The sequence below is a fragment of the Euprymna scolopes genome, chromosome 36, assembly GCF_053919585.1.
Source record: "Euprymna scolopes isolate OS-2025 chromosome 36, ASM5391958v1, whole genome shotgun sequence".
In the NCBI taxonomy this organism is placed as follows: Eukaryota; Metazoa; Mollusca; class Cephalopoda; order Sepiida; family Sepiolidae; genus Euprymna; species Euprymna scolopes.
Genome location: NC_136517.1, coordinates 4,395,692 through 4,459,342, shown reverse-complemented (window position 1 = coordinate 4,459,342; position 63,651 = coordinate 4,395,692). Strand labels below are relative to the sequence as shown.

Genomic DNA, 63,651 nt, shown 5'->3' with positions numbered 1-63,651 from the left:
ACTACAAAGTTTATTTTTAACTCTATCAAGGCAGGATAAGTCCTTTCTAGCAGCTGTTGCCCAAATGTGGCAACAGTACTCCATCCTTGGATGTACCTGGCTCTTATATAGATAGAGAATTGCATCAGCAGTGAGATATCTACTGGATCGATAGAAGGATCCCACCATTTTTCCAGCGGCCTTGGCAATGGATTTAATGTATGTGTTCCATTTAAGATCAGGAGTAAAGGTCAAGCCCAGAAGCTTGTCAAAACATGAGGCCTCCCCAAGACAAAAGCCATTCATTTCAATTGATGCTAGATGGGGATCAGAGCGTTTATAATGTAAAGATAAAAGCTTGGTTTTAGATGCATTAAAAGTAACCAGCCACTCCTTTCCCCATTCTACCACTTGCTCAAGATCAGAGTAGAAAGGATCGGAGAGAACTTGGTCGTTTACGGTCTTAGATGTGCTACCATAGATGGTCGTGTCATCAGCATAAATGTCTATGAATGATGTGAGGATGTGATTTGGAAGATCATTAATGTAGATCAGGAAGAGAGTTGGCCCCAGGATGAACCTCTGAGGGACTCCAGCATTAATACTGAGAGCTTCTGATTTCTGCTCATCAACCACTACTCTTATGAACCTATCAGAGAGAAATGATTTAATAATTGAGAAGACATTTCCAGCTATACCGTAGCTGGAGATCTTGTGAAATAAACCTTTATGCCATTTTTTTTTTTTTTTTTTTACACAGTGATCACCACTTACTTATCAAGGCCCGGAAGCCACTCAGGGATAAGGGTTATTGCAAGTACATTACGTTAGTGTGGAGATTTGATGGAGTGTTTACTTAAGGGGGCGGTTCATTAGGAATTTGTTAACATTAGACTTGAAGACATCCAAGTTGTAGTCCGGAGGGAAGCAGGCAGACGGAACAGAGTTCCACAGGCGTGCAGTTCTAAGAAAGAAGCTTTGTTCATGGAATCCGCGTTTTGATTTAGGCACAGATATAGAGTGGGGGAAATTTTTCACAGTGGATTCAGCTAGACGGGTGTTTTTCGTGAAAGATTGGCGAGGGGGGACCAGGGATTGGAGTTCAGATGAGCACCTGCCATGAAAATAACGATAAAACAAGGATAGGCTTGCAACGTCTCTTCTGTGAGAGAGGGGTTGCAGGGTAGAGAAAAGGGCATCCCCGACTAAGCCACGAAGTCTATTTTGTACTCTGTCAAGGCAGGATAGGCTGTTTTTTGCAGCTCCTGCCCAGATATGGCAACAGTATTCCATCCTTGGACGTACTTGGCTTTTATATAGATAGAGAATTGCATCAGTAGTGAGATATCTTCTGGAGCGGTAGAAGGATCCCACCATCTTTCCAGCGACCTTGGCAACAGACTTGATGTACGTGTTCCATTTCAGATCAGGAGTAAAGGTCAAGCCCAGAAGCTTGTCAAAACACGGGGCCTCACCCAGACGAGAGCCATCCATCACAATTGATGCCAGATGGGGATCAGAGCGTTGATGATGTAAGGATAGGAGTTTGGTTTTGGATGCATTAAAGGTAACTAGCCACATCTTCCCCCACTGAACCACGCGCTCGCGATCAGAGGAGAGAGAATCAGAGAGAACTTTGTCATTTACAGCCTTTGATGTGTTGCTGTAGATGGTTGTGTCATCAGCATAGATGTCAACGAATGATTTAAGTATGTGTTTAGGGAGGTCATTGATGTAGATCAGGAAGAGAGTTGGGCCCAGGATTGACCCCTGAGGGACCCCAGCATTTATATTGCAGGCCTCCGATTTTTGTCCATCTACCACTACTCTTATGAGCCTATCAGAGAGAAATGATTTAATGATTGAGAAAACATTTCCAGTTATACCGTAGCTGGAAATCTTGTGAAGTAGACCCTTATGCCATACCTTGTCGAATGCCATACTCTATCAAAGGCCTTGTGTCTCCCCATCTTTAATAAATAAAGGGAGACAACTCAAATCCAACTACCAAGATCAAAATCAGTCTTGTAATGGCTATGATTTATTAAAATCACTGAAAACCGTAAAAACATTATTTTCGTTAAAAAAAACAAAAAACTACTTGATCAATTTATAAGATTTTTGGAATATGACATTTTCGTTTTATGACAGATATCTACATCATACATATATTTATGTATTTTTGTTATGTTTTTTTTTTTAAATGGCTTAAATTCTGGACAACAACCAGCGATTTATATATTTTTTTTTTAATAGGATATGTTGTGCTGTATAAGATATTAAATTTTCACGTTTAACTGACATTTTATTTGAATTTTCGATTCTGCTTCATTATAAAAGCAAAATTTGAAATATTGAATTTCAAGTAAAACCAATGGTATCTACTTAATTGTCATGTCATAGTAATGAAAATATCCAGAAATTACGTAAAACTATAAGGTAAAAAATTAATTATTAATGAAAATAATTTTCGAAGACAATTAGTGAAAACTGAATAAAAAAATAATTAATAATAATAAATTTAAAATTAAAAAAAAAACAGTTCAAATTGTAACAATAGGGAGGTAAATATTTTCTAAAAAACTGAAAATCTTTGGCCAATTTAGCAAAACTCAATTTTCACTAAATGTTCTTTTTCTCTTGAAGTGCCTGGAAAGTTTTTTTTTTTCTAAATCTTTCTATTTCTTTTTTTCCTGTTATAGATTTTTGTGAAAAAAAATCTTCCTGAAGTGACAGCTACAACTTCTATTTATCTTTAGCCTTATAACAGAATATATTTAGTGATAGTAATTGTCTAATGAAGGCCGGAGGGCAAAACGGCCAGAACGTGAGTATAACAACCAAGATGAGGAAGTCAGTCCGACAATCTCAATCAATATTTAGTGATAGTTTTTTTAAGTGACACAGACCGACCCAACAGGTGACGTAATGTGCAAAGAATGAATACTTGATTTTTTCATGTTAGATATTTGAAATAGTTAAATATTTAGTCATTAGTTAGAATTTAGACCGAATGTAATTTGAATATGAGAATTAGTCATTCAAATACTTTCAGCAGTCGACCAAAAACAATCTTTTTTTTTTTTTTTCCTAAATTTATTTCTGAATTTTTGAGATGAGGATTGATGATTTGTATTATCTGGATTCTTCAGACTATTGTTCTCATCTTTAGTGTTATTGCAATGGTCAATGTGACCTCCAACCTTCTTCAGATGTATCTTATTGAGATAGAGGAATCTGTACAGAATTTAATTATAATAGATAAGGTGACCATTAAATATATATATATATATATATATATATGTATGTATAGATAGATAGATAGATAAGTAGTGAGACTACACATCTAAAAACAAGAATTGGTTTAAAGCTCCTAAAAGTTATACTAGAATTGTCCGTGAATTACCAAGTAAACTAGTAAGCAAACTAAAGTTCTAAGTAACTCTCTCCTGAAGATTGAAGGTTCAATCCTCAGTGTAGGCAATAATAAACAATAAAATTGTGAATTACTTAAGACTTCTACTTAGATGGAAGGAGAGCATGCTACACCATGGATAAAATTAAGAGTTCTGTTCAAAATTCTGCGCAGATTCTCTGAGTTTGATAATATACACCTGAAGAAGGTCGGAGGTTACATTCGTCGAAACATTGTGAGAATAACCCTCAAAATGAGAAAAGTAGTCCGAATAATCCAAATAATAAATTGTAGTTGTCTTCTTTTAAATGCAAGCTTCATTTCAATAACCGACTGAAACATGAACCTGAAATAAGGGGAGATAACTCACAGAATGGACCGATGTGAAGATGAAACTTTTTTTTATTTTATAATTGGAAGAGTTTATCAACTTTGTCTGCAATCATTATAGCAATGGATAGCGACGACGTGGCTGCTGGGGACGGTGCATTGCGTACATGGAGAATACGACTCGACAACTCGCCTACACCAGAGTCGAAAATAAAATCATCCACAAGATTTCCATCGCGGTCCAACGCCTGTGCACGTACACCAGATGGGCCTCTGAAAACAGAAAGTTTAAACAAAAAAAAAAAAATTAATTTTAAGAAGTCACTTTTATGGCTACCTCTCCTCCAAACATCGGTATACACTTATATACCTCTCCTCCAAACATCGATATACACTTATATGCCTCTCCTCCAAACATCGGTATACACTTATATACCTCTCCTCCAAACATCGATATACACTTATATACCTCTCCTCCAAACATTAGTATACACTTATATATATTTAATTATTTTTCTACAATAGGATACACATTGCAACACACACATGCACCATCAACATGAAATTCTAAACTCGAGTTTTGACAGCTTTTGGGTCCTTCAGTACATCTATTTAGGATTATATATGTGCACTACCAGGCATCATGAAGTCATCTAAGTGAGATTATTATTATTATCTATATATTAATACGATAGCGTGTATGTTCTTTTGTGTGTCACGCTTACTCCCTTACTTCCTTTCGAGTGATTGTCACTTCATTATTAAGACCTTCAATTTCTTGTAATAAATAATTTTCCAAGTTTTTGTTTCGATTTCGATTATAGTTGATGGCACTCAAGTGATCTATTTTTTATGAATAATTTTTCATAAGTTTTGGTTTCGATTATAGCTGAAGAAAATCAATATATATATATATATATATATATATATATATATATATATATATATATTTTTTTTTTTCATTCTTCATAAGTTTTGGTTTCAGTTTCAATTCAAGCTGATGCACCCAAGTAATATAGATATATTTTTTAATTTTTGAAATCACAACTTTATAAGAATCGAATTGATTCTATAATAATATATACAAGCATATTTTAGCATATTTTACAACCGGGCGTCCCTGCTAGCTTAGATAAATACCTTTGAAGTTTTAACAAAAAAGCTATAATAATACCCGGGCGTCTCCATTTACACTGAACATCCACAAATTGCCAACATCAACATATGAAAAAGTCCGCTGTGGAATTTTCACAGGTACCGCTAGTTATTATTATTATTATTATTATTATTATTATTATTATTGTATAGAGATGTAGATGTTATGAAATAGGAAACATTCAGAGAAAATGTTTCCATAATAAAGAAGGATGTTGGAAAAAAAATAATTAGTTATAATTGAGCATTATGTTTTTTCTAAACAGTCCACTTCTTGCAAGTAAAAAAAAAAAAAAAATACTTGATCTGAGATCAAAGCCAAAACTTAAAGACAGTGAGTCAAGTACGATAACCATTCGGCCAGCATGACACGCTCTTCAAAAAGTGTTTTCAAACTGACTTATACTTAACATAAGGAATCTGTAATGTGAACCATTCATGCATGCACAACTGTGGAACAGTTAGCAAACAGATAAAAATCTGACGACTCCCACATACCAATTTTTCAGCTTTTACCTTTTCGAAGACCTTTTTTCTGGATGAAAACCGATTAAACAGTTTTTCACATATCTGAATAACCTATATACGCAATATCAATTCTGTAGATTAAAAATTTGTTGAGTATATAGGTTAAGAAGTGTTCTCATACACATTCTCACTTTTATAGATATATGGTTAGGATACTGGCAAGTGGTAAATAATTTTCTAGCATGGCCAAGGGAACCCACCTTCCTTGCAACAGTCTTGTCAATGTCTTCAATGTATTTGTTTCAATTCATGTTGTCTGTGAAAGTTAAGCTGAGGAGATTGAATAATAAACTCTCAGATAAATGTTAAAAGAAAGAAGCTTAGTCTTAGTAGCATTATGTAAGACCATATTCATCCTTCGACAATCACCAACCCAAATGCTTGTATGCTGTGTTTTTCTTTATCTTCTGATCCGCATGTGTTGTCTTCGCGATTACTGAAGGAGCGAATACTGGCTTACAAGTATTAAAAATAGAACCCTACAAACTCACACACGAAAATTCTGACTCCAACACATTCTGTTGATATCAGTTGTACTCTGGGTGTGTGTGTGTGTGTGTGTGATATTGTTGTGGAAAATGTCCCTCTAAATGCTAACATTCACATCTGACATAATTTTTCTGTTGAGGCAATCACTGTTGTGTAACCTAATTGACCTAAGGGAACGGTTTGCTCCCCATTTGGGAGATCAGACCTCCCAGGGACCTGTGGGAGATCGCATAACTATACCAAGGTTGCTTTCATAGGTCCCGGGCGATAGCGGATATCCCAAGATTGGAATTGAAATATATAGAGATATTTTGCTTTGTTTGAAAATCGGAGATATATTATTGTTTGAGAGGTGGACGACAGGAAATGTGAGAATGTTAGAATAATCGACTGTACTTGTTGACCTAGGAGATCCTTCAGACTATGGCTGGCTGAATAATGGGATGTGACCTTTTGGGGTCATGGGAATTGAATGTTGATTTTGGCCCCAGATTTCGAAAACTCTCGACTATAAGTTGAGCTGCACACTTGCAATCTGCACCTGCGTGTCGTAATTTGATTGGCTTAGGAGATTTTCCGCCCTGAACACACACCAGACTATATAATGTTAACCCGCTCAAAGATTAAGTAGATTCCCGTTTTGATTCCAAGGGGCACAGATTGTGTGGAGACTCGCCGTTCCCTGAAAACGTGACGAGCACGCCCCTCCTCCGACCCGTCTGAGTGCTATCTCCGACAGAGAAGAGAGATTTGTGACTTTTAAAAACTTACTAAGAACTGAACCATATATTTGTAAAAAAGTCTGTAATATATTTTGTGAAATTAGAATAGAATTCAAGCGTCTGTTGTCTTTCTTGCCTGCGTGAGTTTTGTTATTCGTTTTCAGCATACCAGGATTCAATGTGACGCCTATCGAAGTACCAGACGACATGAGTCGAGTTTTCCGAAGTTTTCGAGGATCAGGGTTCCTTACCTAACTTCACAAGAGACGGTGTTACAGTTGTTTGGTTGAAATCATGAAATCAGCTCATCTTGGCTCTGCATGATCTGGCTTGAGTTGAAAATGCCTGCAAACTGAAAACTGTCACAAACTAACTCGAAACTTATAAATATATTGATTTCAAAATTGGAAATCCAATGTTCAGTCTTTTGTCTTAAAATGATTGTCGCTCCCAGCAGACTATCTAAGCCATTTCCAACTGCCTTTGTGTCACATTGTAAATCATTTCTATTGTTCCGGGTCATTTACAGCCAACAACTGTACTTTCTTTTTTAATGAGTCATTTCTTAAGACTCCCCGGTATCTTAGCTCTGTGGATGGAGGAGACATCCCTAGCATGACAAATGTTACCATCCATTTACATCACCATTCCACAAATCTGAATCCAACTCATCTGCATACGATTGAACCCTCTAACGTTACGCACATACAAGATGGCTGAATAACAACCACAGCTTATGAACGACCACAGTGAACGACCACTCATCAAATACTGATAACATAAATTACTGTAATTGTGCTAATCACCCTTTGTTAAGAAGAGAAGTACTGGTTGAGTTTATATATCTGTATCTATGCATGTCTGGTGTATATAAGGAATACGTGTTTCTGTAATCGATGCTGATCTAGTGGTTACAATTATAAGAACATTGTATTTTGGGTGTTTGTACGTGTCGATCTGTTGTGTGTATATTTAATAGTCTTTTTTATGTGCATGTGTGTGTTTTAACATATTCACAATTATAGCAAATGGGATATATAACGGAGAGTCTTTAACAATGAAGAATAACACCCATTTCTGCTTGACACCCGACAAGTCACCTACCTTATTTATTGTCTCCCTCTCCTCTGGCAGCAAGCAGCTAAAATGAAGGCATCTTCTGAATGGAACACCCAAAATGTCAAATCTTTATTTCCAAATGTTCCACGTCTTGGAGTTTGCAGCTGTTAACCTTCTCCCTTATATTTTCCTTTGTTGGTCCATAGATGCTTCCATTGGACCACAGACACAACTCCTGTCTGTTAACTAACCCAGTGGCTAGCTGACTCACAACTCATCTCATCAACTTCCTGTTACAGACTAAATCCTAATTCTGATTTCTCACAGCTTACATGTCTCTTAGGTCAGCCAGAATGGACAATCTTGTTTGTCATGTAAACCACAGTATTTTTATTAAACCAAATTCCAAACTAGCTTTTTTATGCTTTTCCTCTATTCATAACATTTTTTTCTTAAGCCAAAATTTCCCAGTTAAATATTTAGCAAATATTTTAATTAATTAAATATTTAATCAATTAATATTTTAATCAACATTATTTTCTTTTAAAACATTTTTCTGAATATCTTATTGCCCTAAACACACATACTACTCCGTGGCCACAACATAACACTCAGTTTCTGACATTCGGTCATTCACCATGGCTTGAATATGTTGCGATGATTGTACAGTTTATATATGACCCTTCAACCTCTTCCATAAACATTCCTCAACCGAACATCTCCAATCAACACTGTTGTATTTGTTTTAATACAATCTTACTTCCAAATTAAATCTTTTAATTTATTTTATTGACAAAATGTTATTGTGATTCTTTGCTTTATTGCAACCACGCACACTGTATATGACATCGATTTCATATTGGGTTTCTGAACAAACGATAGAAAACACCTCTTTGATCACACTATTATTTTTTGTTAAAATTTTTTTAAATTAAAAAAATCCACACACCTCTGGACATCTTCCAATTTCAGCGTTGGAACAAACCGTTGTAGTTGCTTGACTTGCGCACTTATTGCTATACTCCGGTACATTTCATCAATACCAAATTTTAAATTCTTCAGAGCAATCTTTCGCAAACCGCTAAAAAGAAAAAAAAAGTAATGAAATATATGAACTCATACATATAAACTTGTAAATTAAAAAAAAATTACAATAATTAAAAAAAAAACATCTATATTAAAAAATATATTTGTAAATCCCTAAGAAATTACACACAAAGTTAAAAAAAAAAAAAACTAATATTTTAGCACAGTTTTACAATTTGTCAATGTTCTAAGGGAGACAACTCTCTTTTACTATGAGATTCATTTTTTCATCTCATAGTTTAGGATGCTAATAATGCTGTCAGTAAGTTTACACAAGCGGTTTACAAAAAACATACTTTTATGCTTTTCGTTTTTTTTGGAGGGGGGTATTCAATTATAGAACTTGTATAGTTATTAATAGGTGCAGTTTAATTAACCATTTTTCCGTAAGTAATGTGCCAACATCAACCAAGTAGAAGAAACCGTTTAATATTTCACGAACATTTTGTTTACATTATGGGGAGCTGCGCCCATGCCCCCCCCCCCAATGTAAACAGAATTTTTAAAACAAAACCCTCTTTCTTCTTCAGTCGAAACAATGCTTATGCCATTTCAATTCCGACCAAGGATCAGTATCGAGACGATGGCATTGGTAAGGAATCTTCTTTGAAGTCTTCATTTTTCATTGGTAGTCAACGTCAGTCATTTTGCATCAAAATACATTGCGTAGCCAGGAGATTATTTGGGCCCTCAAGATTCAGAAAAGCCTGATTTTAATTAATAAATGCTTCTAAGGTTAATATGATATGAAAATGATACGTTGGATGTTTAATGTGAGCTTTAAAGACAAGCTCTCAGAGGAAAATTAAATCTGGACAGTATAGCAGTATGTGTGAAGAAAATGAGATTTTGATGATATGGTTACGTTGAGGATTAGTAGATGTAGAACAGTTGTGGTAGCAGGTCCAAGTAACAGAGGAAGGGAAGAAGCGATAAGAATGGATTTAAGAAAAAGAGGGATAAATAAAGACCTGACCAGAAATAGTTTTGTTTGGAAGTCATTTTCTTAAAGCCATCTATCACATACAAACAAACATTAAACCAATGATGATGATTTGGGAGATATCTACATACCTCTGACTTTCTTAATCAACATTTTTGTTTTATTTTATTTTTTAATTGCTGATATGAATTTTTATAATAACCAATATTGATCTTTTTACGTGAGTTTTCATGAAAATTAAAACATAATTGTGAAAAAATAGTGAAAAAATAATTTTTTTTAAATAGTAAAAACAAAAAGTAGTGAAAAACAATTGAAAAAAAAAAACGTAAAAAGAAAACAAAAACAAGTCTGATTATCTTACCGATAACTCAAGGCATCAATCGTGTCTCGAAGACTAAAATCCATCATTTTGTAGCCTTCCCTTTTTAAGGAGAGAACGGCATTTGGCCCCAACCAAACACTGCCATCCATTCTCGGAGTGAAATGAACCCCAAGGAATGGGAAACGGGGATTAGGAACCTGGAATAAAAAATCATTGTATGTTTTATTAGTTTAAAAAAGAACAAATGATTGGAAGTTTGGAATTGTCCTCATTAATAGTAATATTTATATGTGTACAATATTATAGATGGTATGTCGTTTGACCTTCTTCTGTTAAATATCTTGGCCCGGCACGACAAGACTGGTGCACATGGAAAATTTTCCACCGCTTCACCCAGCGATAGATGAACGAAGATGTGGATACTCGCCCTCCATCAACAGCGAAAGAAACAAAGTAATGCCTGGGAGAAACTCTATATCAACAGCGAAAGGAAAGAAATAATGCTTGGGAGAACAAGCTGGCGTCGTCGAAATACGGGATGTTAATTTCATGAACACAAGAGACGTGATACTCAGAGAATAACCAGAACATTGGATGGATATGATATAGAAATACTGCGTGCCATGAACTGTCGCCCGAGGCAAATAAAATGGAGGTTAAAGTTCACTTTGAAAGGTAAAAGAAAAATAAAAGAGAAAAGAAATAAAAGAAAAAAACCTGTGAGTTACCTCTCTCTCATATATTAACGAAATCATTTTGTCTGGACTGAAGATACATTTTTTGTTTGTTTTGATATATTTCCTGGTGTTTTCAGATAATAGATAAACACCCCTTTCCACACCCTTGTAATCTGTTTCTTTTATTTTACTTAACCCCCCCCACCACCACCACCACCATAGTTTAGTGATTTAGAATAAAATTTAACTTCGAAAGTTACCATTGCGTGTCGTATTTTCTGTTATTTTCATACGCTGTTCGTTAGTCTAATAGACGAACGAACAGCGTATGAAAATATATTTCCGGTTTTGAAAGAGTCTCTCCATGTTTTTATTTCAGTAAGGTGTACTGCTGCACCCAGGGCGCACATGTGGTTTAATGTTCATTGTATTTCATGAATATCTTTTTATTATTTTTTTTTAATACAAACTCACGAATGTGTTGTTATTATTGTCTGTTTGCATTAATAATAATGGAATCCGTAATAAATGGAAACAGACATCTTGCTTCTCAACCCCTTATATAGTGTACCAGTCAAATTGGTCTCAAGTAGAAGCTTTTTACATCCAAGTTCCTTGTTTGGGGTGAATAAGAGTACAACAAAAGAAAAGCTCTTTGTTGTCCATCATCCTTAGTTCTTTTAAGTTCTGGTCCTAAAAACCTTTCAGTAATGGCAGTTGGTACAAAAAGCTAACATTTAATGCGTAACATTACACTTTAGTAATTCATAAAAATAAAAATGACCCCCCCCCCAAATCTGGGTCAGCAATTTTTTCTTTTTTAACAAAATCATTTATTATCGTTATTCTCCTGTCTTAACACTAATTTCAAAGTCTCTTGCAGCCACATGTCTATTTAACCTGGTTGCGTTTCTCCTTCTTCTGACCACACGCTGGCTACAGCTGGCCCATTCTTGTCTTCACTTCACACATCCCTCTCCTTCGGCATCAACTTTTTTTTTCCTGACCATGTGGTGTCCTTTTTTTTCTTTTTTCTTCAGATGCAAGCCTAAGCACACTTGCCAATTTGCATATGCATTCAAACACTGCTCCTGCTGCTAATACAATTGCTTGCTATCCATCCTTTGGCTGCTGTTGCTATTTTCATATGCGCACATATGCGCTTTATTACAAATGTTATGAGACTTATAACTTTACTTCCCGTCCAATATTAATTGAATTTTGCGGAGTGGTGGTGGTCCTATCACAAGTAAATAATAATAAAAAAAAGATGTTACTTAACTGGATAAATATTCCCATTAACCATGTTGCTTTTTTCTGGCTTCAACAGAAGATAGTCTCCTCGAAATGGGACAATTCGAGGCTCCCTGTTACAACCAGATTTTTCAGCGAGACGATCAGAGTGCAAGCCTCCACAAGTAATCAAATATTTGCACTGTAGTTTTTGACCCTGGAAAATAAAAACAAAATGGCAACAAATTTATGCACTTAGTAGACAGAATAGTGTTTGTGTAGATTATTGATCTTTTAAAGCAATGCATTTCAGGTGAAAACATTATTGTATACTTGCGTGTCATGTTGAAATCAGTAAAAATTCCCAAAATTATGAAAAATGTTCCAGTAAAAAATTAATTGCAAGTAAAAACAAAAATTATCGAGTTTAGCAATTTATGGTTTTATTGAAGATTCATTGAACAACAGACATGAATGGAGGAACAGAGTCAAAGTGGGTACAAGCCAATTCGAAGAAAATAAAAAAGCCAATCTAATAACCAAACGACAACAAAGGGTTCTCAGAGCCAACCAAACACAACCATCCCCCCACAATAAAATGTGACCAATGCCCCCAACTAATCAGAGCCCAAATTGGTTTTTCCAGCCACAAAAGGACTCACCATCCTGATAATGACTAAAATTCTTCTGAAACTCAAAACTTTCTCTTCTGCTTCTTTTCCTGTATTGGATTTGGGGGTTATGATATTCGGACATGAATGCGTGCCGCCGCCGGTTTTATTGTATGTATCTAATGCTGAAGAGTTCATAAGATCCAGGGGTAAGTAACTGCAAGCAATCATTTTGACTAAATAAATAAGTACCAGCATTTTTAAGCACAGGATCTCTGAATGTAATGAATGTAATGTGGCTGAATTTTATATTTAAAATTATTCTAGCAAATCATCTATTTTTTTCTAATTTTTTAAATTTTAACATCACATGTGAGTATGTAACAATGTTTTCACCCAACATTCACGGCTTCACGTTCACAGGTAATATGAATTAAAACAAATACATCAAGGCTCCTGTGAAGAAGGTGGGCTCCCTCTACTATGCTAGAAAGTTACTCACACCTGAGAGCATCCTGTATCTCTAGAAAGCCACTATTCACCCATGCAGGGAGTATTGTTGCCACATCTGGGCTGGTGCATCTGTCACTAGTCTGACAAGGTTAAAAAAAGAGTCATCAACGTAATAGGTTCCGCACTAGCAACCAAATTCCAACCTCTGTCCCATCACCGAAATGTGGCATCTTTGTGCTTGTTTTACAAGTATTTCAATAAAATACACTCTGTCGAACTCAAAGCAATTGTACCCCTTTAATGTAAATATGCTCTACTAGTTCGACAAGCAGCAAAATCCCACCTCTACACTGTAGAGATCTCTCGATGCTGAAAGGTCTTCTACTGAAATAGTTTCTTCCCTCAAATTGCTAGATTTTGGAATTCCCTCTCGGAACCCCGCTTCCCTGACTGTATTGACATACAAAAGTTGTGAATAGATATCTTGCTGCTCAACTCCCTACACACTGTTCCTGTAAATTTGGTCGCAAATATTAGCCCCTTATGCCAAAGTGGCGCTGTGCCTTGTTTGGAGTAAAATAACAATTAAAACAAAAAATGTTGATTTAAAAAATCACTAATCTACACAAACAGCATTTGTTTTATTGATTTGACGTGTTAAGTCAGTATGCAAAATAGAAGGATGCATGGCTACACCAATTAATTCATTACATAACTGTTTATGTGTCCATTACATATTCTGATTCAGTATGATTTCGTGTGAGTTATGGTAAAACAAAAATACTGTCATATTCATTCATTCTTAGTGATTATGGAATAAAATAGGTTTTTCAGTCAATAAATTTTTAATATATCAAGGGATATAACTCTACAAATAGTTTTAGAGTCTTTTTCGTCCGTTTATGTCAACAGATACGCCGATCTAAGGGAGATAATCAGCATAGACATAGCAAAAATAAGCGTGTTTTCCAATTTGGGACGCTGAAATGATCAGTAGAACAATGAAAGAATGTTAAAAAAAAAAAAAAAAAAATTACTGTAGCTGAGTCCTGGAAATTGCCGAAGCAGTTTACGAAAAGGAGACAAGTTAGCGATCAAACTATACCTGAATGAGGTTAGTCCCAGAAATTGCCGAAGCAGCAAAAAATAAATAAATAAATAAATAAATAAAATAAAAAATAAATAAATAAAATAAAATTAAAAAAATAAAAATACACGCATGGGGTGAAGTTAGTCACGGAAATTAAAAAAAAAAAAAAAAAAAAAAAAAGGTAAATTTTTAGATTAGGTCATATCCTCCACAATTTTCTTTTAAATGATGACTTTTATAGGTTTTCGACTATGCTGAATACGAAAATCGCATTGAAATTTTGCAGAAATAAATAGTTATCGGGATACAAAAAGGTGTATTATGCATTGTATTCTTTGGCGGCCATCTTTTTTACGCACGTGCGTTTGTTTATGGTGTGCGCATACGCGCGTAAAAAGATGGCCGTCAAAGAATACAATGCATAATACAACTTTTTGTATCCCGATAACTACTTATTTTTGCAAAATTTCAATGCGATTTTCGTATTCAGCATAGTCGAAAACTTTAAAAGTCGTCATTTAAAAGAAAATTGTGGAGGTGGACCTAATCTAAAAAAATACCACAAAAATTAAATAAACTTGTTCATTAATGAAAATAAAAACTCATATCACATATTGCTCCCTGATGGCAATAATTAAACTGGGGAATGCTTCTCCCTTTAACCTTTCTTGCCAAAGAACCTCGATGAGATGCAAGTGGAACATCTCAGTTCTCGTCCCCAACAATTTTCAGATGTGTCTCTTGCCATGAGACAAAAAACCTTCAGTTAAAAATAAGAAATTTGTTTTTCTTTATTTTAGTAAATCGGAAAAACTAATGAAAAGCATATAAATTTCAATGCTAATTATTTTTAACGTATCTTCTTTAATAATTAAGAACAGAAATTTAGATGTTAATTAATATTTAAACGTATCTTTATCTTACTTTCAATTGTCCGTGTGTGGATGCTGTCATCATCAGGATTGACGAAGTTAGTATCATGGATGATTGTGGCATGTCCATATACGCCGTTTTAATACTCGCCTAAAGTATCATACGCAGCCCAACCATTAGATATGATACATGTTTTCAGCAAAATCCACGATTGAATTATTGGGAAAAATGTTTCTCTATCTCTCCTTTTACAGTTGGTGTTTCTTTCTACTACCCCAAAGGCTCAGATCCCATCTCTAAATCTACTTCTGTTATATTTCCATTTAAAAGAAGTAAGATTCATCAATTTCTACTTCTTTTGGTGTGTTATCTAAAGCTGATCCACCCAGCAATATTGGCTTGTTTAAAATATTCTGCTTACAAACTTCTCTAATAAATTATTGCCAATCTACAAATGCAAAACCAACTTCCTTCTCAATTGCAGTTTGCTTCAAATCCATATTCTAACAAAACACTATCATAATTATCTGCCTTATTCACAGACGGCTTTTTTTTAAAGAAAAAAAAGACCCCTTTTACATCCTAACAACTGACCTACATCTCCGGCATATCCAATGCCATCCGTCCGTGAGTTTACTTCTCTTAGTCAGCATTCTAGGGGTTCCACATGCTAAACAAGAGTTAGAATTCCCTATCAATCCAATGGAAGCTGCAAAGTGAATCTCATCTTCTGTTATTTTGAATAAAATTGAACTAAATGTCCAATTTAAATCACTAATTTCTTATGGAGTGAAAACATGGTTCCACTATACGTTCTTTAGAAAGTCGGAAACGTCCTAAATTTGACATGTTATCTATTCTAAGAAATCTTAGCAATGATTCTGCAGCCGAAAGCAATAGAAAATTAAATCCCAACAGCCAAGGAAAAAGTTGTTTATCTTTTGTATAGCCAACAATCAAGATGTTGTTGTCCAATTATCCAATGAAAAATAATTCCCTTACGAGGGGTGTGCAATAAGTAATGCCCCTTCCCATAGCAGCAGAGCAACGAAGCTTGGCACAGTTATTAGTCTTTCTCTACATAGGAACCACCCAGAGTTATGCATTTCTCCCATTGTTTGATGCAGCTCTGGAGACCGTTTTTGTAGAACACCCCAGGTTGGTCCTCCAACCACGACGTGACTTCAGAAATCAAGGATGCATCATCTGGGAAACAAAAAACAACTTCATGGCTGGGAAGAGGTGAAAGTCAGAGGGTGCAAGGTCAGGAGAGTAGGGAGGATGGGGTAGGATTTCATAACCATACGCCCATGCTTCTGATCTGGCGACATGCGAGTTGTGGACCGGAGCGTTGTCCTGCAGGAGGGTACCTTTGCTGATTTTGCCCAGCCTCGTGATTTTGATAGTTTCTCTTAATTTCCTCAAAAGTGAAGCATAATAGGCTCCTGTAATTGTGGTACCCTTTGCCAGGAAATCTGTCATTATTACTCTGTCCTGATCCCAGAAGACTGTGAGCATGACCTTGCCAGCGGAGGGCTGCACCCTTGCCTTCTTTGGAGGTGGTGAGTCCAAGTGCTTCCACTGCATTGACTAGGCTTTGGTCTCTGGATCATATTGATGGATCCAGGTTTCATCCTGTGTAATCAGTCTTTTGAAAAACTTTGACTCATCTTCTTGCCACATCTCCAAATTCATCCTCGAGCACTCGACGCGTTCTCACTTCTGGAATGGTGTGAGCAACCTGGGAATCCATCTGGCAGAACCTTATGCATATGCAAATGGTCATGAATGATAGTTTCCACAGATCCTGTACTAATCTTGACATCTTGGGCTATTTGGCGAATAGTAATGCGCCGATCTTCCAAAATGACAGCCTCAACTTGACGGACGGATGCCTCATCAATGGCAGAAGGGGGGGGGCGACCAAGTCTGGGAGCTGTTTCCACAGACTTCCGGCCATGTTTGAATTCACGATACCAGTGTTTTACAAGGTCATATGATGGGGCATTATCACCATAAGTTTCTTTCATTTCATCAACAGTCTCCTGTGGTGTGCGTCCTTTCAAATACAAAAACCGGATCACTGTTTGACATTCAACAGGCTTCATTTCACACCTGACTCAGTTCAAACACCTGTAAAACAGAAACCACAATTAGTTCAGAGCTGTAATTTGCCACATAACCCATAGAGATATAAATCATTGCACATGAAAAATTTCAGCTAGATCAGACAACTGGAAGTGGGTCAGGGGCATTACTTATTGCACACCCCTCATATTAAAGAGAAAAAAAGCCCACTTTATCATATGCAGAATCTTTGAACATTGTTATTTTTTCCTTGTTTTTAAAAATACATTTGCATATCTTAAGATTTTATGGATAATTTTTATTATTTATTTTTTTGGAATAAAACTACAGAATAGTAAAAAAAAAAAAAAAAATTAAACTTTAATCATTACCAGAAATTAACGGTTTAAATACTTCAAAATCTCCTTCAAAAAAGATTTAATCATCCTGACGCTGAATGATTAACTAAAATAAAGAAAAACAAATTTCTTATTTTTAAATTTTTTTATTTTCGTTAATTATTTAATTTTTGTTTTTGATTAATTACCATCGTTTCATTGTAACAAGTTGTTTACTTTTTTGTTTTGTGTATGTTAATTAATAAGCATCCCAAATTATATCTTGCAAAATATGCTTATTTTTGCTATGTCTATGCTGGTTATTTCCCTTAGATTGGAGTATCTGTTAACATAAGCGTCCTTTTTGGTTATTGCAGCGAAATTTGAAAAATAAGATATTGAATTTCAAGTGAAACTGATCTGATCCTAAGGTGGCCTATTATTCGGACAATCAAAGATAAAGTATTCCATGGAAGGAATAAATAAATATACACTGTGGTTTGAATACTGAAAGAGAAGTTTATTTACGTATTTACATAGAGACAAATACAGCGTGTTAACGTTCAGGGAGGAAGTCTCTGGTTGTTTACAAGGGTCCAGTGAAAACCGGTGACTTGGTTCCTTATGTAGAATGTTCTGGGTTGGTTACCTATTTCCACATAGCAGAAACCAATAGTATCTACTGAATTATCATGACGCAGTAATGAAAAATATCCTAAAATTACAAAAAACGATAAGGTAAAAAATTAATTGTTTATAAAAAGGTAATTAACGGAAATTAATTTTGTTAAATTGGCCAAAGATTTTCAGTTTTCAGAAAATATTTACCTCCCTTTTTTTACGATTCAAACTTTTTTTTTCTTCTTTTTTTTTTTTTTTTTTGCAAACTCAATTCAATAGATACCATTAGTTTCACTTGAAATTCACTATTTCGATTTTCGAATTTCGCTATAATAATGAAGAAAACCCTAGTTTTAAAATTGTTTTCCTGAAATAATTAAAATCGAAAATTAAAGAAAAATAAATTAATTAATAAAAATGGGGTGAGAGTAAAAGTGGGGTCCACAGAAATTCTTACTCATTCCAAAGCAATACTAAGAATACTAAGAATACTAAGAATACTAAGAATACCTACATAAAAAAAATAGACAAATGTAAAATGATGGTCCATAAAAAAATTTCTGAGAAGTTAATAAATATTTTCTAAAATATCGCCTTTGTTTAATGTCATTTTTTTTTTTTTTTTTTTTTTTTTTTTTTTACAAAGGCATCACCACATTATCAAGGCCCAGAGGCCACTCAAGGATAAGGGTTAAAGAGTGTACAGTAGAAGTTGGTCAATATAGTAATCATTAGTAATGAAAATTTGGTAAATTTAATAACTTATATGGAACGGCTCATCAAGAACTTATTTACGTTAGACTTGAACACAACCATATTGTAGTCAGCCGGAAAGCAGGAAAACGGAAGACAATTCCACAGGCGTGCAGTTCTAAGAAAGAAGCTTTGTTCATGGAATCTATGTTTAGGTTTAGGCACAGATAAAGAGTGGGGGAAATTATTGATAGTGTTTACAGCTAGACGAGTGTTTCTTGTGAAAGTTTGGCGAGGGGGGGCCATAGATTGAAGCTCAGTTGAACACTTTCCATGAAAATAACGATACATCAGAGACAAACTCGCAACATCTCTTCTGTGAGATAGAGGTTGTAAGGAGGAGAAAAGGACATCTCCTACGAGGCTACGAAGTCTATTTTGAACTCTATCAACGCAGGACAAGTCCTTTCTAGCAGCTCCTGCCCAGATGTGACAACAGTATTCCATCCTTGGACGTACCTGGCTCTTATATAGATAGAGAATAGCATCAGCAGTGAGATATCTACTGGATCGATAGAAAGATCCCACCATTTTTCCAGCGGCCTTGGCAACAGATTTGATATACGTGTTCCATTTAAGATCAGGAGTAATGGTCAAGCCCAGAAGCTTGTCAAAACTTGAGGCCTCCTGAAGACGAGAGCCATTCATTTCAATTGATGACAAATGTGGATTAAAATGTTGATGATGTAAAGAGAGAAGCTTGGTGTTAGATGCATTAAAAGTAACCAGCCACTCCTTTCCCCATTGTACTACATGCTCAAGATCAGAGGAGAGAGAATTGGAGAGTACTTGCTCGTTTACTGTCTTAGATGTGGTACCATAAATGGTAGTGTCGTCAGCATAAATGTCTACAAATGATGTAAGGATATGATTTGGAAGATCATTAATGTAGATCAGGAAAAGAGTTGGGCCCAGAATGGATCCCTGAGGGACACCGGCATTAATACTGTGAGCTTCTGATTTTTGCCCCTCAACTACTACTCTTATGAACCTATCAGAAAGAAATGATTTAATAATTGAGAAGACTTTTCCAGCTATACCATAGCTAGCGATCTTATGAAGTAAACCTTTATGCCATACCCTATCAAAGGCTTTAGATATGTCAAGAGCAATTGCCCTAGAAAGATTGCCACCGTCGAGAGATTTGCTAATCCTATGCGATATAACTGTAAGGACATCTGCTGTAGATCTAGCAGAACGGAAACCATATTGAGTGTCACTAAGAAGGTTATTTTTGTTGAGATGGTTGATTACTTCTGTATTTAACACAGATTCTAGCAACTTACTCATGACGCACAGGAGACTTATTGGCCTGTACTGAGAGGGGGATGAGCGATCACCTGAATTCTTAAATACAGGGCATACTGATGAGATTTTCCAGGGAGATGGGAAACTATTTGCAAACGTAAAGATCCTTACCTTTTTAGCGTCACCAAGAACAGTTACAGGATAGTCGGGATTCTCACTGGAAAATGAATCCACTGTGAATTCGGTGAATATTTTGCCTCCTGCCAATTCAAAGTTAGATCCGTAACTAATGGCCACGCGCCTCCAATCCACAATCCCCGTATGCGGAGAATGAATGGCACGGATGCCCTACACAAAAAATAAATAAAAAATAAAGTAAAAACAAAACAAAAAAATAAAAAAAACAAAACAAAAACAAAAAAAATAATGTAAAAACAAAACAAAAAAAATAAAAAAAAATAGTGTAAAAACAAAGCATAAAAAAATTAAAAATAATGTAAAACCAAAAAAAAAAATAAATAAATAAAAAATAATGTAAAAACAAAACAAAACAAATAAATAAAAAATAAAGTAAAAACAAAACACAAAAAAATAAAAAAATAATGTAAAACCAAAAAAAAAAATAAATAAAAAATAAAGTAGAAACAAAACAAAAAAAAAAAGATATAGTAACCAAATAAAAGAAAGTAAAGATTAATTTCTGTACAGTATTGAACTTTCAGATATACAAAAAATAACAGTCTTTGTTTACATTAGCGAAAATAATTACAAATAAAAATAGGCTTTATCAATTAATGCAGAAGAGTTGTGCAACTAATCAATTTATATTGATAAAATGACTTATTTCCCTTGACTTAAATTGTTTAGATTAAGGGTCCACCATTTTTAAACAAAATATAATTATGGATGATGTTTTGTTAAAAACACTTTTAGCATGTCTTCTGCTGGATCATTTTCATAATTTTTAGAATTTAAACTAATTTCGACATGCCATAATAACGTTTAGAGATGAAATGTGTTGGTTTAAAATGTAATTTAAACAAGCACAAAAATAACTTATCAGTTTAAATTAAATTGGTTTCACTTATCAGTTCAACCATTCTTATTAAATAATCATGTAAATAATCACCTATTGTTAATGAATGGTTGTATATGATTAATAAGCCACAAGTTGCTGTTTGAACCATAGAGTTTTTGAAATAAATGCATCTATCGTAATGTTTCTAAGTTTTATACATTCCCTAATTAGCTACGAAGCCTCTATCTACTAATGCTGACGGTTTTATGACCGTCTATATATCTATATATACAAAAGCGAAAATGTGTGTGTGCTAGTATGTGCACTTTTTCTGCATATCCGCAAAAGGCTTTTTTCCAGGGGGCGCTCAGTCGGTTCACTCCTTCTTAAAACTTTTTATATACTGTCTAAATCATAATCTCTACGACTTAAGAACGAGGGTCGTGTCTATCTTTAATTTGCCCGACTTTTACGCGCTATTTTCAAGAATTTTTTGTTTTGATCACTGCATGTTGATTCAGCTTTTTCATATAAAACCAAAACTAATTCAAAGCTGGCATTGTTCCCGGCGCGATTGTCAGGAACGTCCAGAAAGCAATCAGCTTTGATCAAAGCAGATCAATTTGGACAATCCCCTTTTTATGGGGAGCTGGTTTCTCCCCAATATCTTTGGGAAACAAGACCAGCCAAAACTGCCCCACAGTCCACTACTTCTATTTGACCTCATTAAGTCATTAAGTGTGGGCACCTGTCAATTCTGTTTCTACTTAAATAAATTCAAACGTCTTTCAGTTATTCTTTCTTGCTGGCCGAGTGGTTAACATGTCACGTTTTTTCACACTTTATTTCCCAAGTTCGCCTCAAGGCTTCAGGTTCGATCCTACCTACCTACCAAAACTTTTTTATCCCCCCCCTCCCCTCCTCCAACACAAACACATGGGCAACGATTTTTTTAATAAGTTTTAACATTGTTTTTTTTATATAATATTTAAATAGGGTTATTACTTCGCTTAGTCTTTTGTTTTGATTTATGTTATGTTATGGTTTGTTTTAAAAAAAATTTTCAGATCATAATTGCACCACATTGCACCGTGAATGACAAAGTTCTCTCTAATTCTCTCTCCTCTGATCTTGAGCACCTGGTACAATGGGGGAAGAGGTGGCTGGTCACTTTTAATGCATCCAAAACTAAGCTTCTATCTTTACATCATCAACGCTCTGATCCCCATCTGGCATCAATTGAAATGGATGGCTCTCATCTTGGAGAGGCTCCATGTTTTGACAAGCTTCTGGGTTTGACCTTTACTCCTGATCTGAAATGGAACACGTACATCAAATCTGTTGCCAGGGACGCTGGGAAAATGGTGGGATCCTTCTACCGCTCCAGAAGATATTTCACTACTGATGCAATTCTCTATCTGTATAAAAGCCAAGTACGTCCAAGGATGGAGTACTGCTGCCACATCTGGGCAGGAGCTGCTAAAAACAGCCTATCCTGCCTTGACAGAGTACAAAATAGACTTCGTGGTTTAGTGGGGGATGCCCTTTTCTCTTCCCTGCAACCTCTCTCCCACAGAAGAGACGTTGCGAGCCTGTCTTTGTTTTATCGCTATTTCCATGGCAGGTGCTCGTCTGAGCTCCAATCCCTCGTCCCCCCTCGCCAATCTTTCATGAAAAACACCCGTCTGGCTGAAACTACTGTCAACAATTTTCCCCACTCTTTATCTGTGCCTAAATCCAAACGTAGATTCCATGAGCAAAGCTTCTTTCTTAGAACTGCACGCCAGTGGAACACTCTGCCGCTTGCCTCCCACCTGACTACAACTTGGACGTCTTCAAGTCCAACATAAACAAACTCCTGACAAACCGCCCCCTTAAGACACTCTATCAAAACCCCCAATACTAATGATTACTACAATACTATCTCATTGATTACTGTACATACAATAACCCTTATCCCTGAGTGGCCTTCGGGCCTTGATAAGTGGTGACCTCCATGTAAAAAAAAAACAAAACACTTTTTGAATTCTAAAGACTATGTGTCATTTGAAAAACAACAGGAACAACATCCTTTTCATGTCACAAACGCACCAAATATTGTCAAATATTGCACTTGCATGTTATTTCTTCAGATCGATCATCTTGAGAAAGTTTTCAAATAAAGACAGAACGTTGATGAATATATAAATAATTTTGTTTTTTCCATTTTCTCTCTCTCTTTCTCTCTCTCTCTCTCTATATATATATATATGCACACACCGGTTGTATAGGCTAGTTTCCCAGACAGAGGTAAATCCAGTGAAAATCACGATTTTTAAAGAGTGCTCAATGCAGGACAGAGCTGGTATATAGTCCGTTTATTATGCAATCATTATTGGTTACATATGTGCATACATGTTTCAGTGAAGTCCCAACACTTCATCAGACCAAAAAAGAAATTATATCATTTCTTTTTTGGTCTGATGAAGTGTTGTCCTTGAATTGGGACTCCACTGAAACATGTATGCACATATGTAACCAATAATGTATAATCAACGGACTATATATATATATATATATATATATATATATATATATATATATATATATATAGGTGTATTGGTACAGTTAGCGGACAGCAGTTAGCAGTAGAGTTGTTTTCAAATGCTTTTTTTCTACCTATTGACAAATTATGGCATAAGGTACAGAAAATTTGGTGCCAATCAAGTCTGCGGCCTCCAAACAGATGTCCCACAACTAAGTTTTTATTGTTATTTTCCTGGTAGCTGCTTAACTAAGCTCCAATCTCTGGTTCACATTTTTAAAACAGTCACAGCAAAAACTCGTCTTACTACAACCACTGCAAATAATTTTCCTTTTGTTCTCTGTACACAGAACTAAATGGAACTTCCATGAGCAGAGTTTCTTTCCAAGAATTATCTGTCTGTGGAACAGAATACCAGAAGGCTACTTCCCAGCTGACTAAAACATGGTCATTTTCAAGTCTAATGTTAAAACATTTTTGTCAAGTCATTCTCTTAAAAAATCAAATTCTTCCCAGTTTCAACAATGATTTTTAATCGTCAAGGCGATTGTCTCACTATCCACCTGACAAAACCATTATTATCCTTGAGTAGCCTTTCGGCCTTGATAAGTGATGATATATTAGTATATGAAAAAACAATTCAAAAATATTACAACTAAGTAATATATAACATTATTCAAAGCTTTAAACATTTTTTTTTACTTTTCTTTGCTCATTTTCGGTGGTACCAAACAGAAGAAGAAAGGAAGCAAAAAATAACATTCACGATGAGAACAGTAGTCCGAATAATCAAAATAATGTGAATAATCAATCCTCATCTCAAAAATTCACAAAAAAAAAAAAAAAAACCAGGTTTAGAAATTCCTCACCACACAGTTTGGTTCGATCTCTTTGATTTGTTCGGCATTCACCATTTTCATGTCTCTGACGTTATTCTTCTGTCCTCTCTCAAAAATATTATCCAACCGGGAAAGTTCCTCTTCAGTCGTAGCAACAATGAGCTAATCGTTTAGAAAACAAAACAAAAAAAAATTGCAATAATTAAAAACAATGAGCTGATCGTGTAGAAAAAAACAAAAAATACAATAATTAAAAACAAACAAAAGACTATCAGAATTCGCAGCAGAAAAAATGGATATTCTGATGCATGCATACAACGGCTGTGCTGTTTTAACAGCTAACGACCACGGCTTTCCAAATTGTAGAGCCATGGTAATCTTGGGAAGACAAGTAAAGATGGTAGTTTACCATTGCTTTCCATCTTGATTCAGGAGTTTATTTCCCCTCTGAGAGTTAAACACATCCCCAGATACCAACCTGAAAATTTCTACGACTCAGCATGGTACATACAGCCCCTAACCTATCCAAATGGTCACCCATCTGGAACTGGCCAGGCTCATCATTGCTTAACTTTGGTGATCTGGCGAGAACCAGTGTATCAGCATGATTGTGCCATATATACTCAAATATACATGTTTATATGTATATGTAATATGTATATGCTGATAGTCAAAGAAAATCCTAAAAAATGATTAAACAAAAATAATTTTTTTTTGTTACTCACGTTCATCTCCAACATGCTATATCGCCACTTGGACGTGAAGGGCTACTATTTGGGACCATGGTTAGGAGAGATGAACAAGCTGTTGGTTTTGCATATCTGTACAGTCAGGGAAACAGGTAGCAGGAAGGGAATACCAAAGTTTAGCTGTTCGAAAGAAGAAACTATTAGAGTGGAAAGCTTTCTGGCATTTAGGGACATCAACAGTGAAGGGGTGTGATTTTGTTACTAAGCGTGTTTATCGGGTTATGTACATCATGGGGGCACAAGTGCAATGAGTTCATCAGAGCACACATCATTCAACTACTCGTTAAACAGGCACAGGGGTGCAACGTTGTTGTGATGGGTTGGAGTTTATTTGACAAAACAAAACCTATTAGATTGGAGACTCTGCTTTGGAAGGAGAGACTAGTGGTAGATGCACCAGTCCAGATGTGGCAACAATACTCCAAGCATGGGCAAATGATGGCTTTGTAGAGATACAGGATATTCTCATGAGAAGGAGAAATAGAAGATGAAGGAGAAACAAAATAAAGAATTTAATTAATTTAATTAAAACATCTATAATATAAATCTCACTTGTCTGTTTAAATGTATGTATGTATGTATGTATGTATGTATGTATGTATGTATGTTTGTCTGCCTAAAACTTTCGAAAGAGGCGACAGATTTTAAAAAATCAGTATCATTTTGAAGCTCGACCCTTCGAATGACAAATATTGAAAAATTGGCCAAAAACATTAATTCCTTCACCCTCAACTGGGCACTTTCTACAGGGAGGGGCCGCTTTTTATGCCGATATTTTCAAAAGCCATCACCTCTTTTCAATTGTCTAGCCTTAATTTAAACCTACGTCACTTCCGGTTTAGCAATAGGTGCAACAGTTAACGCATCACATTTTTTTTTCACATTCTTTTCCTCCTTCGCGGTACAGGTTCGAGCCTGCCTTCCTACTACCACTTTTTTTTTTTTGCATTCACAATTTTTCTTTTTTTTGTTCAACCAACAATCTTACACATACCTTCACTTTCTTTTCCAGCTTGGCATCATGGGTTCGAGCCTGTCTGCCAACTACAACTTTTTTTTTTTTTTTGCTCAACACACACTTCCGAGCACCCAGGCTAGTAATAAATAAATTTAAAGTGAAATTATCATCCTCATCCTCATCCTCATCACCATCGTCGTCATCCTCATCATCCTCATCATCATCATCACATGTGGTTTAACGTCCATTTTTTCTTTTTTCTTTAGTATGTTGATGCTACAACTGAAGAAATCAATTTATATTTTTATACCAATCCAGAATACCTCTTTTTTATGGAACCACATTTTCCACACATTAAAAACCAACCTTGCACTCATGGGAAGGCAAGTAAATAAGAACGTTTGCTTTACATGCTGGCATGTGTTGGACAGCTTTTAGCAATTGATGCCCAATATAAACTATTTCTGTAACCAGGGCTTTAAATGTGATCGATTTTTTTATAAAAATGATTTCTTTAGTTGAGGCAAGATTTTTATATTTCGGAAGCTCTTCCTGCTGTGAGGTGACATGGACTAATATTTTTTATCAAGACACCAAAAGAATGCTTCACCTGCAGTAAAACCCAGTTATCAGTTTTTGTACTCAGGGCTTTACACTGCGAGTGAAACAGTTGCATTTGCGAGTGATTTTTCAAAGTGGCGACTAGAAATAATGAAACGCTTATCTTTTGGCGATTGCATTTCTTTCACTGACAATCTTCCAAAGCTCACTACTGAGTGAAAAAAAATATCTTTTCAACTTTTTTTTTTTTTTTAAATAAAACGAACGAAGTTAAATTATTTAAACAATAAAAGTTTAAAAGAACAATATACTTTTCTTTTTTTTTTTTAACAAAGGCCGTTTAAAAAAAACATCAGAAGAAATTAGAATGTTTATACCTTCAAGTATCAACATAAAATTTGTTGTATATTTAGAATTACACCCAATAAAAAAAACACAGAAAAATCTTTATGATGTACATTCTAAAAGTGTAAGCCATTTTGAGTTTCAGAACAGTTTCAGATGGTTCGCTGTTACACACAAGTCCTGGGAGGTGACTTGTTTGTAGTAGACAGTTCCACAGAACAAAATATTCTTACCGTGTCGAAACCCGGGAAAGAACATGTGAAATTGCTCCAGAAAAGGTTTAATATTTATGAAGCAATTCTGGTTTCTGATTGGTTTGTAGCAGAACGTGAATTAATTTGATTCGTCAGTTCTAAGCAGCATCGTTTATAAATAGAATCGTCCGACTGTGTGGGATCATACCCCATTACTACTCCAAAATATTGCAACATACATACTCGTCACAGAACTAAGATGTCATATTCTAAAAATCATGTGGTCTATTTGGCTAGTAAACGAAAATATTTAGTTGTCAAAGGTCAACTAAAGATAAACTTGTCCATAGAGCCCTGGTACTGAACTCATCTTTAAAGTACATATGGGAGAATGTTGTGGTTTGCTTGAAGCATTGTGTACAGTGTGTAAACAGTTGTGTTTGAAAGTTACGACAATGACATCTTGTATAATTGTCAGCGTTTGAACACAGTGCATATGCTCACCGTTTTGCACGCCCCCCCCCATTTTCTCGCAGACTATTTGGTGTTCAAAGACCTCCTCTCGTTTCATGCCATGAAATAGCAGAATGAGATGGAATTCTGAAACTCAATTCTCTTTTTATAGTCAATGTCCACCGGCTGAACCAACCCTTTATTACTGTTTTATGTTCCTGTGTTATTAGCATCGTTTATTTCCTATTTTGTTTGATGAAATCCTTAAAGTAAATTTGATTGTAAAGAAGATGAAGGAGGATGCTGTAGTTTGCTTAAAGCATTGTGCATAGTGTGAAAGGAGTTGTGTTTGAAGGCTATATCAATGCAGTTCAGAATTTTTATGAGATGTGAATTTTTTGTATTGTTTTGGTGACTCGGACAATTATTCTCATCTTGGGTGTCATTGGCACAAGATTTCGGCTGTTGTAACCTACGATCTTCCTCGGGTGTTAAATTCATGTTTCCTTTTCTCTACTAAGGAAAAGAGAGGTGAGCATTGCAAGACTTCGGACCGTGGGTTTGAGGTCTGTAAATCATAAAGAAAGTTCAAGTTCTTTATGAATTCCGAACATACCTTCAAACCCATGGTTTGAATTCTTGCAATGCAGAGCTAACCCCTCTTTTCCTTGGTAGAGAAAAGGAAACATGAATTTAACACCTGAGGAAGGTCGTAGGTTACAACGATCGAAACGTTGTGCCAATAACACTCAAGATGAGAATAATTGTTGTTTCATTTTGGCCTTAATAAATGGGGACTCATTAATAAAGGAAGAAATTAATACCTTGCCGCATTTCTTGTAAGGAATCTCGTTTTCATCGCAGTATTTGTATGCCAAGTTGAGTCCTTCAACACAAAGTTTGGCTTTCAAGGAACCTGGAACATAATACATGCCAGCATGGATGACGCCGCTGTTGTTGCCGCTTTGGTGGAAAGCTGAAAAGGAATTTAAGTGCAAGAGAAAATCAGGGAAAATGAACAGCAAATGCAAGTCGTTTTCTAGGAATTAAAACATACAAACATTTTTTTTATTATTCAATGAGTCACGGATGCTACTGGCTTCCTCTCAATTTCTGGGCAGAGGTGATAGAAAGAGATGGACCAAATTATGTTATCATCCTTTGAAATTAACAAGGAATTCAATGCAGAAATTATTTTGCTTTCAAGAGTCTCAAATCTAATAGGACCCACATTGTGGTCCAAGCTCCAACCTCTGTCCCATCACTGCAGTGCTGCATGTCTGTGTCTGCTTTACAAGTACTTTAATGGAATGTGCTCTGATGAACTCATAGCACGTGCTCTCCCGACCAACCTGATAATCAGCAAAATCCCACCCCTTCTCTGTTAACGTCCCTGGATGCCAGAAAGATTTCTACTCTAATAGCTTCTTCCCTTGAAATGCTAGACTTTGGAATTTCCTTTCTGCTTCCTGCTTCCCTGACTGTACTGATATGCAGAAGTTTAAATGTAATATAGATCTTTACATAGTAAGTATGGCCACAAATAGTAGTCCCTTATGCCTAAGTGGCAATATGACTTGTTCAGAGTAAAAAAAAAAAAAATATGGATCCAGAAGATGATGTCGTTTAATGTTAATTACTTTCAAAGTGAGTCTGTCTGCATAAATATGCACTTGTACCCGTACTAGAAAAATTAACAACAACAGCGGAAAAAATGGTGCCATATCATACCGTGACACGAAAATAATAGTGTTAATACGGACCTTCTCAATGCACAACAGCATCAATGAAAGTGAATAAGCCGAATGAAATAATGCAGGTTTAACTAACTTCCTCCAAAAGAGGAAGTTTCATGGGGGTCTGAAATTCACAAGCGGTCCTCAGTTGCATGTATATCCTTATTATGGGAGATGACGACATTAGGTTTATGCAACTCTTGCAGGGAGGTGTCAACGTCCCCCTCCATACAGCACCTGGTATTCCCAAATTGGTCACCCATCTGGTACTGACCAGGCTCAATGTTACTTAACTTCGGTGAGCTAGCGAGAACTGGTGTGTCAACATGATTATACTGTATACAATAAACTGAATCCATCAGGACCCAACACGTTGTAGCAGAATACATCGCAAGTAAGTAATAACTCGACTCACTTTTTTATGTTGTAACAACATTTATTTCCAGGTACTTTCCTGAATAAAACGTGATTGTGCTCCTTCTCTCTGACCTCTCAAACGTAATCATCAGTTTTTGTAGCATAGTAGGGGATGCCCTTTTCTCTTCCCTGCAACATCTTTCCCACAGAAAAAATGTTGCAAACCTGTCTCTACTCTGTCGTTATTTTCATGGCAAGTGCTCGTCTGAGCTCCAATCTATGGTCTCCCCTTGCAGAACTTTCACAAAAAACACTCATCTAGCTGAAACCACTATCAGTAATTTCCCCCACTCTTTATTTGTGCCTAAAATTAAACATGGATTCCATGAACAAAGTTTCTTTCTTAGAACTGCACGCCTGTGGAACTCTCTTCTGTTTCCCTGCTTTCCAGCTGACTACAATATGGTCGTCTTCAAGTCCAATGTAAACAAGTTCTTAAATAATCCAATTTACCAAATTTCCTCTACTAAAGATTACTATGACATTGTCCCATTCACTAGCGTACATGCATTAACCCTTATCCTTGAGTGGCCTCTGGGCCTTGATAAGTGGCAACTCATTTGTAAAAAAAAAAAAAAAAAGCATCAATGAAAGCGATTACTTCCTATTATTTTATTTTTTTATTTTACTATTCTTAAAGTGAAATAAACTGAATCCAGTGTTTGATATTGCTGCTTTAATTGTCATCTAGGTATTCTATAAAAGTGAGAATGTGTGTATGAGAGGAAACTTCCTAACCTATATACTCAATAGATTTTTGATCTCCATACTGGAAATTTAGTATATAGGGTATTATGACACGTGGAAAACTTTTTAATTTGTTTTCATCTGGAAAAATGGGCTGCTAAGAGTTCAAAATTGAAAAATTAGCATGTAGGGGTGGGTTGTCAAATTTTTGTTTGCTAACTGTTTCATGAATACGCATGCGTGAATCGTTCAAAGGTTCCTTATGTAAAGAATAAGTAGGTTTGAAAACATTTTTTAAAGATCATATCAAGCTGGCCTAATGATTTTTATACTTGACTCATTGTCTTTAGATTTTGGTTTCGATCTCAGCTTGAGTATTTTTTTTTTTTTTTACTTACAAGAAGTGAACTGTTTAGAAAAAACATAATACTTGCATGCACATGTCTCAGTTTCTTTCTGTTTTTTACGCCATTTTTGTGAAAGGAATTTAACGTTACCTTTAATACCTCTGGTATTTCTATTTATAATAAACTAGCTGGCCGCCTAGCATTGCCCGGTTGTACAATATGCTTAAACATATTTTAATTTATGCATTATTACATTAATCCTCTATTAATTATTTTATATTATGAGGAATAATTTCCCTGGTGGACTAATTTGCAAAAAAAATTTTTACATAATAATGATAACATCGTTCATCAAATTCCGTCTGTGTTTGTTTACAATATCACGTCAGCTGATATTTGCGCTTGATGATCTTAAACATACTCTTTCTTCTCTTAAGGATAAAAAAAAGAAGAATTTTTACCAGGAAATATTTTGCGTTACATCAGCTGGTGTAACGCAAAATATTTCCCTGTAAAAAATTCTTCTTTTTTATCCTTAAGAGAAGAAAGAGTATGTTTAAATTGGATTTTTTTGATTTTTGATACTTATCAGATGAATTTCTGTATAAAAACCTATCTAAGAACACTACCAGACATATAAATTAGCTTTGTGTAAAATTTGCAAAAGATAGGCTCAGCTATTTCCGAACTTATGAGGAAGGAACACCAGAAAGAGTTAACAATACTTATAAACTCGTATCATTATTTATTATCTGGCCCAGAGTCTTTTTTATTTTCACTTTTACTTCACTCGCCCCTAACACACACACACACACACACACACACACACACACACACACACACACACACACACACACACACACACACACACACACACACACACAAAGTGACTTTTATATAATTGTAGAGAAAGAAATCTGTATAAAGTAAAATATAATATTTATGCATATTTTATGACCAGGCAATGCCAGGTGGCCTGTTAGTTTTTTTGATAAAGGTAACATATATTACACTATTAGATGCATCTGTTCTTCTCAGTAAGAAGCTCTATAACCATAACCACTTCAGTCCTGGATATGACCTTAAACTATATCCAGTGGTGAGGCCCCAGCTTGCGGGCTTTGGGGAGTGTGGAGCCACCCTTTAATTGCCATTGCTCCCAGGTCCACTCTGACTCGGAGTGGTAGTACCTGTTAGGGTTCCAACTATGGGTTAAATAGAAACCGACTTAAAAAAAAATATATATACTCTATTAAAAAATTGTCTTTCAAAATCACTGAATTCAGTATTAAATAATCTGAAAAGGGTTGATATGCCGTAAAACAAAAACAAACAAACAAACCTAACCACTCAAGTGTGAAATTTATTTCAAGTTAAAATTTTCTTACACAATTCCTTTTCTTTTTCCAAAACAGCAAATGAAAGATTTGGATGTCGTTGGATCAAGTTCCGTGCTGTCGCCAGACCGACAATGCCACCACCAACAATGATAACATCAAATTCTTTCTGAGAACTGAAAAAAATTAAAAAACAAAAACATTTTTTAAATAGACTTCGTAGCCTAGTATGGGATGCCCTTTTCTCTTCTCTGCAACCTCTTTCCCACAGAAGAGATGTTGTGAGTCTGCTCTATCATTATTTTCATGGCAAGTGCTTGTCTGAGCTCCAATCTATGATCCATCTTGCTAAACTTTCATGAAAAACACTCATCTAACTAAAAACACTATCAATAATTTGCCCTTTATCTGTGTCTTAACCTAAACTTTGATTCCATGAACAAAGCTTCTTTCTTAGAACTGCACACCTGTGGAACTCTCTTCCATTTGTCTACTTTTCAGCTGACTACAATATATTGAGAACTAAAAAAAATAACAAATAAAAAAATTATTGGACCTGATTAACTTATCCCCTACCCGAATCAGTACCCTAAATTTCTTTCTGATCTTCTATCCATTCTAATCTATAGTTTCAGTAGAAAAACAATCAAACACTTCCAAATAAAATCTTTCAAACTTACTACTTACAGCAATTGTTAAAGTGCGTCCCCTGAAACTATGCATATATTTCATCCTTGTTTAAAAATATTACATTTATTCCAGAGAAACTGCTTCTCTGAAATACATATTCCAAACAGATGATAGCAAAAACTTTTACTCTCTATTCATCACGTCCTCTCACTCCCCTCACTGCACCATGTTAATTCCTTAAATAGTATACTTATTTTTATAGCACTGCTCCTTATATCATTTCTAACTTCATACTAATTAATATGTACTGCACTATATTTTGAAAATAAATAATAACTGCTCCCTCAAATTCAATCACTTGCATCCTGGCTGTATTCAAAGAATAAGAGAATATTAGAATGCTTGATTTTTATAACTACAGTTTCGTTATTAATCATACTTTTAATCTGTCTTCAGAATAATAGAATACATTACAGAACACCTAAGACCATATTCAACATGGCATATTACAAACATTCAGAATAATAGAATACATTACAGAACACCTAAGACCATATTCAACATGGCATATTACAAACATTCAGAATAATAGAATACATTACAGAACACCTAAGACCATATTCAACATGGCATATTACAAACATTCAGAATAATAGAATACATTACAGAACACCTAAGACCATATTCAACATGGCATATTACAAACATTCAGAATAATAGAATACATTACAGAACACCTAAGACCATATTACAAACATTCTTTTATATTCCAGGATATGGGTCCTGTTAGTATTCTAACATATGCTAAAGTGAAGTTATAATTGTAGTGATTATTTAGAAAAAATTATAACAAAAATCTCAGAAGTTTATAGTTTATTACTAAGGACCATGTATAGATTCATCACTCCTGGTATGATAGCAGCTGAAAAGAACAGATATAACACGACACAATATCTGATATTATTGAAACTCTGAAACTTTCCAGATAGAAACATGTAATATATATATATATATATATATAAAAAAAAGTAAGAATGTGTGTGTGTGAGGACAATTCTCAACTTATATACTCAACAAATTTTTGATTTACAAACTTGAAATTTGGTATATAGGGCAATCAGACATGTGGAAAATTCTAATCAGTTTTCATCCAGAATAAAAGAGCTGCTAAGAGGTTAAAATTGAAAAATTGATACTTGGGGAGTCATCGGAATTTTATCTGTTTGTCAACTCTTTCACAAGGTTTGAAAACACTTTTTAAAGATCGTGGCAAAATGACCTAATGGTTATCGTACTTAACTCACTGTTTTTAAGTTTTGGTTTCGATCTAAGCTTGAGTATTTTTTTTTTTTACTTACAAGAAGTGAATTTTTTTTTTTTACTTACAAGAAGTGAATTATTTAGAAAAAACATACTTGAATGCACATGTCTGTTTCTTTCCATTTTTTATTTCATTTTTTTTAAAGGAATTTAACGTTACGTTTAAGACCGGGGCAACACTGGGTACATCTAGTATATATATTAATCATGCTAAAATATGTTGATAAAATGAACTGAAACATTTTTTCAAAAGTGCTCAATACAAAGTAGAGCTTTATAAATAAAATTTATATAAATATTAAATTAATCTACAGTAATTAATTTGTGTTTCTGTGCCAAGCACATATCCTTCAAGGCTGACTGCTTTGTAAATAACTAAATTGTCCAAAATAATTTCAAATTATAGAAGTTCAGACTAGCAAAATTAATAACATTCTTCTCAAGGTTATGACTATGGGAGGTGGGGGAGTGATTGCGAAGACTTTTATGCAATGCAGACATCATCACCAATTAACTAAATTGTCCCCTCCTCTATGCATCAGAGAAGTGTAGGTGTCACTAACATATATACAGAACTAGAATATATGCATACACATAAGTCATGATATATCAGCATATTTACGCAAATATTTCTAACTGCTTGTACGTCACACACACACACACACACAAACAGGATGTATACTCAAACATGTGTTGACACAGTAACATGTGTGTGCGTGTGGAAATATATTTCTTCAATTATATTTCACCTTTTATTTATACCAATCCCTTAATTTATGAAGCTCAATGTTATTACAGAGCATATAAAAATAAATGACAAAATATTGTGTATTGGAAGGAGGTGGAGATATTATCTGTGGCGTGTATATCTCATTATGTGTATCTTTTATACAAGTGTGTGCATGATATGTATGTATGTGATAGACATGTGTGAGTGCGTGTGTCTCTTTGTATCTATGTATGTAATTGTGATAATCTAATGTCTATATATGGTCATGTTCATAATGTCTTATCAACTAAGTTAGTACGTGCATGCGTATGTGTATAACCAAACATTAACGTACCCTTTTTCTGCCTCTTCATCGCTCGTAACTACAAATGGAACCACATGCACAAAACAAGTCGAAGGCTTCTTTTGATTAACGTTTGGTTTTATTCTTTCTCAGTCTTTCTTATCAGCCATTCTTAACTCTTTTTGCATTTCTTCCTTCGGCACATCTTTGCGCCAATCTTGACGCGTCTACTGTGTCTAAAATAAGAAACTGGATTGAATTGCATGCGAGAGAAAAGATATCTTCCTCTCTTTCTTTCATGCTCTCTCTCTCTCTTTCTTTTTTTCTTTCCACGTTCTCTCTCACACGTACCTGATTGACCTATTTCGTGAATAACATGAATTTTGTAAAAGTCGCCCAAATAAAAGATATAGACAATCTCCGTTTGCAAATCGTAGATATTACAATCTAGGGAGTATATAAAAAGTTTTAAAATATAGTACCCCCCTCCCCGAGAACCCTGATGAAAAAAACCTTTGCTGGACATTCGAAAATGCGCGCACCACTTTTGCCTTTTATATATGTAGACTAGCAGAAAAAACAATGTTTTGAACCCATGACGAACACGGAGGTGGAAAAGAAAGAGAAAGAAAACGTGAACTTTTACCGCTACGCTACAAAGCCATAGGAAGTGAAAAGCATTGAAATTTAGCGATGTCAATCAAAAAGTTGACTTGCAAAAACAAACGTTGGCTAACCAGTTAAGCTTTCTCCCATTTCATTTATTTGTTTCCCCCCACATTGTTGGGGAAAACCAACTCCCTACAAAAGGGAGTGTCCAAATGAATAGCAATTGTCTGATATGAGGGGTTTTCCCCACATTGATCAAAGCTCATTGCTTTCTGGACATCCCGGCACGAAAGGCTGGGCAGCTGCCTTCACTTTCGATTTAGTTTTGCTTTTATGCAAAAAAGCCATATCTGGGCAGGAGCGCCCAAAAACAGCCTATCATGCCTTGACAGAGTACAAAATAGACTTCGTGGCTTAGTGGGGGATGCCCTTTTCTCTACCCTGCAACCTCTCTCCCACAGAAGAGACGTTGCGAGCCTATCCTTGTTTTATCGTTATTTTCATGGCAGGTGCTCGTCTGAACTCCAATCTCTGGTCCCCCCTCGCCAATCTTTCACGAAAAACACCCGTCTAGCTGAATCCACTGTGAACAACTTCCACCACTCTATATCTGTGCCTAAATCAAAACGCGGATTCCATGAACAAAGCTTCTTTCTTAGAACTGCACGCCTGTGGAACTCTGTTCCGTCTGCCTGCTTCCCTCCGGACTACAACTTGGATGTCTTCAAGTCCAACGTTAACAAATTCCTAATGAACCGCCCCCTTAATTAAACACTTCATCAAATCTCCACACTAACGTAATGTACTTGCAATAACCCTTATCCCTGAGTGGCTTCCGGGCCTTGATAAGTGGTGATCACTGTGTAAAAAAAAAAAAAAGCCAAACAAACATGCGAGTGGAAGGAATAGCGTGAATTTTATAAAAGTCCATCAAAATAAATCTAGGTACAACATGCGTTCGCAAATCGTAAATATTATAATCTAGGGAGTATATAAAAAGTTCTAAAACATAGTATCCCCCCTCCCCCCCGAGAACCGTTTTGTCTTTTATATGAAATAGATGGTTTTCTTTCCTGCGAGCTACCCAGATACTTTAACACGACATGATTTTCTTTCAATAAACCAGTGGAACCCAGTTGATCCAATTCTACGAACCAGTATCACTGGATGTCCCACTCTGTGCGCCCATCTCTGCAACATCTCTCTCCACTTATGCGACACAAACATTAATGAACACAAAGACACACACACAACTCATTTACTTATTATCGTCTGGCCATCTATATGAACTTCATTTATTGAAATATATCCAATCCATCTTGCTGAAATATTTTACTAATACAATAACAAAAGAACATTGACTCTTACAACAACTTTCAATGAAATATAATTTATAAAAATGAGTAGAGAAGTTTGGAATATGATTTTCCCAACCCCTGAAATTCACAACTCTTAAATAATCAATCCAAATTTCTTCTAATGTCTCAGCTAATGAACCCCCTTGTTTTTACAAGAACTTAAAAAAATATTTATAAACACACTGTTGCTGTAAACCTTCCATTTAAACATGTATAAACTATCTCTTTTGTGAATATGTCTTCTTAACTCATTTTGTTTTGTTTACCGTATGACAATGTCTCTCGTTTTTCTCACATTTGAATATAAAGCCTGCAAATCTTTTTCACTGAAAATATTTCTCTGAATCCAACTCATCCTAAAAAGATTTCCTTCCTTACAAAACACCCTAAAGTAAAACCTCCAAAAACCTGCTGTGAACACATCCCTAAAAAGGCAAATCTAATATATAAATCTCACTGTGTGTGTGTGTGTGTGTGTGTGTCTGTTTTTCAATTTGTATCTCCACCTAGACAGATGATCGTTAGACGATGTGCAATAGCTCAAAAGATTGCATTTTCGGTGCAGAATTTTATTAGGGGGCATTTAATTGATTAAAATAATTGCTAAGGGCTTCAAAAAAGGGTTCAAACTTGAAAGCAATAACACCTTGATGAACGCAGTACAATGGCGTCATTATGAGCATGCGTTACATTGAGTAAAAAAGAAATGTATTTATTAAGATAATTCACAACGTTGTGAAAGTAATTGTCTCTTTGTTGCAACGGCTAACATGACTGATTACTAACACAAGTGTTGCGGTTTCGATCCCCATCATTTTTCTTTGTTATATTCCGATATTCTTGATTTTTAAATGTTATATAATGAATACACAATAACACTTATTAAAAAAAAATACAAAGGAATGTTGTTGCTTTACGTAACGAAAATGTCATATTCAAATATATATATGATATATCAGCTTATTTGTTACATTCCAAAAATCACGTAATAGATAAAGTAATGGCATTTGTATTGGATTTACTAAACTAATTAACCGATCATTAAAAATATTAATTATGTGTATATGTTTATATATTTCTATGTCTTGGATTCACTCCTAAACTAATTGACAGATCATTATAAATTTTAAATATGTTTATATGATTATACATTTGTATGTATTGGATCCACTCCTAAACTAATTAACCGATCATTATGAATTTTTATTATGTGTATATGTTTATATATTTTTATGTATTGGAATCACCCCTAAACTAATTAACCGATCATTATGAGTTTTAATTATATGTATATGCTTATATATTTTTATGTATTGGAATTACCCCTAAACTAATTAACTGATCATTATGAATTGTAATTATGTGTATATGCTTATATATTTTTATGTATTGGAATCATCCCATAACTAATTAACTGATCATTATTAATTTTAATTATGTGTATATGTTTATATATTTGTATGCATTCGATTTACTCCTAAACTAATTAACTGATCATTGTGCATTATAATTATGCTTATATATTTCTATGGATTCACTCCTAAACTAATTAACCGATCATAATGAATAATTAGTATACATATATATTTATATATATTGGATTCACTCCTATACTAATTAACTGATTATTATAAATTTGATGTATTTTATGTTTGTATATTTGTATAGTCACATTCCAAAAATCATATACAATGATCACTTTTTAATGTATTCATGTGTACAAGAAATTCTATCAAATTAATAAGGTACTCATGTAGTATAGTACTCATGAAAAAACAAAGAAAATCTTACATGTGACATACATGAAAGTTATTAAAACCGAAAATACCGTTTAATATTGACTTACATATGAGAAGTAAGGTGCTTCTTCACCATAGCACCCAAATAACAAACAAATTCTTACCCCTGACATACAGAAAATATAACACAACAGAAAATTACATAAACGTATCGAGTTCTTTCATTTTTATATTAGAAAAAAGTACTTATACAGTATCCTAATCGAGAAATAAGGTACTTGTACAGTATAGTACCCATATGAAAAACAAAGAAAATCTTACCTGTGGTATAAATAAAAGTAATCCAAACCGAAAACTATATAATATATTCGAGTAGTATGACATTTATATAAGAAACAAGGTGCTTCTTTATTATAGCACTCTTTTATAAAAACAAACTCTCACCTATGACATACGGAAAAGTTCGCACGACAGAAAATTATGTAAAGTCATCGAGTAGTTTCATATATATATTATGAATAATAATAAGGTACTTACACATTATCCTACCCAAGAAATAAGGTACTTGTGTAGTATAGAACTCATATGAAAAACAAATAAAATCCTAGCTGTGACATAAAAGTCATTAAAACCGAAAATCATGTTATATAATCAAACAGCATGACTTTTAAATGAGAAATAAGGTGCTTCTTCACTATAGCAATAGATGAAAAAACAAACAAATTCTTACTCTAGACGCACAGAAAATTTAGCACAAAAGAAAATTACTTAAAAGTATCGAGTTTTTACATTTTTAATTAGAAAAAAAACGGTACTTCTATAGTATCCTACTCAGGAAATAAGGTACTTATACAGTGAAGTACCCATATGAAAAACAAAGAAATTCTTATCTGTGACGTATATAAGTTATCAAAATCGAAAATCATGTAATATATTCGAGTAGTATGACATTTATATAAAAAATCCGGTGCTTCTTCACTATAGCATTCTGATGTAAAAACAAACACACTCTTACCTGTGACATATGGAAAATTTAGCACAACATAAACTTATTTAAATAATTTTAAATATGTGTTGTACATTACCCGCGCTAGGTAAGGAATTTTTTTCCACATACGTGCTGTAAATTTCCTGTCCAATGAAGGTACAATTATTCCATACATATGTTATGTAATACCCGTCCTAGGGTAGGTAAAATATTCTTTTGCTCAAGATGGCAAATGATACATAAACATAAAAATTTCCTCTATTCTAAGAATAACAGGTATGTTAAAAATTTTCTCATTGTTTTATACGATCCCGAGCAACGCCGGGTGGCCTTGCTAGTCTAATGTATAGGCTGACATGTTTAGTAGAGGCTGCAGACAGCCAACTCAAGTGGACCAGATCCAACGATCACTGAGCTATGCTTTTTAAAAAACATTAGCACCAATTTTTTTCCGGAATCATAACTTTGTTTTGACGATGAGACAGCAAACACTTCTTCAAAATTGGTTGTACTGTACAAACTCCACGTCAGATAGCTTTACCAAGCACCCAGGCATCACCTGTATGCAAGAAACTCTTTGGTAAATGTTTCGTTTAGGTCCACCTCCACAATTTTCTTTAAAATGACAACATTTATAGGTTTTCGACTATGCTGAATACGAAAATCGCATTGAAATGTTGCAGAGATAAGTAGTTATCAAGATAGAAAAAAATGCATTATGCACGGTAATTTTGGCGGCCATTTTTTTTTATGCGCGCACGCCCTAAGCAATCAGAATTTTACACGAAGGAAAAAAACCAAGTACTCCCCCCCCCCATCCTCCAGAATGATCCACTTTTATGATATTGACAATGCCCCCCCCACAAAAAAAATGTACGTATCCAGCATAATCGAAACTATAAGTCGTCATTTCAAAGAAAATTACGTTAAATAAAATAGAGAAGAAATGCACTTACCTTTACAATTATGAAATTTTGCGAGTATGATGAAAAATTCTTGGTTTCGTTGTTAATCGTTAACTTGAACTATTAGGAAAATATCGCCACCACAAGAAATACGCAGTTACTTTGCAAATTATCTGCATCATTCCTTTGTATTGTCAAGTAGTTTTAAATGCTTTCTATTTCATCTCAAATATCCGTCATGCATGCGAGTGTATTTGTTTTCGCGGGTGTTTAATCTAGGCACGCGTATGAATACAACTGCGTGCGTAAATAAACACGCCCGTTGTAAATAATTGTAATATTGTCCGAGTATTCTCCACAAATTTCTTTAAATTTCTGCCTCTACTATATTTACCATTATGCGAAGACGAAAATGTCATTTACCTTTTACAGAAACAAATAATTTTGCGAGACCTATTTATTAACCCTTCGCATGCGCATGGATACACTAGTACATGCGCAAACAATTCTACAAACTAAAACGAAAACACATTCGAACTGAACTTTGACATCTCTGCAGTACATTGAAAACTTCTCCACCTTTATTATAAGTATTTCATTTTTTTTCAATTACATTTCGTGCCAACATTTTATTTTCACTCACTGACACTTTTCTACGTTTTTGTTCTATTATTTTCTTCTGTACAACTTTATCTTTACACACCTTTCTTTTTAATTACATTTCGTGCCAACATTTTATTTTCACTCGCTGACACTTTTCTACGTTACCCCCCCCACCTAAAAATGAGTGCTACCACAGATTCTTGAGACATGTGTTGTAATAAATATTTCATGACTATTTATAACTACATGTTACAAGAAGAGAAATGTAAAAGTTTCCTCCGGCGCCATGGGGTATTACCGACCAGTGTGACATGCCCCAAGTCTGAAAACCCATGTTCCTATCGGGAAGATAAGTCCCTATGGCGATGCACAAATTATTGTGTAGAACCATATAGGAAAAAAAGGAAGTATTGTGGCTTCAGCATCAGCGACTGCAATGGAACATTTGTAGGGAAGACGCACATGCTGTGTTGGAAAGTTGTTCTATTCGTAAACCATTTCCTTAGCAACCGGTGGGACCACGGAACAGTAAAAGAAAATCTTGACATGTCCAGCCGTACTGCTGTTGACTGGAGGTCTTACTGTTCTGAAGTTTGTCAGAACTGGTCGGATAACAAAAATGGCCGCCATGCGCGTAGAAAAATGTCCGCCATTCTGGAGGATGGGGGGGGGAGTACTTGGTTTTTTTCCTTCGGGTTAAATTCTGATTGCTTAGGGCGCGCGCGCATGCGCGTAAAAAAAATGGCCGCCAAAATTACCGTGCATAATGCATTTTTTTCTATCTTGATAACTACTTATCTCTGCAACATTTCAATGCGATTTTCGTATTCAGCATAGTCGAAAACCTATAAATGTCGTCATTTTAAAGAAAATTGTGGAGGTGGACCTAAACGAAACATTTACCAATTCTTTTGAGCTAATGCTGAGAATTCAAGAAGCATGACATCAAAGATTATGCCAATTCTTGTGATGCGCGCAAAGTGTAAAATGAACTACGATAGACATACTTACTGGTCCAATGGTTACTACAAACAGGGAAAGAAACCATTTGAGCTTGTTTTCATAGGCGTCATTACAATGCCCAAATCAAAAGGGAACTGATACATTCTCACAATATTAGTTTCAGTCGACACTTCACAGCCATAGTGTATGTAAGAGACTGTGCTATTGACGCTGCCGGCAGATTGTGCTAGTTCTTCCTTCGACACAGAATGATTCCATATATAGTAGCCCCTGATCAAAACACATAATTCATGGAAGAAATCTATCAACAATTCTGTAACCAAATGTCTATCATGCAGGAACTCCACTGCCCTTGGCAAAGCTTAGGAAACATTGATGAAGAATGCCTTATGTATGTTATGTAAGGACAGAAACTGAATGGACAAACGTTCTTGAATCTGTTATTTTTTTTTTTTGTCTATGAATGCCACAGCCAACAGTATCTCACTGCATTATGCGATTACCGGCAGTCAGCCTAACATCGGTCTACCTACACTTCATACAAAGGAAATCAGTGTAGAGATGGCAGTTATGCCCCTTGAACTGGCTGGAGGCAGGCAGAAGTTATCTCCACTATAAAATAGAAGTACAGGCATCGTTTTTTTTTTTCCAGTGCTTAACGCTCTCCAACTCTAAAATTAGGAGTGACAATCCGGGAGAATATATTATGCAAATTAATGCCATGCTAAGGCAGGTACACCATTATGTCATCCTGGCCAACAACAAAGCTGACCACAAACTTGAGAATAACGCAAGTTACCTCACCTAACAAAGACACTGTCGTAAACGTTAGGGATTTCATAGTTAGTTGAATCACTGAAACTAGAAATGCTTACAACGATAAATTACTTAACAAACGCAGATAATTCACGAGTACATAAATACACATTTTATTACCAATTGACAAACATGAAAGTCGTGCAACGTCACAAATACAGAACAACAATAATTTGGTACTCACTTAGAAGTGGTTGAAGTCTTACTTTGTCTCATAGTGGGACAAGGTTCTCACCGAGGTAAAACCTTACATTTTCTGTGTCTCTCGGTGTCTCTTCTGTTATGGCCACGGGGGGTAAACGTGGCTTCTCTTCTCACTGCTTAAACTCGTTCTCTCATGTCTCTGTGTGTCAAGGGAAGTCACTCCTCCGGTGTCTATATAAACCAGTGTTCTTTGCCTAAATTCCCCCACAACCCAATACAAATAAGCAACAAGGTTTTACTCCACCAGCCAGAATCAACTACGGCCAATCATTCCATCTGTCCTGGGTAGGAACCTTGACAATTATAAAAACAAATGATATGATATCAGGTGCAAAACGAAAATGGTAATACAGCCCCACTTTCTGCATGTAATAATGTTTTCACCTGAAATGCGTTGGTTTAAAAGATTACCAATCTATACAAACATAAAATTCCATACAGATTCCTGAGTTTGAAATATAATCCTGAAGTTTGACAAGATGCATCTCAAAAATAACACTCTAGATGAAGATAATAGCTCAAATAATCTCCCCAGGAAATAAATACACTTCTTTAATCTTATCACTGTCCCTAAGTGCAAAAGGTTAATAGGACCATTAAAAGTCAATTTAGTCAAAAGTCAAGTATTATGGTTAATTTGCGATCCTAAAATAAAGAAAAGTAGGGTCATTTTGTAGTATATACAACAGAAAATGGTTAAAAACAAATATATAACTAATAAATTACACCAAAGGCAAGATAAGTTACTCAAAGTAGATAAGTTTTTGTTTTAACTTATTTTTTTTTTTTTTTACATAGACATCACCACTTATCAGGGCCAAAAGGCCACTCGAGGATAAGGGTTAAAGAGTGTACAGTAGAAATGGGACAATATATTAATCGTTAGTAATGGAAATTCGGTAAATTTGTTAACAAGTGGGATGGCTCATCAAGAACTTATTTACGTTAGACTTGAACACAACCATATTGTAGTCAGCTGGAAAGTAGGAAAACAGAAGACAATTCCACAGGCGTGCAGTTCTAAGAAAGAAGCTTTGTTCGAGGGTTTCTTGTGAAAGTTTGGCGAGAGGGGACCATAGATTGAAGCTCAGTTGAACACTTTCCATGAAAATAACAATACAGCAGAGACAAACTCGTAACATCTCTTCTGTGAGATAGAGGTTGCAGGGAAGAGAAAAGGATATCTCCTACGAGACTACGAAGTCTATTTTGAACTCTATCAAGGCATGACAAGTCCTTTCTAGCAGCTCCTGCCCAAATGTGGCAACAGTATTTTAAAGTGTTTATTTACTTTGAAAAACAAGTAGCGGCGAGTCTCAAGTTAGAACAAGAAAAAAAGACCCAATAAATATTATAGTGACATTTATTAGGTGAGGAGTTTCTACCAGTATTTGGTTTAATTTTCGATTTTTGAGCGATTATCAAGAATCCTCATGCGAGGCTTATGGCAGCCATGATTATTTCCTGTTTTAACTAAACAAAGCAGACACACGTATTCTTTTGAACTGAAAAACGATTTAATGAAATTAAAACACACAAAAAAACACTTATCCAGGTAGGTAGAAGAGTGACTTATATTGTAATAACATTTATTTGTCATATATTTTTTTTTTTTACCACTTTTTTTTTGTTTGTTTTATTACCTATATTGCAAAATGCTCGACAAAACAATATCTTTTAACGGCGCCTCTGCTGTATGAATTAGATTAGGGTTCTCCTATAAGAGATGTCTCCCTTATTCTACTTTCGCTTTTTCTCACTTATATGCCCCTATTTCGAATTCGTAGCAGTGGCTCACATCAGTGAACTTTTTTTAAAAGGTCATTAACAATGTTATTTGAGTGCTAGTGCACGTACTGATCCGCGCTATTTTTTTAAATCGTATTTCCAAGTTTAATTAAAGCTTTATGATATGTTGTTTTTTTTTTATTCAATTGTAAGATTAAAGTATAGAATAGGTACAAAACACCCTCCCCATGTTAAGAATGGCTTTTTAAATAATGACGTTATTATTTCAGCACGGATCAATAAGTGCACTCACTGCACTAGTACCAATTTTTTTTTTTTTTTTTTTTTTAGTTTGTGCGCGCGAGCCTCTTCTAGTCTCACACAAAAACATGCGTTCACATTTCAAGCTATATTACTTGTCAGATACATACATGCACACAAACATACGCGCCCACGTCCACACACATACATACACTAACATTCACGTGTATACTTACACACGCGCACAAGTACGCACACAAGGACAACATCACTTCCCCTTTCAAAGGAAATCCACACATGCGCAAAAGACCACCGGAAACAACTATAAAAGCAAGAGACAAGCTGTTTCCAGCCCTTTTTCAGACCAGCTTTCTAGCTGGGCGGTCTACAGACCGACAGCGTGCCTTTTCAGCATGCGCACGCATGTACCTCGCGCCACTTGCTACTATATGGGACAAAAAGCTAACAAACAGTACATACACTTTATACGCTTTCTATCTACATAACCTGGATTGACATTCTCACTCTTTCTCTCTCTATATATACAACTTATCCCTGAGAATACCTTCGCGTAGCTGACTGATGTCAACCCTCTATCCTTTTCTTTGTCTACATGCTGGACTATTCCCATTTTCCACTACGTAGCTCACTTCTCTTCCCACGCGCGAACAAACGATAGTGAGACGAACACACATTTCCTTTTCTTTCTACACCACCAGTCCCACAACAAACGATGGTTACACCCGCGCGGACATGAACACATGTTATATCTAAAACATTCATTCTTTCAACAGTAAATAAACGACGTTTATCTTATCCATTAATTGAGTTTTTGTTTCTTTCAATTCCATTCGTTTCATTATTTTCTTTTGTAACGGGATTAGGATTTATATATCCTAGTCCTCTACAAGTTTAACGGATTTCAACCTAATATAAAAAGCAATAAAGTAAAAATAATTAAATTAAAACAAAAAATCATTTTTACTTGATTACTAAATTTAAAAAGCTATTCTAGCAAATTAACTAAGAATTTAATAAACAAAAAGAGCGTACAACTAAATTTAACTTGAAAATACCCTGCAAAAAATAACTTTTAAATTCAGTAAAACATTGTTGATGACCGTTTTCGGCGTTTTGGTAAAAAAAAAAAAAAAAAAAGAAAAGAAAGGAAAAAGTCCACTGACGTCGGCTCTTTCGGAATAGAGGTATATGAGTGAGCGAGAAAAAGCGACAGTAGAATCATGGAGACAACAGCTGCATGAGAACTAAAAAAACAAAACAAAACTTTATTATGAATGTCACGGACGGGAACAATGACAGCATATTCCAAAATCACGTAAATTGATCAAGTAGTTATTTTTAAACGCAGAAAATCAAATTTAATGACTAAGTACAACGTTGTTTTGATCCGCCATGTTTTAAATAAAGGGAGACAATTCGAACTATCGGGATCAAAATCAGCCATAGCGGCTACAATTTAGTATTAAAATCGCTAAAAATTTACGTAATTTTTGGAATATGACATCTTCGTTCCGAGATGGGTACGTACGTCATAAAGACTTTCTACAGTTTTTTTTTGTTTTTTTTAAATAAGTTTAATTTTAAATAAGCTGGAGAAGAAGAAAAAAAAACGAAAAAAAAAAACGAAAGCTTTTTACTAAAAACCGGTGTTAAAAGAATTTTACCAGCTCCGATGCGATGTCCAGGCTGTGACATGGCGAATGCAGGCCTCTTTGCCTAACAACACTGGTCTCAATTTCCTCAAAAGGGTCGTCCGATGTGGGAGCAATTTATATATCAAGTTCACCATGGCTTTTGCCGGTCACACAGGTGTTGTCGTCGCTGTTGTAGTTAAAAAAATAATAATAAATAGCGAAACGAAGAAAACGGTGATAAAGTTTTTGATGACACGCGTGATATTCAAGGCCGGGGTCAAATCAAATCTTTTATTTATCTCACACAAATGCGGATTTTCTTCTTTTTCCTTTTTTGTATGTGTGTTTCATCGTCAAACTTGTTATTTTTTTTGGGGGGGGGGTATCTGCTGGTAACTTGTGGTAAGGTTAGATATAAAGTTAATTTCACGTAGGTGTATCCCTCGCGCGCCACTCCTATTTTTAGAAATACAAGATTTACGTCTGTATATTAATAGTAGTGATGGGACGTTTACAATATTTTTCCCGATTCCAATACAATTTCCGATCCAATTCCGATTCTTTTTAAATTTGTGGTAAATATCCAGATACGCTACAACAGAACACCGACCACTCTAATTTGTTTTTTTTTTATTTTTTTTTATAGGTGATTGAGTCGCTGACAACGAATCTGATAGTCAAACTTGGGGCAGATTTACCGTTTGCATGGTATTAACCCCTGAACCCATGAACTACTTTCCACCATTTTGTAGCTGCTGTTTACGCTATGCGCGTGCGCTGCAGCATAAACGACGGCTTCAACAAGCAAACTGCCATCTCACATGGCGCATCATCAATCAAAAAATTACGGACTGACATTTTTTAATGACTTACAATTGAAGAAAAGTAAATTGGGGGACTTTTTTTTTTTGTCTCACGTAGTTTTTAATGCGGTTTACAAAAACGTAAGCATCAAATATTTTTATGCTTTTCGTTCTTTTTTTTTTTTGCGGGAGAAGGATTCAATTATAGAACTTATGTGGCTTAGGTGCTTCTGCAGTTTAGTTAACCATTTTTCCGTAAGTAAGGCACCGACATTTACCAATTAGAACACCATTTAACATTTTTCGAAGATTTTACTGTTTACATTGGGGGCGCGGGCGAGGGGGGGGGGGCAAAAAATATATCCACCAACAAAATAATCCGAAAAGCGCAAAATTAAAAAGAAAAAAAGGCCAATTGTCAATTTGGCCTCATTTCGTTTTCCGGTACGCTCGATCTGACTTTTTGATCACCCGTCTGGTCGGCCATAGTAGATATTCATCGTGAGTTATTTACACGAGACATACACATTTAAATCATGATTTTCTCTAGTTCAGATGGGTGCAGTAAATAAACTTTTAACTCGAAATGACCCCTAATGTACTAATAAGTGTCAGCTCGTGCCTGAGATTAGTGAGGGTGCTGCTTCAGAAATTTTACGTATTTTTTTAATATCGTGTAAAGGAATTCGAATATATAAATAAATATTTAATCAAATAATAAACAAACATTAAAATAAATATTCAAATAACAAAGACAAATAATCAATCAGAAATGGATAATACGCAAAAACTTTTTTATTAAAAAGATTTTTTTAAATTAAGTACACTTTACAGAATAAAAATAATATATATATTTATTCCTTTTCAGATTAAATAAAAGTTTGCGGGTTTTTTTTTTTTTTTTTTTTTTTTGCAAACAAACGAAAAACATTTTTAAAAATAACTTATTTTTTATAAAAACAAAAAAGAAAAACTTTGAAATTTATCTGCCTCCCTACGAGTGTTAATTTAGGAGTTTACTATTTGAAAATAGCATTTTATTTAATAACAGTTTTATTTACAAAATTTATTTTTAAAGATGTATTTATAACAAAACGTAGTTGTAAATAAAATGCAAAATAAAAAAGTTTACATTTTTATATAGTGAGCAAACAAACAAAAATATTTAAAGATACAAAATTTTATTTACAAATCTTTTAACAACTTGCTTTTTATATAAAAAGAACAAACTTGGCTATTAAATTTAAAACTATTTACTGACATTCCCGTGCCGGTAAAAATCGACATAAAGTGGAGATTTATTATAAGAAAATAGGATGTCATATATAAGCATTATAAAACATCGAATTTTAATGTAGCTTTCTTCCCCAAAAAACAAAAATTAAAATTGTCTCAGTCCAGAAGGATTTCTAATTACTTTTTTTAATGCGTATTATCTGACCCCTCTACTAACAAATTCAATGTAAAGTTTAAAAATGCATAATTATTAAAAAAAACTGTGTTTTTTTTTTTTTACTTACAAACACATTTTAATTAAAAAATCTTGTGTAAAAAATCCATTTTTCAAAGTGTAAAACTTCTAACATTGTCCTTGTCGGAGGTAAAAAAATTAGCATTTAGCTAATTTTTTTATATCTAAAACATACACGCTAAAAAGATTTCTAACTAAAATATATTTTCAACATAAACTGTTTCTTCGCTTTTTTGCTTCTAGGAAAAAATGTAAACAGTTGTTTTTGTAAAGTTTAGTTGTTGCAAAATAAATAGCATTTAAAACTACTTTAAAGAAACAAACAAAAAGGCAGGTAGATGGAAAAGTAACTTTATTTTTATGGTAAAATTTACTTATTGTATATTTGGTTTTTACTCTTGGCCGCGTGTTAGCTTCACTGCTAAATTCCCGAATACTTTTAATAAATAAAAATAAACAGTTTCTGCATATTATATATTTCCGTCTGCTACCGACTTAAATCCCAACGCTAAAAGTGTGCGTATTTAAAAAAAAATAGCACAATATTTCATGTACAAGAACACGTTATGTGCAGATTTTAATAATAATTTTAAAAAATATAAGTAAACCTCCTTTTTTTTTTTTTCAATAACAATGTTATCATATTTATACAGGCGCACACTCTAAGCAAACAACGAATTTCACGACACAGAACTGCGCCAAGCGACAGTTCTTCAAGCAGCTTTCATCGGCTGCCTAAAGCGTCTAATCCGCGCATGCATACAAGAGAATTTCATTAAGAAAGTGTAACTGTGAATTTAACAGCTCCAAGCAAGTTTTATTTTTGTTATTATATGAATTTGGAGATACCGACATTAAAGTTAATGATTTTATAATGTACACATAGAAAAAATAAAATAAAATAAAATAAAATAATAGACAAACGTATTATTTTTAATTTTATCATTAATATTGTGTAGAAATAACTTGGGGGTGCTGCACTGCTGCAGTCCCAGAGTTCCATGCACGAGCCGCCACTGGTACTAATGTATAACATAAGACACAGAAAAGAAACATTTATAATACGTACACAGCTTTATTTTCTTGTATAACCACCGTATGCTCTCAATGGATATTACCCATTTTAGTTTTATTTATAGTGACGTATTTTGTCATTTTCCTTACGAAAACAATTATTTTGTTTATTTTTTTGTATAACAAATATTAAAAAAATAATGAGGAAATAAAAAAACTAAAACAAAGTGCTGGAGAATTTAAGCAAAGGCTCGTGAATAAAGACAAAGTGACAATAAACAAAATGGAGGCTAATGTATATCAACATTAACAATGCATAATGAATAAAAATGCACAAGACAAAATAACATTATAGATGGATCGGCAGACGGTACGTCTCGTTGGGAAAGATCGTCTCCCGGTCCTTTTATTTACAAAAAGAACAGATTTCAAGACTGTCGCGCCCTCTAGTGGTAGTTCATTGAAGTGCAAGGGAGATAATCCGTAGTTCATTGAAGTGCAAGGGAGATAATCCTGTCCAATATATTACATCCCTTCAATCTTACTCTGGATCACGAACATAGTCTTCAAATTTTTTTGGTGGTCTCCGAATACGCCCTGACTTGCGAGAGGGTGGTGATGCCAATTTTTCTACCACTGCTGGAGTCTCTGCAACCTCTTCCATATGCCTGCTCTCAGGTATTAAACTTTCCTCAGGACTGTCGGGTGTGCTGGAAACTTCAGGTGTGCCGAAACTCTCAAGATTCTTTGCAGCATTATCTGCTTGTATCTCAGGCGTAAGTTCCACTGCTACTGGTGATGAGAGTTTCACAAGCTGGTCCACATGCCTCCTTACTAGCCCTCTACCGGTTTCCACTTCAAAATTCACTGCTCCCAACTGTCTGGTAATGGTACCTTCAATCCATCGCTGAGTAGATCCATAGTTACGCACAACCACAGGATCGGCTACTTTAAATTCACAGAGCGGCACCATTACCTTGCTCCCCCTTTCCATTTTATTTTTTACATCCATAGCCTTGTACGTGTCTGGCTTTGCCAAATGAAACGCTGTTCGTAACTGCCGTTTGAACATCAGCTCGGCAGGAGAAACCCCAGTTGATGAGTTTGGAGTTATCCTATAAGTGAATAAAAATCGGTTCACCTTGGTTTCAAGTGTTGCCTTGCCATCTGTATTCATCCTTTTAAGCGCTTCCTTGAAGGTGCGTACACTGCGTTCTGCTAGTCCATTCGAGGAAGGATGGTAAGGAGCTGTGAAAATATGCCGAATTCCATTAGCATTCATGAATGCTTTGAATTCTTCACTTGTAAAACAGGGACCGTTGTCACTCACAATTAATACCGGTAGTCCATGAGTTGCGAAGATCCCTCTCAATTTTTCAATTGTGGTCATAGCAGAAGATGATTTTGTAATGCAAACTTCAGTCCACTTTGAATGAGCATCCACTACTATCAAAAACATGTGCCCCAAAAATGGACCCGCATAATCTAAGTGGACTCTCTCCCATGGTGAACTTGGATATTCCCGGCAATGAATGGGAGCCTTGCCGGGGTTGCTTTGATAATGTATGCAGGTTCCACAAGCTTTACCGGCTCTCTCAATATCTGCATCAAGATTTGGCCACCACACATAGCTGTGAGCAAGGGCCTTCATTCGCACGATCCCTATGTGTGTCTGATGTAATTGCTGCAACACTTTTGTTCTGAGTATAGCCGGAATTACTACTCTACTCCCCCATAATACGGTACCATCTTCACATGTCAACTCTGTCCGTTTGTTGAAGTAGGGCTTCATTGCCATGTCTGGAATACACCTACTCCAGCCATTCAGGATGTATTCGTACACCCGACTCAAAGTAGGGTCTCTTCTTGTCTCCAATCTTACTGCCGCCACAGTCACTGGAGCATCAACCAAGTTCATCATGTGTATCCTGTTAGAATTAGGTGTGACATCTTGCTCCTGCACACTGATTGGAAGACGACTGGGGCAATCTGCATTTCCATTAAGGGACCCGGCACGATACTCCAACCTGTAATTATAGGCAGCCAGAAATAAGGCCCAGCGTTGAACTCTGGCAGCAGCAAGAGAAGGGATCGGCTTGTTTTCAGCAAACAACCCCAATAACGGTTTGTGGTCAGTGAACAACGTAAAATTATTCCCATACAGATATTGGTGCAACTTTTTCACCGCAAAGACTAGGGCCAGCCCCTCCTTCTCAATGTGCGCATAATTCCGTTCTGCCTCAGACAGCGTTCGTGATACGCAGCATACTGGTTTCTCCCTTCCATCTTCCATTTTGTGAGCCATTACAGCTCCCAGTCCATAGGGAGAAGCATCTACTTGCACCAGAATCGGTCTAGATGGATCAAAATGAGTTAAAAGAGGTGCAGAACACAGCATTTTCTTTGTTTCTTCAAAAGCCCTGGTTTGTCCAGCACCCCATACCCAGGGAGCACCCTTCCTCATTAAGTTGTGAAGCGGTTCAAGTATAGTTGATAAGTTTGGCAAATGACTATGATAATAGTTAAGTGCCCCTAGGTAGGCTCTTAATTCTGTGATGTTTTGCGGTCGAGGTGCCTCTGTCATGGCGGCTACTTTGTCTGGAAGAGGCGCTATGCCTTCCTTACTAATTCTGAAACCCAGATATGTCACTTCAGGAAGGAGAAACTTGCACTTACTTCTCTTCAATTTTAATCCGGCCTTATCTAGAGCAGCAAATATACTGTATAAATTCTTCAGATGACTACTGTCATCACTACCTGAAACCAGGATGTCATCCACACGCACCTTGCAAAAAGGAATGTTCTTCAATCTTTTGTCCATCTCCCTTTGAAAAATCCCTTTAGCACTGTGTACCCCAAATTGTAGTCTGGTGGGCTGGTATAATCCTTGGTGAGTGTTTACTGTTAGCAGTTCCTGGGTTTCTGCATCCAATTCCAGCTGCTGATAGGCATGGCTCAAGTCGAGCTTGCTAAATTTTTGACCCCCTTTCAAAGTAGCAAATATATCTTCTGTCCGAGGAAGAGGGTAATAGTCACATGGTGATGCCCGGTTTACTGTTTGTTTGTAATCTCCACAGATCCGGATGCCTTCATTATTATTTTTGGCAACCGGTACAATGGGGGCAGCCCACCTAGAGTATTCCACTCTTTTGTAAATTCCCTGGTTTTCCAGGCGATCTAGCTCCTTTTCCACATCCGCTTTTATGGCATAAGATACTGGTCTTGCCCGACAAAATTTGGGACTCACCGTTTTATCAATGGGTATTTTGACCTTAAAATCCTTTAAACCCCCCATTTCTTCACTGAACAGCGAATCAAATTCTTTTAAAAGCCTTTCCAACCTCGAAGGGGAATCTTCCTGGTATAAAGGAAACATGCTTCTCCAATCCAGCTTTACCTTATTCAACCACTTGCGGCCAAGAAGTGTCGGTACATTACCTTTCACCACCAGCAAAGGTAGTCGATGCTTTAACCCTCCCTGGATTACTTCCACGTCTGTGGTCCCATGTGGTTTCACTAATTCACCAGTGTACGTTCTCAACTTGACATGGCTTTCCTTTAGATCACGAACTTGGCCAATTTTATTGAATTTTTCTAGGCTCATTACTGTGCATGCAGCTCCAGTGTCCACTTCCATGACCACCTTCTCTTGATTAATTAGCAGTTCCACTAATACTGGTGGTGTCCGAAGGTTAGCAACTGTGTGCAAGTCTAGCCTTTCCATATTTATTTCCATTTCTTCACAACAATTTTCCTCCACATTGTTCACCATCCTGCTTTCCCTACCTTGTTTTGCGGAGTTAGGAGGCCTGCTCTCTTCTTGCCTACACTTCCGACGAGTATGCCCTATTCGCCTGCATTTAAAACATTCCTTGTTTTTAAACTGGCACTTGTCCGCTTGGTGGTCAGTGCTTCCACAACGATAACACTCTCGTTTTAATGGTAACCTGTGTACAGACGTTTCACTTCCACTCGTCTGTGCTCCCAACATCAACTTGGAATATTTCCTTGCCATTTCCATAGACACTGCTATTTCAATGGCCTTGTGCAAAGTTAGCATTCTTTCGCCCAGCAAGCGCTCCTGTATCTTCTCATCTTTCATTCCCACAACCAAACGATCATGTATGTGTTCATTTACTTTTTCTTCAAAGTTGCAATGTTCCGACATTTTTCTCAGTGTGGCCACATATTCACTAATGGACTCACCTTCTTGTTTGTCTCTCATGTTGAATAAGAAACGTTCATGTATCTCGTTGGGGGCCGGCCTGATGTGCCTCTCCATCAGAATACATAGTTCTTCAAATGTTTTCTGCTCTGGCCTGTTTTCGGCTAAACCCCTGAGAATAGCATAATTTAAGATTTTAAAGATCGTCTCCCGGTCCTTTTATTTACAAAAAGAACAGATTTCAAGACTGTCGCGCCCTCTAGTGGTAGTTCATTGAAGTGCAAGGGAGATAATCCGTAGTTCATTGAAGTGCAAGGGAGATAATCCTGTCCAATATATTACAGAGGCAAAAATATATAAAAAAGGAACAAATGAAAAACCAGACTCGAAAAGTATATTAATTTAGTCAATCGACCCAACAACTAACAAGGGAGACACAGGCAAAAAGTAAACAGCAAAAAGGCAAAGAGGAATGACAGACACAGGTTGTTTGGTTAAAGACGAGGGTTCGCCTTTTATTTGCAAAGGAAGCGAAAATTCATATGATCTGGATGCTGGTCGACTGAAAGGTTGCACGTCACTGGAGTCTGGAGGTCTGGAACAGGTACTCTAGATGTAGCGTGGTTCAGTGTTGCTCGCTGGGTCTGGAACGATCGCCTGGATGTCAGGGCGATCCAGAAACGGATGGTGGACACTGAGAATGAGGTGGTCAGTGTTAAGGAACGGACGACACTGAGAATGGAGGATCAGTGTTAAGGAACGGACGACACTGAGAATGGAGGATTGGTATTAAAGAATGGACGGTTGGTAGGGAGCCAGATGCAAGCAAGGTTGCAGACCGGAGGAACAAGGTGTGAGCAAGGTAGCAGACCAGAGGTGCAAGAGAGGTTGCAGGTAGGAGGAGCGAGGTTGCAGGAAAGCTGCAAGAGGAAGCTGGAGGTGCTGGAGGCACCAAGGGCTGCAAGGCTGCGGGAATGAGCAGGAAGCTGCTGGAGTGAGCTAGAAGCACTGGAAACTGGGAGTGAAGTTTGCTGCTGGTGGGTCTCAGGTGGCAAACAGTAGTGAATCGCATTAGTGAAAAAACTTATTAGCTCTGATAAGGGCTGGTTGTTTAGCCCTGATAAAGGCTGAGACAGCTGGTGTCGCTGGGAATCCTTCGCCAGGTGGGTTCGATCAACGTGACTGGTAGCGTCAGCCGTTGCTTCAGGAGCCTCCTCCTACTTCCCGGGCTGGGTCTGTGTATTTATTTGCTTCCTCACTTAGCAAATTAGGCACAAGGCCATTTTTTAATGTGGAGAGATTGAGTAAATGGGGACCAGCTTCCCGGGGAGTAGGGGAGCTGGATAGTGACAATTGGTATAAAGGGTTTCCACTACATTGACCAATAACTGATTGCCACAACGGCAATGGTCTTATATGTGGGGTTGTCCCCACATATGGTCTTTGATTTTGGCCTGAAGGCCAAAAAGGCCCGGAGCTGGAGCTGGTGCCCGGCCGAAACTGGTTGGATTTATTTGCTTCCCCACTGAACAAATTAGGCACAAGGCCGTCTTTTAATGTGGAGAGTGAAGGGGAAAAAGGGACCAACTCCCCGGGGAGTAGGGGAGCTGGATAGTAACAATTGGTATGAATTTGATTGTATACATGTGTATTATAAGACTGTACTATATTTTGTTACTAATTTTTAATATGTACTGTATAAAATTTTGCTTAGGCCCCGCCATATGGCAATTTCACCTTACCATCCCAACCCTGGAATGGATTAATGCCGTATTCCTGGGTTCTCAGGGTTCTACTGTATATAAGCACTCACAAACACATATAAACACACTCTCTCTCTCTCTCTCTCTCTCTCTCTCTCTCTCTCTCTCTCTCACACACACACACACACACACACACACAAACATGTACCGTAACATATCTAGACACTTTTGCACACACACACCACACAGAGATATTTATAGTACAAATAAGCACACATAATCTCATAAAGATGAAATATACACACACACAGATACATACACACAAAATTTATATGCATTTAGAATTGTACTAAAAGATAATAATGTGTACTCTTTTTATCGTTGTCCTTTCTTTTATAAAATGTCATGCATTGGCATATATATTTCACAAAACAAAACATATTGGTGCATGTAGGAATAAGGTAAAAAACAGCTAACATTCTTATTAGGAAATAATTGTTTTGATTACCAAATTTTTTGTTTCTCAATTTTTAAGATGAGGATTGATAATTCGTATTATTTGGATTCTGCGGACTATTGTCCTCATCTTGAGTTTTATTTTCACAACATTTTGGTTGATGTGACTTCCAACCTTCTTCCGGTTTATCTTGTCAAACTCAGGAATCTTTCTGTCGAACTCGGGAATCTGCATGGAATTTCAAACAGAGCCCTTTATTTAATCCATGGGAGTGGCATGCTCTCGTTCCATCATGACTAGATAGAAGTCATAAATGATTCACAATCGTGTTTTGAGTGTCCCCTGCACTGGGAATCGAACCTTCAACCACCAGACTAGTATAACTTACAACTGAATTTTACAAAGTACTTTATCCACTATGCCATCTGAAGAGATTACAGCAATCAAATGGTTGTGAAAATAATGCTCAAGATGAGAATGGTAGCCAAACTTCTTCTCGTAATTAAATGTTTACAGAATGTTGCAGCAAAATTTGGCAGAAGACAAAAAGCGTAACATGACCATTATGCTTGAACGAATTGGGCTACAAACTCTACTTCATCCACCATACTCTCCAGACCTCTACCATTTTTTCAAGCATCTCAAAAACTTTCTGCATGAGAAATGCTTCAAAACCTAAGCAATATCAAAAATGGCTTCAGCGATTACATCGCCATCAGAATGCAAGAATTTACATTAATTGGCATAAATACACTTGTTTTGAGTTGGCAAAAAGTGTGTTGATTCTGATGGTGCTTATTTCGATCAATAAATTTTTGTTTGAGCCAAGATATGTTCATGTGAGTTTAAAAGTTAATAACCGCCTGGCATCGGGCCAAGATCACAGTGTAGTGTCTGTTCTGCTGCATCACTTAAATTAAGTCCTTGGTTAATGTAGGGGAAACCCTTTACACTGAAAGAATGACTATTCTTTTGGATACTACCAGAGTGCCCTCTTTCTCAGGAGAAGCTGGTTTCCCCCCACATTAAAAATGACCTTATATTTGATTTGCTTTCATGAGAGAAGCAAATAAAATAAAAACCACAAGAACTTTCTTGCCAGTCTGATAGCTTTCAAGGAGACGATCTGGCACATCCGGAGTCAGATCAGGGTCGCTGTCTGAGCTGGCATTGACAGCAGTGCATCACTAAAGCTCTTCCTTGAGGTATTCATAAGAATGTATCTCACGATTTATTATTCATATCCCGGGCAATGCTGAGTAACCTTGCTGGTAAGGAAGAAAAGAAAAGAAACTTTTTTCCCTTTCTAAATTTTTCTTCCTTTTTATTCTTTTATTGTTACTCGTGTTAAAAGCCATTCACCAATTAAAATGTCTGGAGTTTGGGAAGTAAAATGTATACTTCTCGCCATTATTAGTGGATATTATATTGATTGAGTAAATCGATGGTGGTCATGGTAAGACGAGTGGGAGGAGGAGAGGTGTAGGAGGAATAGAAGTAGGAGAGGGGAAGAGAAAAATGGATGAAATTAAAACAAAGGCTGGTGAAGTTGTGAAAAAAAGTAGGATAGGAAAAATAAAAAAAAAAGAAAAAAGAAAATTATGAACTGCAAGTTAGTAAACTTCTGGTGAAAATGATGAACTTCTGTAGATTATGAAAAAGGTCGGATGAGTAAAAAAAGGAAAGCGGAAAAAAAGAAAAAAAAAAAACAGAAGAAACGAAACTGGAAAAAAAAAATGGAAATCGGAGTGAAAAGAAAGAGAAGAAAAAGAAAACAACGGAAAGAAAGAACTATAAAGGAAATAAGAAAACAATGGAAAAAAGGGAAAGTAGAAAAAATATGGAAAAAGAAAAACAAAGAAACAATAAAAAAAGAAAATGTAGAAAGTTAGAAAAACGAAGAAATGAAATTAAATATTTCAGCATTTTTTTTTTTTTTTTGAGATGAGGATAGTTTTTATAATTTGTATTACTTAGATTACTGTTCTCCACTGCGTTGTTAGAAACAAGATATGTCCAACCTCTCTCCCATCACCGAAATGTTGTATCTGTGTGTTTTGCACATACTTTAATCGAATGTGTTCTGATGAACTTTTAGCATTTGTGATCCTACCCTTGCACTACTGAGGTCCTAGACGCCGGAAAACCTTCTACTCTAATAGTTTTTTTCCTCTCAGACTGGTAGATTTTGGAATTCATTGAAGTAATTGCCAAAGGTACTGCGAGGGAGATGGGCTCTCTCTACCATGCTAGAAAACTACTAACACATAACAATATCCTATATTTCTACAAAGTCATCATTCGCCTATGCATGGAGTATTGTTGTCACATCTTGGCTGATGCATCTGCCAATAGTCTCTCATTTCTAGACAGGGTTCAAAAAGGAGTCGCCAACCTAATAGATCCTGAACTATCAACTAAACTCCAATGTCTGCCCCATCACCGAAATATGGCATCCTTGTGTCTGTTTTATAAGTATTTCAATGGCAAGTGCTCTGACGAATTTGAAGCACTAGTACCCTCTCACTGACAATACCTTTGACAAACCCGACAAGCAGCAAAATCCCACCCTTACACTGTAGAGATCCCTGACTGTACTGGCATGCATAAATTCAAGTGTAATGTAAACAAGCATCTCACTGCCCAACTCCCTAAATAGCATCCCTGCAAATATATCCCAAATAGTAGCCCCTCACGACTAAGTGGCTTTCTTTGGGGTGAAATGACAATAAAAAAATAATCATATAAAATTAAATTTAAAAAATCTTTCTTAATTGGTCTATAAATAGCACTAGTCAAGATTGCATGCAAATCAGAAATATTTGAACTTTCAAAAAAGAAGGGAGCAGTTGGTGTCACTTTATGATCCTTCATGAATATATGAATATATGCGCATTCAGACTAAAACATGTCCGTACTGATTAAAAATATTTCCTTGTTGTAGATAGGAGAGCAACTGTTGGAAATTAATGCATGGGCACACAGAGACATTTTTGCTATATATACATAGACATACATGTGTATGCATGTGTGTGTGTATTTGCATGTCTTATTGAATGTGTATGTGTATGCAAGTGTGTGTGCTTGGGTGCATGTGTGTGGTGTGTGCGTATGTGTGTGTTCTTATCAGTAATGACATAAAATATTAACCAATGTTTATCAATCCTGAAGACAAAATATTAGTCCCAATTTTGCCGAGCACAAAAATTAGTCCAAAATGTACTAAGCATAAACATTAGTCCAAAATGTACCAAGCACAAACATTAGTTCAAAATATAATAAGCACAAATATTAGTCCAAAATGTACCAAGCACAAATATTAGTTCAAAATATAATAAGCACAAATATTAGTCCAAAATGTACCAAGTACAAATATTAGTCCATAAATCACAAATATTAGTCTAAAGTATAAAAAACAATATTAGTGTAAACTTTGCTAATCACAAATATTAATAAAAAATGCTAGTCCCAACTTTGCTAAGCATAAATATTCATCCAAAGTGTACCAAGCAAAGATATTAGTCCAGAATATAAAAAAAATAATTATTAGTCCCAACTTTTCTTAGCACAAATATTGGTCCAATAAGTACCAAGCACAAATATAAATTCAAAATATGAAAAAAAAACAAAAAACAAACAAACAAAATATTAGTCCCAACTTTACAATATGTGCCAAAAACAGACAATAGTCCAAACTTTACCAAACATAAATGTTAGTCTGAACTTGTATTCAGAAGTAACAGGGGTTGAAGTGTCTTCTATTCCTATGAACAACCTAAAAAAAAAGTTAATCAAGTATTCAGAAGGTTGGTTGGTTGTTTTTGTTTTACGGCATATCAACCCTTTTCGGGTTATTTAATGCCGAATCCAAAGATTTTGAAGAAAATTTTTTTAATAGAATATATTTGTTGTTTTCAAATCAGTTTCTATTTAACCCATAGTTGGGACCCTAACAGGTACTACCACTCCGGGTCAGAGTGGACCTGGGAGCAATGGTAATTAAAGAGTAGCTCCACACTCTCCAAAGCCCGCAAACTGAGGCCTCACCACTGGATATAGTTTAAGGTCATATCCAGGACCAAGTATTCAGAAGGGTTTGTTCAGCTACAAATTTCTAAGCTGCAGAAATTGGTTTGCAGGATGAAAATATTGAGATTGTGTCTGTGTTCTTCTATCTTGATCCGTATTCCAACTACATGGAATTCTAAGATGACTATTGATTTGCTCACTAAAACTGAGTTTCAATCTCTGGCTCCTTTTTGTAAGACATTTACAGCAAGAACTCGTCTTCTTACCACAGTTAAATAGAATGCTACTTCCTTTCTGCATGGGCCTAACGTTAAATAGAAGTTTGATGAATAGATTTTCTTTCATATCAGTGGAATACACTACCACAAGGCTGCTTCCCTACAGGTTACGACACGTTCGTCTTCCAATACAATGTTAACAAGTACTTGTCATGAACCGGCCTCATAAATAGTCAAATTTTGCTTATTGCATTCATTATTTTCAATTCTTGGAGATTCGTATTATTTGGATTCTTTGGACTACTGTTCTCATCTTGAGTGTTATTTTCACAACGTTTTGGTCGATATAATTTCCGACCTTCTTTAGATGTATCTTGTCAAACTCAGGAATGTTTCTGTCAAACTCCGGAATTCAGACGAAATTTTGAATGGAACCCTTTATTTACTTCATGGGGGTAGTATGCTCTCATTCTGTCAGCCATAACTGGATAGAGATCCTAAGTAATTCGCAATTGTATTTTTCGGTCGCCCAAAACCTTCAACCGTCAGGAGAATATCACTTTTACAACTGATTTTTCCAAGTACTCTATCTTTTTTTTTTTTACATAGACATCACCACTTATCAAGGCCAAGAGACCACTCGAGGATAAGGGGTAAAGAGTGTACCGTAGACAATTGGACAATATAATAATCGTTAGTAATGAAAATGGAAATTTGTTAACAAGTGGAACGGCTCATCAAGAACTTGTTTACGTTAGACTTGAAGACACCCACATTGTAATCAGTTGGAAAGCAGGAAAACGGAAGACAATTCCACAGGCGTGCACTTCTAAGAAAGAAGCTTTGTTCATAGAATTTACGTTTAGGTTTAGGCACAGATAAAGAGTGGGGGCAATTATTGATAGTGTTTTCAGCTAGACGAGTGTTTCTTGTGGAAGTTTGGCGAGGGGGGACCATAGATTGAAGCTCAGTCGAACACTTTCCATGAAAATAACGATACAGCAGAGACAAACTCGCAACGTCTCTTCTGTGAGATAGAGGTTGTAGGGAAGAGAAAAGGACATCTCCTACAAGGCTACGAAGTCTATTTTGAACTCTATCAATGTAGGACAATTCCTTTCTAGCAGCTCCTGCCCAGATGTGGCAACAGTATTCCATCCTTGGACGTACCTGGCTCTTATATAGATAGAGAATTGCATCAGTAGTGAGATATCTTCTGGAGCGGTAAAAGGATCCCACCATCTTTCCAGCGACCTTGGCAACAGATTTGATGTACGTGTTCCATTTAAGATCAGTAGTAAAGGTCAAGTCCAGAAGCTTGTCAAAACTTGAGCCCTCCTCAAGATGAGAGCCATTTCAATTGATGCTAGATGAGGATCAGAACGTTTATAATGTAAAGATAGAAGCTTGGTTTTAGATGCATGAAAACTAACAAGCCACCTTTTTCCCCATTGTACCACTTGCTCAAGATCAGAGGAGAGAGAATCAGAGAGAACTTGGTCGTCTACGGTCTTAGATGTGCTAACATAGATGGTAGTGTCATCAGCATAAATGTCTACAAATGATGTAAGGATGTGATTTGTAAGATCATTAATGTAGATCAGGAAAAGTTGGGCCCAGGATGGACCCCTGAGGGACTCCAGCATTAATACTATTAGCTTCTAATTTTTGCCCATCAACTACTACTACGCTTATGAACCTATCAGAAAGAAATGATTTAATAATTGAGAAGACATTTCCAGCTATACCATAGCTGGAGATCTTGTAAAGTAAACCTTTATACCATACCCTATCAAAGGCCTTAGATATTTCAAGAGCAATTGCCCTAGAAAGGTTGCCTCCGTCGAGAGATTCACTAATCTTATGAGATATAACTGTAAGCAAATCTGCTGTAGATCTAGCAGAACGGAAACCATATTGCGTGTCACTAAGAAGGTTATTTTTGCTGAGATGGTTGATTGCTTCTGTATTTAACACAGATTCCAGCAACTTACTCATGACGCACAGGAGACTTATTGGCCTGTACTGAGAGGGGGATGAGCAATCACCTGAATTCTTAATTTCAGATCCCACCCCTCAATCCTGCTTTCATTTTATCTCGCAATTACTTATAACGTCACCAGCTGACTTTCGGAAGGACTCCCCCCTCGCTTTTCTTTTATATCGCAAGTTTCTTATAACGTCACTAGCTAAAGTCCAGAATATGATCACGCTTTTCTTTTAATGGTTAATTTAAAAAAAAAATGTCTTTGGAACGCTGATGTTTTTAAAGCTAAAATTCTCTTCAACAGTTTGTATTTTGGAGACGGAAGTCTTTTTTCGAGATAAGTGACTTCTATATTAATCTTTTTATTTTTAGATTCAAATATAAATAACTACATTTTATTTCAGTATTTAATGTATATATTTATTTTCTGATTGTTTTATTTAATGCTAACGTTTTCTCGTCCATAAATGTTGTTTATTATATCTCCCAAGTTGATTGCAAAAATAGATTAGGTACTTGTATTCATTTTTAATTCGTAAGAGGGGAATCTATCACCATACTTTCCCTTGAACACGCCAGTTTGACTTTTATTAGAACTACTGTGCCACAGGTTCTTGCGGACCAAATTCTAGAGTTTGACAAAATAGACCTGAATAAGGTCGGAGGTTGTATCAACCAAAACATTGTGAAAATGACACTCAAGATGAGAACAGCAGTGTGAAGAATCCAAATAATACGGATTTTCAATCCTCTCATAATATTCTTCATCATACAACCGAAAATCTATCTACCTCATTAATTGTTGTCCTTGAGTTATTTTTAGCCATGATAAGTGATGACTCATTCGTAAAT

At 35.7% G+C, this 63,651-nt stretch overlaps 1 protein-coding gene across 2 annotated transcripts; it reads right to left on the bottom strand.

The window, feature by feature from the left end:
• Positions 1-3,778: 3,778 nt before the first annotated feature.
• LOC145260290 (L-2-hydroxyglutarate dehydrogenase, mitochondrial-like) lies at positions 3,779-47,742 on the bottom strand. Of its 2 annotated transcripts, none has more exons than XM_080118144.1 (9): positions 46,983-47,742; positions 32,212-32,336; positions 28,461-28,612; positions 24,407-24,538; positions 20,167-20,343; positions 11,991-12,158; positions 10,071-10,228; positions 8,627-8,758; positions 3,779-3,997 (listed from the first exon to the last, which is right to left on the bottom strand). In XM_080118144.1, exons 1-9 carry the CDS (start codon positions 47,105-47,107, stop codon positions 3,802-3,804), a joined length of 1,365 nt encoding a protein of 454 aa, XP_079974270.1. In that variant the 5' UTR covers positions 47,108-47,742; the 3' UTR covers positions 3,779-3,801. The 2 variants fall into 2 exon arrangements, with proteins under 2 accessions (XP_079974270.1, XP_079974271.1); XM_080118145.1 differs by lacking the exon at positions 46,983-47,742 and adding an exon at positions 43,289-43,364.
• Positions 47,743-63,651: the final 15,909 nt, after the last annotated feature.

Excerpts from the sequence above, each read along its gene's own strand:
- LOC145260290 (XM_080118144.1), bottom strand. The coding sequence starts at position 47,107 with ATGGTGAACTTGATATATAAATTGCTCCCACATCGGACGACCCTTTTG. Across the intron at positions 32,337-46,982 it reads TGGACATCGCATCGGAGCTG|TTCTCAGAAAGAATTTGATG; the intron begins GTAAAATTCTTT and ends AATTTTTTTCAG. Across the intron at positions 10,229-11,990 it reads TTAATGGGAATATTTATCCA|GTTCCTAATCCCCGTTTCCC; the intron begins GTTAAGTAACAT and ends TTTTTATTCCAG.